Below are 72089 nucleotides of genomic sequence, written 5' to 3'. Positions count from 1 at the left end.
AGATCTGTTACAAAAGGGATTTCATTTTTTGAACTTATTTGAACTGAAGACTTTTTGTATATATATGTGGTCGAAATGCATGATACCATGAAGTTAGAAAGGGCTAAACCATTCAAAAGTAGCAAATGAAGTTAGAAAGTGCTAAACCATTCAAATTTGGAAACTATAATGGCACAAACAGAAACTAGACATATATAAATTGGTCCAAGCAGTACATGATACTAGTCCAAACAGTACATAATAATAGCTACCATAGATATATATACAAGTGTTCGACGTTGAGAACACTACTCGTCTGAATTGTCTGAATCAGAATGTCCACCTTCCTCGAGGTGACGCTGGCCATAGTTGACGACTCGAATCTTGCAGTACAACTCGTATGGAACGTATGCATCTTTTGCTGCATACTCAATGTTGATACGATCAAGTGGGGCCTTCTCCCAAAGTTTGTGCTGAGACTTTGGGAAACTGGTCTTCATATCACCATATTCCTCGTCGATCAAGGCAACTGCCATATGAGCCATCGAAGTCCTGACATGTCGAAGCCTGAATACCGTTTGGAGATCAATGAGGCAGCCAGTTGGTATCTCAATACCGAAGTTGTACCTCATCTTCAGCTTGTCGTTCCTTATGTCAACGGTAGCAAAAGTGATGCCGCTGCGAAGGAAGTCCATGAGTTCTGGACAATGCTTGTCACTTCTGCAACAGAAACAAATTAAAATGGAACAAATGTTACATACTGCTGCAATAAGGAAACATGTTTCACTACAACTAAAGAGAAAATTATCTTTAGGATTCAAATAGAACATATGCAATGGAACCTAGAGAGATCACTATAGCTATCCAATGGAACCTAGAGAGATCACTAGCTATATGCAATTTTCATGACTATGACATATCATATTGCTATCCAATGGAACCTAGAGAGATCACTAGCTATATGCAATTTTCATAACCTTGTATCAAAGAACACCGCATAAAATTGTATCACTACAACTATGATTTCAATGGAACATATTGAACCAATCAGATTTTTCAGATTGTGGAACACTATTCCAATCAGATTGTGTTCCCTTCAACTAATCAAAATTGTTTCACTACAACTATTTGAAGCGAACCAACTATGATTCCAATGGAACATATTAAACACTAGTTGATTTTAATACGATTTTTCAGATTATGGAACACTATTCCAATCAGATTGTGTTCCCCTTCAATTAATCAAAATTGTTTTACTACAACTATTTGAAGGGAACCAACTATGATTCTAATGGAACATATTAAACACTAGTTGATTCTAATACGATTTTTCAGATTATGGAACACTATTCCAATTAGATTGTGTTCCCCTTCAACTAATCAAAATTGTTTCACTACAACTATTTGAAGGGAACCAACTATGATTGAAACAAATAAACTTACAATGTCATTATCTTGGATCAAAGAAAGCCTCAAAACTTACCTCGCCCATTGGAAGAAAAGAAAGCCTCAAAACTTACCTCGTCCATTGGAAGATCAAGACATGGTGTGCGAAGCATAGTTGGATGACGGCAACACCGCGTTGATCGGCCGTGTACTCCAGATCAAGCCCCAAGAACTTCTCATGATCCATTGCGGCGTCAAGCCATTGTTCCTTCAACTGTTCAAGAAAAAACGGCATCTCCCTGCTCTCGTTCGTGTACATGACATCGAGCATGGTAGTGCCATGTGCGAGCACCTCTTCAAAGCGAGTTGGCATGATGGAAGAAGAGAAGGGAAGAAGAGAGGAGAAGAACAGAGAGCGAGAGCGAGAGAGAAGAAGAAACAGAGAAATGGCGACTCTGCTTTGGTTCGTGCTTTTCATCGCCCGAAACGACGCGGGATGCAAACCGTTTGGGCCTTTAGTCCCGGGTTGAGCCACCAACCGGGACTAAAGAGGTATACCAACGGTTGCCACCACTACGGCAGGCCACGTGTTAGGCCTTTAGTCCCGGGTTGAGCCACCAACCGGGACTAAAGGGGGATACGAACGGTTGCCACCACCACTGCCCACCGCGTAGCCCTTTAGTCCCGGTTTGGGACACGAACCGGGACTAAAGGCTCCTTACGGGCCGGGACTAAAGCCTCGAGGGAGGCATTGAGAATTGGGGCGACGTGGCCAGGCCTTTAGTCCCGGCCCAGAGGCAGGCCAGGACTAAAGGGTCCCGGCCAAAGGCCCGTTTTCCACTAGTGTCCTTTTGCTGCTCTTAGGTGTGAAACCGGAGCGATTTGGTCGAACCATATCCTACATCATGTATCGTTTGTATGTACAAAACTGAACACATAGAAGACTGATGCGAAGCGTCGAAGACCTTAGTCATCCCCCGAGGTGTCTTTTTTTAAGAAAAGGAGGAAGACCCTTTGCCTCAGCATCTGGACGATGCATGCAACCACTTTATATTACAAAGACTTTACAAAATAATAAATCAGTACGTCTAAAGTCACCATCTCGACAACATATGTCGCTACTCCTCTCCTTGATGAAAGGATGCCGATAGTCCGAGCCGAATACCAAACAGACTTCGCATCATAGCCTAACATCTAAAACCAAAGGCCCCAACCGAGCCACAGTGTCGGGTCTGGGGCGCACAGTGGTCCGACGCACTCTCAGAAGCCGTTGCAGCCGTCTTCCACGACCCATCTTCAGAGTTGTACCGACGCATCGACCTTACCAGGCCTATCTGTCGTCGACGCCAACACGACACCAGACAATGTCACCATCCTGTGTTCGTCTATCATCACACGCCCATCATCGAGACCCCGCTGCTCCATGCCACCGAGACCCGCCGCTGTCGACGTGCCAGATGCCATGCCGCTCCTCCAATACGAACACCACCTACTGCCACTGGTCCCATCCCCTCCACCTGCAGTTTCTCTAACTGAGCAACCGAACACCCCATGCGGCGCCTTCAAGAAGGACACGACACATACAGTGTCGTTGCCGCCCAATCTGAAGAGATTTTGGGTCTTCAACCGGGCATGGGGTCGGGGTGGAGGGAGGGGACCTCGACAGCGCCTACAAGAAGGATAACGACGACCTTGGTCATCGCCACCGTTGGGATGAGCGAATCATCTAGAGTTTCCTCCCGTCTGCTGTCACCTCTACTAACTCCCGTGAACGCACTGAGGCAGACGACCGGGATCGCAAGCCACCAAGTGCAGCAGGGGAGAGCCTGCAACATGGAGGAGATCCAACGGTAACTCACCGCCCACGCGGCCAAGACGTCGTCCATCCGCCACCCGCGAGCGTCGCTAGCCAAGGGCGCCGTCGCCATGCCTACAGGGGCCGCCGCCCCAGATCCAATATTCTCCATGAAGATCGGTGTGACGGGATCTGTCACCACGCGGCCCACACCGCCGCCCGAACCTGCCGCCGCCCGAGGTCGTCGCCGTCGGGAGCTGCCACGATGCCGAATGACCCACACCCCATAGATCTGGGCACCGCGCACCGCAGCAAACCAACCACCACCGGGACTCGCCGGTCATCGGGAGGGCCGCACCCCTCGGATCTGGGCGCCCGCGCCGTTCGTGGATCCGAAGGAGGGAGGAGAGGCCCTCCGCCGCCGCCATGGGATGTTGGAAATATGCCCTAGAGGCAATAATAATTAGTTATTATTATATTTCTTTGTTCATGATAATCGTTTATTATCCATGCTATAATTTTATTGATTGGAAACACAATACTTGTGTGGATACATAGACAAAACACTATCCCTAGTAAGCCTCTAGTTGACTAGCTCGTTGATCAAAGATGGTCAAGGTTTCCTGGCCATAGGCAAGTGTTGTTACTTGATAACGGGATCACATCATTAGGAGAATCATGTGATGGACTAGACCCAAACTAATAGACGTAGCATGTCGATCGTGTCATTTTGTTGCTACTGTTTTCTGCGTGTCAAGTATTTGTTCCTATGACCATGAGATCATATAACTCACTGACACCGGAGGAATGCTTTGTGTGTATCAAACGTTGCAACGTAACTGGGTGACTATAAAGATGCTCTACAGGTATCTCCGAAGGTGTCCGTTGAGTTAGTATGGATCAAGACTGGGATTTGTCACTCCGTGTGACGGAGAGGTATCTCGGGGCCCACTCGGTAATACAACATCACACACAAGCCTTGCAAGCAATGTGACTTAGTGTAAGTTGCGGGATCTTGTATTACGGAACGAGTAAAGAGACTTGCCGGTAAACGAGATTGAAATAGGTATGCGGATACTGACGATCGAATCTCAGGCAAGTAACATACCGAAGGACAAAGGGAATGACATACGGGATTATATGAATCCTTGGCACTGAGGTTCAAACGATAAGATCTTCATAGAATATGTAGGATCCAATATGGGCATCCAGGTCCCGCTATTGGATATTGACCGAGGAGTCTCTCGGGTCATGTCTACATAGTTCTCGAACCCGCAGGGTCTGCACACTTAAGGTTCGACGTTGTTTTATGCGTATTTGAGTTATATGGTTGGTTACCGAATGTTGTTCGGAGTCCCGGATGAGATCATGGACATGACGAGGGTTTCCGGAATGGTCCGGAAATGAAGATTGATATATAGGATGACCTCATTTGGTTACCGGAAGGTTTTCGTGCATTACCGGAAAAGTTTCGGGCTCATCGGTAGTGTACTCGGAGTGCCGGGAGGGGTGCCGTGGACCATCAGGAGGGGTATCACGCCCCAAGGGGTCGCATGGGCTATAGGAAGAGATAAACCAGCCCCTAGTGGGCTGGAATAAGTTCCCACTAAGGCCCATAAGGTTTGAGAAGGAAAAACACAAGGTGGAAAGAGTTTCCAAGTGGGAAGGTGGAAGCCTACTCCAAGTAGGATTGGAGTAGGACTCCTCCACCTCCAATTTCGGCCAAACCTTTAGGTTTTGAGGCTGCCTCCTCCCCTCCCTCCCTCCTATATATAGTGGGGTTTTAGGGCTGATTTGAGACGACTTTTTCCACGGCAGTCCGACCACATAATTCCACGGTTTTACCTCTAGATCGCGTTTCTGCGGAGCTCGGGCGAAGCCCTGCTGAGATTAGATCACCACCAACCTCCGGAGTGCCGTCACGCTGCTGGAGAACTCATCTACCTCTCCGTCTCTCTTGTTGGATCAAGAAGGCCGAGATCATCGTCTAGCTGTACGTGTGCTGAACGCGGAGGTGCCGTCCGTTCGGTACTAGATCGTGGGACTGATCGCGGGATTGTTCGCGGGGCGGATCGAGGGACGTGAGGACATTACTGTTGGGGAACGTCGCATGGGAAACAAAAATTTTCCTACGCGCACGAAGACCTATCATGGTGATGTCCATCTACGAGAGGGGATGAGTGATCTACGTACCCTTGTAGATCGTACAGCAGAAGCGTTAGAGAACGCGGTTGATGTAGTGGAACGTCCTCACGTCCCTCGATCCGCCCCGCGAACAATCCCGCGATCAGTCCCACGATCTAGTACCGAACGGACGGCACCTCCGCGTTCAGCACACGTACAACTCGACGATGATCTCGGCCTTCTTGATCCAGCAAGAGAGACGGAGAGGTAGAAGAGTTCTCCGGCAGCGTGACGGCGCTCCGGAGGTTGGTGATGATCTTGTCTCAGCAGGGCTCCGCCCGAGCTCCGCAGAAACGTGATCTAGAGGAAAAACTATGGAGGTATGTGGTCGGGCAGCCGTGAGAAAGTCGTCTCAAATCAGCCCTAAAACCTCCGTATATATAGGTGGGAGGGAGGGGAGGAGGCAGCCTCAAAACCCAAAGGTTTGGCCGAAATTGGATGTGGAGGAGTCCTACTCCAATCCTACTTGGAGTAGGATTCCACCTTCCCACTTGGAAACTCTTTCCACCTTGTGTTTTTTCCTTCTCAAACCTTATGGGCCTTAGTGGGAACTTATTCCAGCCCACTAGGGGCTGGTTTATCTCTTCCCATAGCCCATGAGACCCCTTGGGGCGTGACACCCCTCCCGATGGTCCCCGGCACCCCTCCCGGCACTCCCGGTACACTACCGATGAGCCCGAAACTTTTCCGGTAATGCCCGGAAACTTTCCGGTAACCAAATGAGGTCATCCTATATATCAATCTTCGTCTCCGGACCATTCTGGAAACCCTCGTGACGTCCGTGATCTCATCCGGGACTCCGAACAACATTCGGTAACCAACCATATAACTCAAATACGCATAAAACATCGTCGAACCTTAAGTGTGCAGACCCTGCGGGTTCGAGAACTATGTAGACATGACCCGAGAGACTCCTCGGTCAATATCCAATAGCGGGACCTGGATGCCCATATTGGATCCTACATATTCTACGAAGATCTTATCGTTTGAACCTCAGTGCCAAGGATTCGTATAATCCCGTATGTCATTCCCTTTGTCCTTCGGTATGTTACTTGCCCGAGATTCGATCGTCAGTATCCGTATACCTATTTCAACCTCGTTTACCGGCAAGTCTCTTTACTCGTTCCGTAATACAAGATCCCGCAACTTACACTAAGTTACATTGCTTGCAAGGCTTATGTGTGATGTTGTATTACCGAGTGGGCCCCGAGATACCTCTCCGTCACACGGAGTGACAAATCCCAGTCTTGATCCATACTAACTCAACTAACACCTTCGGAGATACCTGTAGAGCATCTTTATAGTCACCCAGTTACGTTGCGACGTTTGATACACACAAAGCATTCCTCCGGTGTCAGTGAGTTATATGATCTCATGGTCATAGGAATAAATACTTGACACGCAGAAAACAGTAGCAACAAAATGACACGATCAACATGCTACGTCTATTAGTTTGGGTCTAGTCCATCACATGATTCTCCTAATGATGTGATCCCGTTATCAAGTGACAACACTTGCCTATGGCCAGGAAACCTTGACCATCTTTGATCAACGAGCTAGTCAACTAGAGGCTTACTAGGGACAGTGTTTTGTCTATGTATCCACACAAGTATTGTGTTTCCAATCAATACAATTATAGCATGGATAATAAACGATTATCATGAACTAAGAAATATAATAATAACTAATTTATTATTGCCTCTAGGGCATATTTCCAACAGTCTCCCACTTGCACTAGAGTCAATAATCTAGTTCACATCACCATGTGATTCCAACGAATCCAACACCCATATAGTTATGGGGTCTGATCACGTCTTGCTCGTGAGAGAGGTTTTAGTCAACGGTTCTGAAACTTTCAGATCCGTGCGTTCTTTACAAATCTTTATGTCATCTTATAGATGCTGCTACTACGTGCTATTCGGAAATACTCCAAATATCTACTCTACTATACGAATCCGTTTCACTACTCATAGTTATTCGGATTAGTGTCAAAGCTTGCATCGACGTAACCCTTTACGACGAACTCTTTAACCACCTCCATAATCGAGAAAAATTCCTTAGTCCATTAGTTACTAAGGATAAATTTCGACCGCTGCTAGTGATTCAATCATGGATCACTCTCTGTACCTCTCAACATACTTTGAGTCAAGGCACACTTCAGGTGCGGTACACAGTATGGCATACTTTAGATTCTACGGCTAAGGCATAGAAGACGACCTTCGTCTATTCTTTTTATTCTGCCGTGGTCGGGTTTTGAGTCTTACTCAAATTCACACCTCACAACGCAACCAAGAACTCCGTCTTTGCTGGTCTATTTTGAACTCTTTCAAAAACTTGTCAAGGCATGCATCTTGTTGAAACTTCTATTAAGTGCTTTCGATCTATCTCCATAGATCTTTGAAGCTCAACATTCAAGTAGCGTAATCCAGGTACTCCTTTGAAAACTTCTTTCAAACAACCTTGTATGCTTTACAGAAATTCTACATTACTTCTGATCCACAATATGTCAACCACATATACCTATCAGAAATTCTATAGTGCTCCCACTCACTTCTTTGGAAATACAAGTTTCTCATAAACCTTGTACAAACCCAAAATCTTTGATCATCTCATCAAAGTGTATATTCAAACTCCGAGATGCTTGCACCAGTCCATTGAAGGATCACTGGAGCTTGCATACTTGTTAGTATCTTTAGGATCGTCAAAACCTTCTGGTTGTATCACATACAATGTTTGCTCAAGGAAACCGTCGAGAAAACAATGTTTTGACATCCTACGTGCAATATTTCATAAATAATGCATCAACAACTAACATAATTCCAACAGACCTTTAGCATCGCTACGAGTGAGAAAGTCTCATCATAGTCAACTGTTTGATCTTGTCGAAAACATCTTTGCGACAAGTCGAGCTTTTCTTAATAGTGACTTATCACCATCATCGTCTGTCTTCTTTTAAAGATCCATCTTTACTCAATAGTCTTATGACCATCAAGTAGTTCTTTCAAAGTCTACACTTTGTTTTATACATGGATCCTCTCTCGGATTTCATGGCTTCCAGCCATTTGTCAGAATCTGGGCCCACCATCGCTTTCTCCATAACTCGTAGGTTCACTGTTGCTCAACAACATGACCTCCAAGACAGGGTTACCGTACCACTCTGTAGTAGTATGCGACCTTGTCAACCTACGAGGCTTGTAGTAACTTGATCCGATGCTTGATGATCACCATCATCTGCTTCCACTTCAATTGGTGTAGGCGCCACAGGAACAACTTCCTGCACCCTGCTACACACTGGTTGAAGTGATGGTTCAATAACCTCATCAAGTTCTACTACCCTCCCACTCAATTCTTTCGAGAGAAACCTTTCCTCGAGAAAGGATCCGTTTCTAGAAACAAACACTTTGCTTTCGGATCTGAGATAGGAGATGTACCCAACTGTTTTGGATATCCTATGAAGATGCATTTATCCGCTTTGGGTTCGAGCTTATCAGACTGAAACTTTTTCACATAAGTGTCGAAGCCCCAAACTTTCAAGAAACGACAGTTTAGATTTCTCTAAACCTCAGTCTATACTGTGTCATCTCAACGGAAATACGCGGTGCCTTATTTAAAGTGAGTGCGGTTGTCTCTAATGCATAACCCATAAACGATAGTGGTAATTCGATAAGAGACATCATAGTATGCACCATACCAAATAGTGCGTGGCTATGACGTTCAGACACATCATCACACTATGATGTTCCAGGTGGCATGAACTGCGAAACAATTTCCACATTGTCTTAACTGCGTACCAAAACTCATAACTCAGATATTCATTTCCATGATCATATCGTAGACAGTTTATCCTCTTGTTACGACGAACTTCACTCTGAAACGGAATTGAACTTTTCAACATTTCAGACTTGTGATTCATTAAGTAAATACTCCTGTATCTACTCAAATCGTCAGTGAAGTAAGAACATAATGATATCCACTACGTGCCTCAGCACCCATTGGACTGCATACATCAAAATGTATCACTTTCAACAAGTTACTATCTTATTTCATCTCAATGAAAACAAGGCCTTGCTCATGTGGTATGATTTGCATGTCACTAGTGATTCGAAATCAGGTGAGTACAAAGATCCATCAGCATGGAGCCTCTTCATGCAATTTATACTAACATGACTTAAGCGGCAGTGCCACAAGTAAGTGGTACTATCATCATCAACTCGTATCTTTTGGCACCAATATCATGAACATGTGTAACACTACGATCGAGATTCAATAAACCATTGAAGGTGATTATTCAAGAACATAGAGTAACCATTATTCTCTTTAAATCAATAATCGTATTGCAATAAACACGATCCAATCATGTTCATGTTTAACGCAAGCACGAAATAACAATTATTTAGGTTTAACACCAATCCCGATGATAGAGGGAGCGTGCGACGTTTTGATCATATCAATCTTGGAAACACTTCCAACACGTATCGTCACCTCGCCTTTAGCTAGTCTCCGTTTATGCCGTAGCTTTCATTTCGCGTCACTAATCACTTAGCAGCTGAACCGGTATCCAATACCCTCGTGCTACTAGGAGTACTAGTAAAGTACACATCAACATCATGTATATCAAATACACTTCTTTCGACTTTTGCCAGCCATCTTATCTACCAAGTATCTTGAGTTGCTCCGCCTCAGTGATTGTTCCCCTCATTACGGAAGCACTTAGTCTCGGGTTTGGGTTTAATATTGGGTCTCTTCATTAGTGCAGCAACTGTTTTGCCGTTTCACGAAGTATCCCTTCTAGCCCTTGCCTTTCTTGAAACTTAGTGGTTTTACAAACCATCAACTATTGACGCTCCTTCTTGATTTCTACTTTCGCAGTTTCAAACATCACGAATCGCTCAAGGATCATTGTATCTATCCTCAATATGTTATAGTTCATCACGAAGCTCTCACAGCTTGGTGGCAGTGTCTTTTGGAGAACCATCACCATCTCATCTGGAAGATTAACTCCCACTTGATTCAAGTGATTGTCGTACTCAGACAATCTGAGCACACGCTCAACGATTGAGCTTTTCTCCTTTACCTTGTGGACAAAGAATCTTGTTGGAGGTCTCGTACCTCTTAACAAGGGCACAAGCATGAAATCGCAATTTCATCTCTTTGGAACATCACTTATGTTCCATGACGTTTCAAAACGTTTTCGGCGCCTTGCTTCTAAGCCATTAAGTGTTTTGCACTGAACTATCGTGTAGTCATCAGAAAAGTGTATGTCTGATGTTCATAGCATCCACAGACGACGCTCGAGGTGCAGCATACCGAGTGGTGCATTAAGGACATAAGCCTTCTCTGCAGCAACGAGGACAACCCTCAGTTTTACAGACCCAGTCTGCAAAGTTTTGCTACTATCAATTTTCAACTAAATTTTCTCTAGGAACATATAAAAACAGTAGAGCTATAGCGCAAGCTACATCGTAATTCGCAAAGACCATTAGACTATGTTCATGACAATTAGTTCAATTAATCATATTACTTAAGAACTCCCACTCAAAAAGTACATCTCTCTAGTCATTTGAGTGGTACATGATCCAAATCCGCTATCTCAAGTCCGATCATCACGTGAGTCAAGAATAGTTTCAGTGGTAAGCATCCCTATGCTAATCATATCAACTATACGATTCATGCTCGACCTTTCGGTCTCATGTGTTCCGAGGCCATGTCTGCACATGCTAGGCTCGTCAAGCTTAACCCGAGTGTTCCGCGTGTGCAACTGTTTTGCACCCGTTGTATGTGAACGTTGAGTCTATCACACCCGATCATCACGTGGTGTCTCGAAACGAAGAACTGTCGCAACGGTGCACAGTCGGGGAGAACACAATTTCGTCTTGAAATTTTAGTGAGAGATCACCTCATAATGCTACCGTCGTTCTAAGCAAAATAAGGTGCATAAAAGGATTAACATCACATGTAATTCATAAGTGACATGATATGGCCATCATCACGTGCTTCTTGATCTCCATCACCAAAGCACCGGCACGATCTTCTTGTCACCGGAGCCACACCATGATCATCCATCAACGTGTTGCCATCGTGGTTGTCGTGCTACTTATGCTATCACTACTAAAGCTACAGCCTAGCAAAATAGTAAACGCATCTGCAAGCACATATGTTAGTATAAAGACAACCCTATGGCTCCTGCCGGTTGCCGTACCATCGACGTGCAAGTCGATATTTCTATTACAACATGATCATCTCATACATCCAATATATCACATCACATCGTTGGCCACATCATATCACAATCATACCCTGCAAAAACAAGTTAGACGTCCTCTAATTTTATTGTTACATGTTTTACGTGGTGACCAAGGGTATCTAGTAGGATCGCATCTTACTTACGCAAACACCACAACGGAGATATATGAGTTGCTATTTAACCTCATCCAAGGACCTCCTCGGTCAAATCCGATTCAACTAAAGTTGGAGAAACCGACACTTGCCAGTCATCTTTGAGCAACGGGGTTACTCGTAGCGATGAAACCAGTCTCTCGTAAGCGTACGAGTAATGTCGGTCCAAGCCGCTTCAATCCAACAATACCGCGGAATCAAGAAAAGACTAAGGAGGGCAGCAAAACGCACATCACCGCCCACAAAAACTTTTGTGTTCTACTCGAGAAGACATCTACGCATGAACCTAGCTCATGATGCCACTGTTGGGGAACGTCGCATGGGAAACAAAAATTTTCCTACGCGCACGAAGACCTATCATGGTGATGTCCATCTACGAGAGGGGATGAGTGATCTACGTACCCTTGTAGATCGTACAGCAGAAGCGTTAGAGAACGCGGTTGATGTAGTGGAACGTCCTCACGTAACTCGATCCGCCCCGCGAACAATCCCGCGATCAGTCCCACGATCTAGTACCGAACGGACGGCACCTCCGCGTTCAGCACACGTACAACTCGACGATGATCTCGGCCTTCTTGATCCAGCAAGAGAGACGGAGAGGTAGAAGAGTTCTCCGGCAGCGTGACGGCGCTCCGGAGGTTGGTGATGATCTTGTCTCAGCAGGGCTCCGCCCGAGCTCCGCAGAAACGTGATCTAGAGGAAAAACTATGGAGGTATGTGGTCGGGCAGCCGTGAGAAAGTCGTCTCAAATCAGCCCTAAAACCTCCGTATATATAGGTGGGAGGGAGGGGAGGAGGCAGCCTCAAAACCCAAAGGTTTGGCCGAAATTGGAGGTGGAGGAGTCCTACTCCAATCCTACTTGGAGTAGGATTCCACCTTCCCACTTGGAAACTCTTTCCACCTTGTGTTTTTTCCTTCTCAAACCTTATGGGCCTTAGTGGGAACTTATTCCAGCCCACTAGGGGCTGGTTTATCTCTTCCCATAGCCCATGAGACCCCTTGGGGCGTGACACCCCTCCCGATGGTCCCCGGCACCCCTCCCGGCACTCCCGGTACACTACCGATGAGCCCGAAACTTTTCCGGTAATGCCCGGAAACTTTCCGGTAACCAAATGAGGTCATCCTATATATCAATCTTCGTCTCCGGACCATTCCGGAAACCCTCGTGACGTCCGTGATCTCATCCGGGACTCCGAACAACATTCGGTAACCAACCATATAACTCAAATACGCATAAAACATCGTCGAACCTTAAGTGTGCAGACCCTGCGGGTTCGAGAACTATGTAGACATGACCCGAGAGACTCCTCGGTCAATATCCAATAGCGGGACCTGGATGCCCATATTGGATCCTACATATTCTACGAAGATCTTATCGTTTGAACCTCAGTGCCAAGGATTCGTATAATCCCGTATGTCATTCCCTTTGTCCTTCGGTATGTTACTTGCCCGAGATTCGATCGTCAGTATCCGTATACCTATTTCAACCTCGTTTACCGGCAAGTCTCTTTACTCGTTCCGTAATACAAGATCCCGCAACTTACACTAAGTTACATTGCTTGCAAGGCTTATGTGTGATGTTGTATTACCGAGTGGGCCCCGAGATACCTCTCCGTCACACGGAGTGACAAATCCCAGTCTTGATCCATACTAACTCAACTAACACCTTCGGAGATACCTGTAGAGCATCTTTATAGTCACCCAGTTACGTTGCGACGTTTGATACACACAAAGCATTCCTCCGGTTTTAGTGAGTTATATGATCTCATGGTCATAGGAATAAATACTTGACACGCAGAAAACAGTAGCAACAAAATGACACGATCAACATGCTACGTCTATTAGTTTGGGTCTAGTCCATCACATGATTCTCCTAATGATGTGATCCCGTTATCAAGTGACAACACTTGCCTATGGCCAGGAAACCTTGACCATCTTTGATCAACGAGCTAGTCAACTAGAGGCTTACTAGGGACAGTGTTTTGTCTATGTATCCACACAAGTATTGTGTTTCCAATCAATACAATTATAGCATGGATAATAAACGATTATCATGAACTAAGAAATATAATAATAACTAATTTATTATTGCCTCTAGGGCATATTTCCAACAGTTACACTACATCAACCGCGTTCACTAACGCTTCTGCTGTGCGATCTACAAGGGTACGTAGATCGGAAATCCCCTCTCGTAGATGGACATCACCATGATAGGTCTTCGTGCGCGTAGGAATTTTTTTCCCATGCGATGTTCCCCAACAGTGGTATCAGAGCTAAGTTTATGCTTAGATGTCTTCTCGAGTAGAACACAAAATTTTTTGTGGGCGGTGATGTGCGTTTTGCTGCCCTCCTTAGTCTTTTCTTGATTCCGCGGTATTGTTGGATCGAAGCGGCTCGGACCGACATTACTCGTACGCTTACGAGAGACTGGTTTCATCGCTACGAGTAACTCCGTTGCTCAAAGATGACCGACGAGTGTCGGTTTCTCCAACTTTAGTTGAATCGGATTTGACAGAGGAGGTCCTTGGATGAGGTTAAATAGCAATTCATATATCTCCGTTGTGGTGTTTGCGTAAGTAAGATGCGATCCTACTAGATACCCATGGTCGCCACGTAAAACATGCAACAACAATTAGAGGACGTCCAACTTGTTTTTGCAGGGTATGCTTGTGATGTAATATGGCCAACGATGTGATGTGATATATTGGATGTATGAGATGATCATGTTGTAATAGTTAATATCGACTTGCATGTCGATGGTACGGCAACCGGCAGGAGCCATAGGGTTGCCTTTAAACTAACGTTTGTGCTTGCAGATGTGTTTACTATATTGCTAGGACGTAGCTTTAGTAGTAATAGCATGAGTAGCACGACAACCCCGATGGCGACACGTTGATGGAGATCATGATGATGGAGATCATGGTGTGACGCCGGTGACAAGAAGATCATGCCGGTGCTTTGGTGATGGAGATCAAGAAGCACATGATGATGGCCATATCATGTCACTTATGAATTGCATGTGATGTTAATCCTTTATGCACCTTATCTTGCTTAGAACGACGGTAGCATTATGAGGTGATCTCTCACTAAAATTTCAAGACGAAATTGTGTTCTCCCCGACTGTGCACCGTTGCGACAGTTCTTCGTTTCGAGACACCACGTGATGATCGGGTGTGATAGACTCAACGTTCACATACAACGGGTGCAAAACAGTTGCACACGCGGAACACTCGGGTTAAGCTTGACGAGCCTAGCATGTGCAGACATGGCCTCGGAACACATGAGACCAAAAGGTCGAGCATGAATCGTATAGTTGATATGATTAGCATAGAGATGCTTACCACTGAAACTATTCTCGACTCACGTGATGATCGGACTTGAGATAGTGTATTTGGATCATGTACCACTCAAATGACTAGAGAGATGTACTTTTTGAGTGGGAGTTCTTAAGTAATATGATTAATTGAACTAATTGTCATGAACATAGTCTAATGGTCTTTGCAAATTACGATGTAGCTTGCGCTATAGCTCTACTGTTTTTATATGTTCCTAGAGAAAATTTAGTTGAAAGTTGATAGTAGCAAACTTTGCAGACTGAGTCTGTAAAACCGAGGATTGTCCTCGTTGATGCGCAGAAGGCTTATGTCCTTAATGCACCACTCGGTGTGCTGCACCTCGAGCGTCGTCTGTAGATGTTGTGAACATCCGACATACACGTTTCTGATGACTAAACGATAGTTCAGTGCAAAATACTTAATGGCTTAGAAGCGAGGCGTCGAAGACGTTTTGAAACGTCACGGAACATAAGAGATGTTCTAAAGAGATGAAATTGTGATTTTATGCTTGTGCCCTTGTTAAGAGGTATGAGACCTCCGACAAGATTCTTTGTCCACGAAGTAAAGGAGAAAATCTCAATCGTTGAGCGTGTGCTCAGATTATCTGAGTACGACAATCGCTTGAATCAAGTGGGAGTTGATCTTCCAGATAAGATAGTGATGGTTCTCCAAAGTCACTGCCACCAAGCTGTGAGAGCTTCGTGATGAACTATAACATATCAAGGATAGATACAATGATCCTTGAGCGATTCGTGATGTTTGACACTGCGAAAGTAGAAATCAAGAAGGAGCATCAATAATTGATGGTTAGTAAAACCACTAAGTTTCGATAAAGGCAAGGGCTAGAAGGGATACTTCGTGAAACGGCAAAGCAGTTGCTGCACTAATGAAGAGACCCCAGATTAAACCCAAGCCCGGGACTAAGTGCTTCTGTTATAAGGGGAACGGTCACTGAGGCGGAGCAACTCTAGATACTTGGTAGATAAGAAGGCTGGCAAAAGTCGAAAGAAGTATATTTGATATACATGATGTTGATGTGTACTTTACTAGTACTCCTAGTAGCACGAGGGTATTGGATACCGGTTCGGTTGCTAAGTGATTAGTAACACGAAATGAAAGCTACGGCATAAACGGAGACTAGCTAAAGGCGAGGTGACGATACGTGTTGGAAGTGTTTCCAAGGTTGATATGATCAAACGTCGCACACTCCCTCTACCATCAGGATTGGTGTTAAACCTAAATAATTGTTATTTGGTGCTTGCGTTAAGCATGAACATGATTGGATCGTGTTTATTGCAATACGATTATTCATTTAAAGAGAATAATGGTTACTCTATTTGCTTGAATAATCACCTTCAATGGTTTACTGAATCTCGATCGTAGTGTTACACATGTTCATGATATTGGTGCCAAAAGATACGAGGTAATGATGATAGTACTACTTACTTGTGGCACTGCCGCTTGAGTCATGTTGGTATAAATTGCATGAAGAGGCTCCATGCTGATGGATCTTTACACTCACTTGATTTCGAATCACTAGTGACATGCAAATCATACCACATGAGCAAGGCCTTGTTTTCATTGAGATGAAACAAGATAGTAACTTGTTGGAAGTGATACATTTTGATGTATGCAGTCCAATGGGTGCTGAGGCACGGAGTGGATATCATTATGTTCTTACTTCAATGACGATTTGAGTAGATACAAGAGTATTTACTTAATGAATCACAAGTCTGAAATATTGAAAAGTTCAATTCTGTTTCGGAGTGAAGTTCGTCGTAACAAGAGGATAAACTGTCTATGATATGATCATAGAAATGAATATATGAGTTACGAGTTTTGGTATGCAGTTAAGACAATGTGGAAATTGTTTCGCTATTCATGCCACCTGGAACATCATAGTGTGATGATGTGTCTGAACGTCATAGCCACACACTATTTGGTATGGTACATGCTATGATGTCTCTTATCGAATTACCACTATCGTTTATGGGTTATGCATTAGAGACAACCGCATTCACTTTAAATAGGGCACCGCGTATTTCTGTTGAGATGACACAGTATAGACTGAGGTTTAGAGAAATCTAAACTGTCGTTTCTTAAAAGTTTGGGGCTTCGACACTTATGTGAAAAAGTTTCAGTCTAATAAGCTCAAACCCAAAGCGGATAAATGCATCTTCATAGGATATCCAAAACAGTTGGGTACATCTCCTATCTCAGATCCGAAAGCAAAGTGTTTGTTTCTAGAAACGGATCCTTTCTCGAGGAAAGGTTTCTCTCGAAAGAATTGAGTGAGAGGGTGGTAGAACTTGATGAGGTTATTGAACCATCACTTCAACCAGTGTGTAGCAGGGCGCATGAAGTTGTTCCCGTGGCGCCTACACCAATTGAAGTGAAAGCTGATGATGGTGATCATCGAGCATCGGATCAAGTTACTACAAACCTCGTAGGTTGACAAGGTCGCGTACTACTGCAGAGTGGTACGGTAACCCTGTCTTGGAGGTCATGTTGTTGAGCAACAGTGAACCTACGAGTTATGGAGAAAGCAATGGTGGGCCCGGATTCCGACAAATGGCTGGAGGCCATGAAATCCGAGAGAGGATCCATGTATGAAAACAAAGTGTAGACTTTGGAAGAACTACTTGATGGTCATGGGACTATTGAGTAAAGATGGATCTTTAAAAGGAAGACAGACGATGATGGTGATAAGTCACTATTAAGAAAAGCTCGATTTGTCGCAAAGATGTTTCCGACAAGATCAAACAGTTGACTATGATGAGACTTTCTCACTCGTAGCGATGCTAAAAGTTTGTTAGAATTATGTTAGTAGTTGCTGCATTATTTATGAAATATTGCACGTAGGATGTCAAAACATTGTTTCCTCGACGGTTTCCTTGAGCAAACATTGTATGTGATACAACCAGAGGGTTTTGTCGATCCTAAAGATACTAGCAAGTATGCAAGTTCCAGCGATCCTTCAATGGACTGGTGCAAGCATCTCGGAGTTGGAATATACACTTTGATGAGATGATCACAGATTTTGGGTTTGTACAAGGTTTATGAGAAACTTGTATTTCCAAAGAAGTGAGTGGGAGCACTATAGAATTTCTGATAAGTATATGTGGTTGACATATTGTGGATCAGAAGTAATGTAGAATTTCTGTAAAGCATACAAGGTTGTTTGAAAGGAGTTTTTCAAAGGAATACCTGGATTGCGCTACTTGAACGTTGAGCATCAAAGATCTACGGAGATAGATCGAAAGAGCTTAATAGAAGTTTCAACAAGATGCATGCCTTGACAAGTTTTTGAAGGAGTTCAAAATAGATCAGCAAAGAAGGAGTTATTGGTTGCGTTGTAAGGTGTGAATTTGAGTAAGACTCAAAACTCGACCCCGGCAGAATAAAGAGAATAGACGAAGGTCGTCTTCTATGCCTTGGCCGTAGAATCTGAAGTATGCTATGCTGGGTACCGCACCTGATGTGTGCCTTGACTCAAAGTCTGTTAAGAGGTACACAGAGTGATCCAGGATTGAACCACTGATCAGCGGTCAAAGTTATCCTTAGTAACTAAATAGACTAAGGATTTTTTCTCGATTATGGAGGTGGTTAAAGAGTTCGTCGTAAAGGGTTACGTCGATGCAAGCATTGACACTAATCCGAATAACTATGAGTAGTGAAACGGATTCGTATAGTAGAGTAGATATTTGGAGCATTTCCGAATAGCACGTAGTAGCAGCATCTATAAGATGACATAAAGATTTGTAAAGAACGCACGGATCTGAAAATTTTAGAACCGTTGACTAAAACCTCTCTCACAAGCAAGACGTGATCAGACCCCAGAACTATATGGGTGTTGGATTCGTTGAAATCACATGGTGATGTGAACTAGATTATTGACTCTAGTGCAAGTGGGAGACTGTTGGAAATATGCCCTAGAGACAATAATAATTAGTTATTATTATATTTCTTTGTTCATGATAATCGTTTATTATCCATGCTATAATTGTATTGATTGGAAACACAATACTTGTGTGGATACATAGACAAAACACTGTCCCTAGTAAGCCTCTAGTTGACTAGCTCGTTGATCAAAGATGGTCAAGGTTTCCTGGCCATAGGCAAGTGTTGTCACTTGATAACGGGATCACATCATTAGGAGAATCATGTGATGGACTAGACCCAAACTAATAGACGTAGCATGTTGATCGTGTCATTTTGTTGCTACTGTTTTCTGCGTGTCAAGTATTTATTCCTATGACCATGAGATCATATAACTCACTAAAACCGGAGGAATGCTTTGTGTGTATCAAACGTCGCAACGTAACTGGGTGACTATAAAGATGCTCTACAGGTATCTCCCAAGGTGTTAGTTGAGTTAGTATGGATCAAGACTGGGATTTGTCACTCCGTGTGACGGAGAGGTATCTCGGGGCCCACTCGGTAATACAACATCACACATAAGCCTTGCAAGCAATGTAACTTAGTGTAAGTTGCGGGATCTTGTATTACGGAACGAGTAAAGAGACTTGCCGGTAAACGAGGTTGAAATAGGTATACGGATACTGACGATCGAATCTCGGGCAAGTAACATACCGAAGGACAAAGGGAATGACATACGGGATTATACGAATCCTTGGCACTGAGGTTCAAACGATAAGATCTTCGTAGAATATGTAGGGTCCAATATGGGCATCCAGGTCCCGCTATTGGATATTGACCGAGGAGTCTCTCGGGTCATGTCTACATAGTTCTCGAACCCGCAGGGTCTGCACACTTAAGGTTCGACGATGTTTTATGCGTATTTGAGTTATATGGTTGGTTACCGAATGTTGTTCGGAGTCCCGGATGAGATCACGGACGTCACGAGGGTTTCCGGAATGGTCCGGAGACGAAGATTGATATATAGGATGACCTCATTTGGTTACCGGAAAGTTTCCGGGCATTACCGGAAAAGTTTCGGGCTCATCGGTAGTGTACCGGGAGTGCCGGGAGGGGTGCCGGGGACCATCGGGAGGGGTGTCACGCCCCAAGGGGTCTCATGGGCTATGGGAAGAGATAAACCAGCCCCTAGTGGGCTGGAATAAGTTCCCACTAAGGCCCATAAGGTTTGAGAAGGAAAAAACACAAGGTGGAAAGAGTTTCCAAGTGGGAAGGTGGAATCCTACTCCAAGTAGGATTGGAGTAGGACTCCTCCACCTCCAATTTCGGCCAAACCTTTGGGTTTTGAGGCTGCCTCCTCCCCTCCCTCCCACCTATATATACGGAGGTTTTAGGGCTGATTTGAGACGACTTTCTCACGGCTGCCCGACCACATACCTCCATAGTTTTTCCTCTAGATCACGTTTCTGCGGAGCTCGGGCGGAGCCCTGCTGAGACAAGATCATCACCAACCTCCGGAGCGCCGTCACGCTGCCGGAGAACTCTTCTACCTCTCCGTCTCTCTTGCTGGATCAAGAAGGCCGAGATCATCGTCGAGTTGTACGTGTGCTGAACGCGGAGGTGCCGTCCGTTCGGTACTAGATCGTGGGACTGATCGCGGGATTGTTCGCGGGGCGGATCGAGTTACGTGAGGACGTTCCACTACATCAACCGCGTTCTCTAACGCTTCTGCTGTACGATCTACAAGGGTACGTAGATCACTCATCCCCTCTCGTAGATGGACATCACCATGATAGGTCTTCGTGCGCGTAGGAAAATTTTTGTTTCCCATGCGACGTTCCCCAACAGTGGCATCATGAGCTAGGTTCATGCGTAGATGTCTTCTCGAGTAGAACACAAAAGTTTTTGTGGGCGGTGATGTGCGTTTTGCTGCCCTCCTTAGTCTTTTCTTGATTCCGCGGTATTGTTGGATTGAAGCGGCTTGGACCGACATTACTCGTACGCTTACGAGAGACTGGTTTCATCGCTACGAGTAACCCCGTTGCTCAAAGATGACTGGCAAGTGTCGGTTTCTCCAACTTTAGTTGAATCGGATTTGACCGAGGAGGTCCTTGGATGAGGTTAAATAGCAACTCATATATCTCCGTTGTGGTGTTTGCGTAAGTAAGATGCGATCCTACTAGATACCCTTGGTCACCACGTAAAACATGTAACAATAAAATTAGAGGACGTCTAACTTGTTTTTGCAGGGTATGATTGTGATATGATGTGGCCAACGATGTGATGTGATATATTGGATGTATGAGATGATCATGTTGTAATAGAAATATCGACTTGCACGTCGATGGTACGGCAACCGGCAGGAGCCATAGGGTTGTCTTTATACTAACATATGTGCTTGCAGATGCGTTTACTATTTTGCTAGGCTGTAGCTTTAGTAGTGATAGCATAAGTAGCACGACAACCACGATGGCAACACGTTGATGGATGATCATGGTGTGGCTCCGGTGACAAGAAGATCGTGCCGGTGCTTTGGTGATGGAGATCAAGAAGCACGTGATGATGGCCATATCATGTCACTTATGAATTACATGTGATGTTAATCCTTTTATGCACCTTATTTTGCTTAGAACGACGGTAGCATTATGAGGTGATCTCTCACTAAAATTTCAAGACGAAATTGTGTTCTCCCCGACTGTGCACCGTTGCGACAGTTCTTCGTTTCGAGACACCACGTGATGATCGGGTGTGATAGACTCAACGTTCACATACAACGGGTGCAAAACAGTTGCACACGCGGAACACTCGGGTTAAGCTTGACGAGCCTAGCATGTGCAGACATGGCCTCGGAACACATGAGACCGAAAGGTCGAGCATGAATCGTATAGTTGATATGATTAGCATAGGGATGCTTACCACTGAAACTATTCTCGACTCACGTGATGATCGGACTTGAGATAGCGGATTTGGATCATGTACCACTCAAATGACTAGAGAGATGTACTTTTTGAGTGGGAGTTCTTAAGTAATATGATTAATTGAACTAATTGTCATGAACATAGTCTAATGGTCTTTGCGAATTACGATGTAGCTTGCGCTATAGCTCTACTGTTTTTATATGTTCCTAGAGAAAATTTAGTTGAAAATTGATAGTAGCAAAACTTTGCAGACTGGGTCTGTAAAACTGAGGATTGTCCTCGTTGCTGCAGAGAAGGCTTATGTCCTTAATGCACCACTCGGTATGCTGCACCTCGAGCGTCGTCTGTGGATGCTATGAACATCAGACATACACTTTTCTGATGACTACACGATAGTTCAGTGCAAAACACTTAATGGCTTAGAAGCAAGGCGCCGAAAACGTTTTGAAACGTCATGGAACATAAGTGATGTTCCAAAGAGATGAAATTGCGATTTCATGCTTGTGCCCTTGTTAAGAGGTACGAGACCTCCAACAAGATTCTTTGTCCACAAGGTAAAGGAGAAAAGCTCAATCGTTGAGCGTGTGCTCAGATTGTCTGAGTACGACAATCACTTGAATCAAGTGGGAGTTAATCTTCCAGAGGGTTTTGTCGATCCTAAAGATACTAGCAAGTATGCAAGTTCCAGCGATCCTTCAATGGACTGGTGCAAGCATCTCGGAGTTGGAATATACACTTTGATGAGATGATCACAGATTTTGGGTTTGTACAAGGTTTATGAGAAACTTGTATTTCCAAAGAAGTGAGTGGGAGCACTATAGAATTTCTGATAAGTATATGTGGTTGACATATTGTGGATCAGAAGTAATGTAGAATTTCTGTAAAGCATACAAGGTTGTTTGAAAGGAGTTTTTCAAAGGAATACCTGGATTGCGCTACTTGAACGTTGAGCATCAAAGATCTACGGAGATAGATCGAAAGAGCTTAATAGAAGTTTCAACAAGATGCATGCCTTGACAAGTTTTTGAAGGAGTTCAAAATAGATCAGCAAAGAAGGAGTTATTGGTTGCGTTGTAAGGTGTGAATTTGAGTAAGACTCAAAACTCGACCCCGGCAGAATAAAGAGAATAGACGAAGGTCGTCTTCTATGCCTTGGCCGTAGAATCTGAAGTATGCTATGCTGGGTACCGCACCTGATGTGTGCCTTGACTCAAAGTCTGTTAAGAGGTACACAGAGTGATCCAGGATTGAACCACTGATCAGCGGTCAAAGTTATCCTTAGTAACTAAATAGACTGAGGGGTGTCACGCCCCAAGGGGTCTCATGGGCTATGGGAAGAGATAAACCAACCCCTAGTGGGCTGGAATAAGTTCCCACTAAGGCCCATAAGGTTTGAGAAGGAAAAAACACAAGGTGGAAAGAGTTTCCAAGTGGGAAGGTGGAATCCTACTCCAAGTAGGATTGGAGTAGGACTCCTCCACCTCCAATTTTGGCCAAATCTTTAGGTTTTGAGGCTGCCTCCTCCCCTCCCTCCCTCCTATATATAGTGGGGTTTTAGGGCTGATTTGAGACGACTTTTGCCACGGCAGCCCGACCACATACCTCCACGGTTTTATCTCTAGATCGCGTTTCTGCGGAGCTCGGACGGAGCCCTGCTGAGATTAGATCACCACCAACCTTCGGAGCGCCGTCACGCTGCCGGAGAACTCATCTACCTCTCCGTCTCTCTTGCTGGATTAAGAAGGCCGAGATCATCGTCGAGCTGTACGTGTGTTGAACGCGGAGGTGCCGTCCGTTCGGCACTAGATCGTGGGACGGATCGCGGGACGGTTCGTGGGACGGTTCGCGGGGTGGATCGAGGGATGTGAGGACGTTCCACTACATCAACCGCGTTCACTAACGCTTCTGCGGTGCGATCTACAAGGATACATAGATCGGAAATCCCCTCTCGTAGATGGACATCACCATGATAGGTCTTCGTGCGCGTAGGAAAATTTTTGTTTTCCATGCGACGTTCCCCAATATATGATGCACGGGCTTTGCCCGACGCCGACCACCGGCAGCGGCGGAGGGGAGGTGTACGTCGTGGCAGGACTAGGCTGCGGCAACGTTTGAGATCTCCCGAGTCGCCCGCGCGGGGGGTGACGTGAGAGCCTCTAATGCCTTATTGTCTGTTCTTATGTGTTCTCCCGAGGTCTCTTGAGGTGTTTGAATTATAAGTAGGTGTTTTGCTAATCCACAAAATATGAGACAATCATATGAAGGCATAGCATGCAGCTTCTCCGTTTAGATTCTCGAGTCGTGCTAGGCCACTGGTCCCACCCATGTCATCTAGGTGGCGGCAATGGTTTGTTGTTGGATCTGGAGCCGCATGTTGTTGGGGATGGTAGTCAGTAGTATTGGGTTAACAAATAAAACTACTATAATTTCATTCAAAACAGCATATTCAAAACTTAGCATGCATACCTAAATATTGGAGTGAAGCACAGATTGAATGAATACTAATAAGGATAAACCAAAAAAATGTCTGTACCTGTATCCTAACACACAATAGCCTTGCTCCGCTGAAAAAAAGTTATATTCTAAATAACATTTACATTTCAAACAAATCAACTTATTTGGGTTGGTACGGCATCACAAAAGCATTGTATAATCATCTTACATTACCACACAACATCAAATAAATCTGCAACAACATATACACACAAAATCAATCAGAAAGAATTGGACATATTTTGTGCTCTGGATAAAGGAACAGTTGCATTCTTTATCCTTGAAAATTGAAATACATGCTTCATCTTATATCATCTCTATAGAACTCTGAAACATGCAGCCAAAAAATCCCTGCAGCCAAAGTATCTTTGTTATCTAGTACAAAGCACAGGACTCTGAAACACGCACAACAAGTTTTAGCAGCGGCACCCCTGCATCATCATGTACTGAGGAGTATTTAACAAAAAAACTACCACATCTCATCCAAATGTACCCACAAACTACAACTTTATGATTTTGTTTCAAAAACTACCATTTTTTTTTGTTAAACTGTTGCAAAAAAGAAAAAACTACCAAGTGTGAAACCCGCCCGCTTCGCCGCGTTTAATCCCATTTTTGCCAGGATGGGCACACATTTCAGGCATCAGCGTGGCCAGGCGTTAACGTTCTCGCATCTCTCTCTCTCTCTTTCTCTCTATGTGTGTGTGTGTCGCGAGCTCTCCCCTATCTCTGACCTAGGTGGCGGCTGCCATGGCGTCGTTGAGTCCGTGCGGTGGAGGCGGCGATATGGGTCGCGGCAGAGTTGGTATTAAGAGCGCGGATCTCTCCCGTGCCTCTGACGTAGGTGGCGGCCGCCATGGCCACGGTGGATCCGGCCTTGGCGATGGCGGTGGTGGCGGTGGTAGGAGTTTGGACAGGGTGGGCTCATTCTTTGAAGTTGATAACCTGCTGGGAGCACCAGTTACGCGATGCAGCCTACTTTACACGCGACTTTGTAGCAATCAGAGGCACAAATTGCATAGTTATCGCGAGCGCCGCCGCGTTCCATGGATTGCAGGTATGATAATATCCTCTGCTTTTTCTATTTACTTTGTTTTTTACATATATAAATCTTAGTACTACCTCCGTCACGGTTAAATTTACATGTATTTCCACAATAGACAAGGTTTAAGGCGCATTGCATTTATTTCTAGCATCTAATTAGTACTCCGTTGTACTACTTCTATATGCATGGGTAGTATGAATGCTATTTTTTAACTCATTTCACAACGAATCAATAACCACCTATGTTCTAGAGAATTTTCATGCACGCCTTCTAAACCGTGACGGAGGGAGTAAGCATTATGTATTTTGAAGTTGTATTTATTTCAATTCAATTTCACTTGTTATCTCCTTCAGAATTAATTAGTAAATTTAGAGTAGTGACAAATAAGTTGAACTTATTTATGCAGTTTGGGTGATAAGAAGTGGCACATATGGTTTCGGTTCAACGGAAGAAACCCTGTGAAAAGGGTTATATATAAGAGATATATTTCTTTTCTCACTCTAGTATCACTCATTGGACACGCAAAAGGTATGCACCCCATCTCTGCACTATTAATTAATCTATGGAACTAGGTTATTATACTTGATTTAGTTGGTTATTAATTGTAGTTGATGATCATGGTTATTAATTTTATGAATATGGGGCTTCTTAAGGCAATAAATGAGGTGTTTTCTGATTCCCCTCAGAGATACTGTCTTAGGCACATATATGCCAATTTCTAGTCTGATAGTTTTAGAGAGAAAGAACTAAAAAAGTATGTAGATAGGGCAAGCTACTCATTCATATGAAACATGGCCATGAATTAGCAATGGCAGAGTTGAAAGTAGAGTGTGAAGAGGCCTTGGCTTGCCTTAAGTAAACCCCTGCACAAACTTGGTGTAGGTCTTCAATGGATTATAATTGCAAAACTGATCTTGTTGTGAACAACTTCAGAGAAGTTTTCAACAAAATGATCTTTGATGTTAGGTCCAAACCAATTAGGACAATATTTGAAGGAATTAGGACAAAGAAAAGGATCAAAAGGCAAAAGAAAAGGGAAAAAATACAGACCAGCAGGTGGATGATCTGTCACGTCCAAGATGCGACCCTATCCTCAATTTTGCACGAAGGCCTCGTCAGGGATAGAAGCGCATCTCGCCGTGTCGCAAGAATGGATATCGTTACAAGTACATGTACTGAAAAGAAGAGATGTATAATAGAATTGGCTTACACTCGCCACAAGCTACATCAGAGTCACAACAGTACAATACATAAACATCATGAAGAAGAGCAGGGTCCGACTACGGACGAAAACAAACGAGAAAAGAAGAACGACGTCCATCCTTGCTATCCCAGGCTGCCGGCCTGGAACCCATCCTAGATCGATGAAGAAGAAGAAGAAGAAGCAACTCCAAATGAACAATCAACGCGCTCGCGTCAAGTAACCTTTACCTATACCTGCAACTGGTGTTGTAGTAATCTGTGAGCCACAGGGGACTCAGCAATCTCATTTCCAAAGGTATCAAGACTAGCAAAGCTTAATGGGTGAGGCAAGGTTAAGTGGTGAGGTTGCAGGAGCGGCTAAGCATATATTTGGTGGCTAAACTTACGAGTACAAGAAACAAAGAGGGGGATCTACGCATAGCGGACGCGAACTACGGTTGATCAAATGAATGATCCTGAACACCTACCTACGTCAGACATAACCCCACCGTGTCCTCGATCGAAGAAGGAACTCACGAAAGAGACAATCATGGTTACGCACACAGTTGACATATTTTATTTAAGTTAAATTCAAGTTATCTAGAACAAGTGTTAAACAAAATATCCACGTTGCCACATAACCGCGGGCACGGCTTTCCGGAAATATTTAACCCTGCAGGGGTGCTCCAATTAGTCCATCACAAATTACCACAAGCCGCATAGAAATCCTCAATCACGAAGCTCGCGATCTCGTCGGATTCCCTAGTGGAAAACCTCAACTCTGAGATTACCCAAAGCATCACCGGAATCCTGATGCACAAGATATTCCGTCAAAGGTAAAACTAATCCAGCAAGGCCACCCGACGTGTCGACGATCCCGATAGGAGTCGCGTACCTCGTTCTTAGGACACGACGGATAAGCGATGCGTACGGTGTCCTGATAGAAATCACCCAAGTTGGCCCCGCACAGTGCTCTGGGTTGGACCAACACTCATGAGGAGCACTGGCCCGGGGGTTGATTAAATTATCCTCGGGTTAATTACTCCCTATGCAGTTCATTAGTTATTAGACAAATGTAGTATCAAAGTTGGGCCTTGCCAGACCAGCTTTAATCTAAAAAGAATTATCAAGGGGGTCCCCATAACAACCCTGATCGTGTTAGGAGCGCTCATTTATGGAACATAACACCGGTAGCCGAAAACTAAGGGGGAAAAGGTGGAACAAAACACCAGGCTAGAAAGGCCGAGCCTTCCACCTTTTACCAAGTATATAGGTGCATTAAATTAAATAGCATTTAAATATGGTGATAAGACAAGGAACCCATGTTATCACATGGAAGCAACTACATCTGCAACTAGAAACGCTAATAACATGGTTAAGCAAGCAGTAACATAGTCAATCAGTGGTTTGCTAGGTCGAACAGGTTGAAGGTTATCATGGCATGGTTGAGAGGCTGATATATAACAAGTGGTAGGCAATGAGACGTATACAATAGAAACGGTAAAACTAGCATGGCAATGATAGAATGGTATCTGGGGAAATGGTCATCTTGCCTAAGATCCCGTTTGGAAGAAGAACAACTCCGAGAAGTCGGTGAACCAACGTAGTCGAACGGGTCCTCACATTCCGACACGCTTGCGGAACTCTATTGAGACGGAACAAAGCGGAAACAAACATCAACATAGATATTCACCACACGATGCACAACATGATGCACAACCTACTATGATGCATGGTCAGGTCAACATGCAAAGGATGGCATGGCAAAACACCTCACGCAAATACTACACATTAAATGAAGCTCGATATGCAACGAGTTGCATATCGACGGAACTCCACATTTAATTATTAGTTCACTCCCGTTTATTTACGCGGCATATTAAGTTGTTGTTAACATGGCAAGGGGTGAAGCGGTGAACCTACATGACATCCTAGACGGTTAACACGCGGAGCATAGACCGGAGCTACGACATAAGAGGCATGCAACACAAGATTATATGCCATGAATGCGTCATGCATGCAAGTCACAACAACACGGGCAAGGAGAGAAAGAAACAGGTGTCGCCACGGCGAGCGAAAGGGGAACTATGGCGGCAAGACGGAAACGATGCCACGACAACGTTCCTATCCCAACAACTCATCGAGATATCGTGCCAACGTATAGGGAGCGGGTGCGGGAACGCTAAATAAAGATGGGGTGATCCCGCTACCGGGTTCCCATGTGTTGAGGGCACAACGAAAGAGGAACACGTGCAACGGCAACATAAGGCTCAAACATACATTCATCTCATACAACACATGCACACGGTCACGACACGTCTCATCGGTATACCTTCGAAGCATGCAATCGTAGCGCTTCGGTCCGATGAAGGAGAACAATGATCGTCGTGGAAGTCGAGGTACTCGATCTCGTCGACGGTAGTCGTTCGCTCGGCGTCGTGGTTCACGGTCTTCGGCGACGGTAGTCGAACTCGTTTTCCGAAGACGTCCGGGGGTGGTCAAGGACGTCGTGGTACTCATCGAATTTGTCGATGACTCACGACAGGCGGGGATGGTGCACGCGGCGACGGCATACAGCGACAGCGGCAACACAACTACATCAGCTACAGCAAGGCACCTAACAACAACAGCTTACAGCTACGGCAACTAGCATCAGCAACCGGCAGCAGTGGCATGCAATTAGCAAGGGGCATCAGCTACAGCATGGCAAAAGCAAGAGCAAGCTAGCAGCACCTAGCTAACTAGCAAGGCAAGCGGCAACTACAACTAGCAATGCTAGCAACAACAACTAACACATCTAGCTACAGCAAGCAGCAAGAGCAACCTGCAGGCAGGCAAATAGCAAGCGGCAGTAGCTACAACAACCACTACAGCCAGTAGAGTAGCGGTACAGCAAGCACAACAACAGGGCAACAACAAGCATGAGAGGCCATGACACACTACAAGGAATATGCTAATACACGACGCTATTTTTTCGTCGCTACATCGTCACGGTTTTTAATTTACGACGATCTCACGACGAAAAACCAAGCGTCGAAAACGGAGCACAGCGGCGACAACAGGGCCTCGGGCCGGCCGGGAGTTGGAGGCGGCGCCGGTGGAGGGGCTCGGCTAGGGCGACGAGAGGGAGACGCGGGCACGGCGACCTGGAGGCGAGGGACGAGGCGGAGAAGAGGCCATCGCGGGCGCAGGAGACGGCAAAGCGGAGCAGCAGGGCCAACCGGCGCGAGCACGGGACGAGGCACGTCGGACGGCACGGCTGACGAGCAGCAGGACGGCGCGCAGGGCTGCATCGGCGAGCACGGGGCACGCGGGGAGGCCCTGCTGCAGGGGCAAGCCGGCGGGGCAGGAGGTGCCAAGGCACGCGGGGAGGCTAGCTAGGCCAGGCGGCGCGGCGAGGCAGAGGGGGCTCGACGCTGGCAGGGAGGCGGACACGGGACGAGGGGAATCGGGGCAGAGGGGATGGCGAGAGGAGGGGATCGGGGGCTTGGGGGAGGCGACGGCGCACGGGAGGACGAGAAGGAGACGGGGATCGGTCGCTAGGGCAGGGGAGGGGAGGCCTTGGGCCTTGGCCGGCTGGGCCTTGGCCTGGGGTCCTCCCCCTTTGGTTTTTTTCCTTTAATAAAACAGAAAAACACACTTTAAAAGAAAAAGATTAAACAAAGTAGAAAAATGCCTTTTTTTACTCCTTTAAAAATACACCCCAACTAAGAAAAATAGATTGGGCGCTTTTAAAGAATAAGATGAAACCTTTTGAAGAAATAAATAAAACCCCCTTTTTTACAAAGAATAAAAATAAAAGCTCTTTTAAAGGAGAAAAATAAAATGAGACTCTGTTTTAAAATAAAACAAAAGGAGAAATAAAATAAAACCCAAGAGTTGCCCCCACATTTAATAAAATGATTTTCTTTAAAAGAAGACGAACCTTTTTTTTAAGCAGGGTTAAAACGGGAAACTTTAGCAAACTGCAAAAACGAAATAAGAGGGGAGAGGGGGAGTTTCTATCGCACTAAGACTCGGTGAGCACTCGAAGCCCACACACTCAAAACACCACACGCGACAGGCGATGCAAGATGTCATGCATGATGTGACGATGCAACCTAAATGATGATGCCACCAAATAAAATAACCACACAACGGAAACGAAAATAAAGGGGAATCTTCTGGGGCGTCGGCATCGGGCTGTCACATGATCACACCCAACTATTCTGAAATATGGGAGGAGAATAAAAATATGCCATGTTTTGCCAAGCTGATAGGGTTGTTCCTTCTATTTGGCAAGTGTCAAGTGGTGAAAAACAATATTGTGTGGATCTGGAAACTAGATCATGTGATGTAGGAGGTGGGACATGAGAGGTGTGACTTGCAGTCATGCAATAGCATCAATGAGCAAGCTTCATATTCACTTAGTGGACTTTGTGCATGATTTTTTCAAGAAGCCACTATACATAGAAGCATATAAAGGCATTGTTTATCATGTCCCTGAACCTAAATTCTGGCTTGACACCCATACCCAAGATATTGAGCCACCCCTTTTCAAAGAAAAACTGGTCAAGAATTGGACAATTAGAAGGAAGGTTCAATATAAGGAGCCTCCACCAAAAGACACCAGCAGAATGAGAACAATTACATGCAGTAATTGCAGTCTGCAAGGCCACATATACACCCACTGCCAGCCAACTCTGAAATCAAGTCTTCATATGAGAAAGAACTTACATCAGATTATTAGAAATTTTGAAATGTATGTATGATCAATTTTGGTATGGTGAAATTAGTAACTTCTCTTGGAGTACAAAAGTTGAAATTCGGAATGATGGCAAGGGAACAAGCGGTTATGTGTGCAGTCTGAGGAGTTTCTAATACGAACAGAGACAAACCAAAACGACTCAATGGTGTCTTAACCGAGTTGGACACGTAGACCAACTTCAACTTTTTTTATTTTTGCGAGATACTCGATAGACCAACTTCAACTTGCATGGAAACCATTGCTAACTCGAAGCTAGAAAACATGCAAATTAACTCCAACTCGCCTCTTGCGATTTGATGTTTGGTTTACAGTGCTTTGTGCTCTTGTGCATTTCTACCCGATCCCCTTTCCGGTGTTTAGAGGAGGATAATTTTGGTTTTTCTTCTCTAACCGACACCTAGCCAATCCCCTAATTTATCCTCCGGCATCTATCCTATCCTTAAATTTATTCCGTCGCTACCGCTCAAAGGAAATCTCTAGCCTCTCTCTCTCTCTCTCTCGCTTCTCAACCCCTTCCCCCACCACTGCCTCTTCACCGGCGACCTTGCCATGAATGTGTGCCTCCTCACGCAGTATCCTATGCTGACATTGTGTTCCTGTCGCTGTCCACTTCATTGTCATGTCCGTCACCGCACAACCGCCATGACCATGGGAACGAGGGGGGGGGGGGGGGGGGAACAGTACATGAGCATGATGGCCACGACACGAGCACTCTGTCTCCTCGTCTCAAGCTCGCCAATGACCTGACTTGGCCAACTAAGCATGCACGTCCACACGCTTTCCACGTCGTTGCAAGACCGGATGCAGGCGATTCCGTCATCCGCTCGGCAGATCCGTCGAGCGACGAGTATGCTGAGAGTTCCTTAAAGTTTGAGGCCGTTCGTATGGCGAGGCGTTTGTGCGTCGGAAATATTTGTGCCCCTCTCCTTCTTCCACCTACGTGTGTCGAGTGTGTGTGTGTGAAAGAGAGATTCATCCGACGTTTGTGTCGTCGGATGTTAGTCGGCGTTCATCGCCGAGTAAAATGATGTAGATGAATAAAGCCGGGTATAAAACTTTATACTGGCCCTACTCTGTATTTTTGCCACCTTGTATGAATAACATTGGAGTTATTCCAATGTTATTTTCTTTTATCTTTCCATTGAGCCGGTATTGTAATCATCTAAAAAAACCAGCATACAGATGTTCAAATGAAACCATATGTACCAGTTCTTATTACTTGTATTTTCAAAAGATGAAACAATGCTCACTACTCTATAGTTCAAGCTTCATAATAAACATTGTAGTACATAAAATTTGGATGTAAGTAAGCGTTAACACATACTCCCTCTGTCCCAAAATAAGTGACTAAACTGTAGTCACTTATTTTAGGACAGAGGGGGTATGTGATAATACTGATAACTAAGTTACGAAGTGATCCCGCGGTTTATCATGATTTGGGTCTATGCAACACCATTGTTTGATACAATGTTGAACGGTATGGTCTGATCTCATTCTGTGCATTTTAAATTGAACCAAAAAACATACCAAAAATAAATCAAACCACATGTTACTCGGCGTTCGTCGCCGAGTAATGTGATGTTACTTGGCGTGTGTGCCAAGTTCATATTCTTCAAATGAAACAAAGGAAATAAATAGAAGCATCTAAAGACATTGTTTATCTTGTCCCTAGACCTGAATTCTGGTTTGACACCCACACCCAAGATATTGAGCCACCTGTTTTCAAAGAAAAACTGGGCAAGAAACAGACAATTAGAAGGAAGGGTCAATATGAAGTGCATGCACCAAAAGACAACGGCAGAATGAGAACAATTACATGTAGTAATTGCAGTATGCAAGGCCACATATTCACCGAGAGGACTTTGTGCATGATTTTTTCAAGAAGCCACTATACATAGAAGCATATAAAGACATTGTTTATCCTGTCCCTGGACCTGAATTATGGCTTGACACCCACACCCAAGATATTGAGCCACCTGTTTCCAAAGAAAAACCGGGCAAGAAACGGACAATTAGAAGGAAGGGTCAATATGAGGTGCCTGCATGAAAAGACACAAGCCTAATGAGAACAATTACATGCAGTAATTTCAGTCTGCAAGGCCACATATACACCCACTGTCAGGCAACTCCGAAACCAAGTCGTCATATGAGAAAGAACTTACACCAGGTTATTAGAAATTTTGAAATTTATGTATGATCAATTTTGGTATGGTGAAATTAGTAACTGTGTTGATTCGTACATGCAGGAGAACACAGAAATTTAAGGGGGGTGGGTCATCATCTTCTCATCCTCCACATCCACCTCCAACTGCAACTTTACCAGCAACATGAGCTCCTCGTGTTCCTGGTAAAGTACGGAGGCCACGAAAAACAGGAGCACCAACCTCATCAGCGCCAGCAAGAGTAGGCCCAACCTCATCAGCACCAGCAAGAGCAAGCCCAACCTATTGGGTAGCAGGGCTTCCAAGATACACAAGGTGATTCCATTCACCTAGAAGGCTAGAACAACTAGTGGAGCAACTCAAAGAGTGACAGGTAAGAGAAAGAGGAGACCTAACAGCAAGTGGTAGTCCTATTTCACCGCTAGTGGAAATCAGTGGAATCACTTAAATATGGAACCCCAAGCTGAAGGACAAGATCCTCCTACCACTTTTCCGGAGAAGGAAATGCTATATGTGCCTCGTACTGTCTACCGCATACTGGCTAAAACCCTCAGTCTAATCAAGGGCCACAACTTTGACGATGAAGAAGTTGTGGGAATCATGAAGAATATGATATTCAGCACCATACACGGTATCCCCGGCCCATTGTTATACATGATTTCTTTTTTTTTTTTGACCGAACACTGCAAGGGCAAAGCCCCCCACAACCATAAACCTTTATTAATAGGATATTGCAATATGTACATGGTTACCTCGGTAACCGAAAGTAAAGTAGAAGGGAAAGGAGTCTAACCTAAAAAGCTATCAAAATTTAATGTGGTAAGAAAGAGACCCATTTCAGCAGGTCCTCTTTGAACTTAGGCTTGATCCTATGTGCTATAAGGGACATGTGAGTTATAAATCCTGACTTCCATGCAGCAAATGTAGGCCGATTGATTTGAGGCCTTATGCCCCATGGGTTATGAGATTCATCAGATCAAGGTCTTCAATCAACTACAAAGCTGACTATTAGAATCATCTCACCTACTTGCCGCGAGTTGAAATTCTTCAAAGCACAATCTCTTCTGTTCCTCGCAAAGGAAAAGTTGTTATTGATGAAGGCACATGTCCTCTGGATGGGAGATTTCGCCATCCATCATCTCAATCAAGAGGCGACGACATTGCCTCCTGAGACACTACAACAGATGCTTCAAAGTAAAATCGTCAAGATACAACTCCTCAAGTCAAGACAAATCGTGAGCTCCTCATTAGCCTACATCAGAAAGTGGACAGGAATCACGATTGGGTTAAGTGTCAAATTGCTTCAATTATGTGCACTATGATAGTGACGCGAAATTCGGTGAGGAAAAAACACTACTATGCGCACTAGATCTTTGACCGCAGTTGGGCTATTCTATCCCATCTCAAGGCAGCTGAAGGACTTGCAGGCATGGAACTCAAGCAAAACTTCAATTGATCATATCCACCCAAGAAGAAGTTCAAGAAAGTCTAAGTTCCTCACTTTGTGCCAAGTTCATATTCTTCATCGCGCACGAGTGAGAGAATGAAGATCTTGATGGCACTACTGTTGGTCCCTCTGCTTCACAGGACCCGAGTCCAATGTTAGCACTCCTCCACCACCTTCAAGATGATTATATTCAGGGGTGTTAGTCCTCAGTTTCGTCTCCTTTTGACCATTTAATGACAAAAGGGGAGAAACTTGAGTTCGTTTTCAAGCGGGTTTGTATATGGGCTGTTTTTTTGAAGTTACAACTCTCGTTCTTCTATCATGTTTTATTTTAAAGAGTTGTAAACTTAAATCTGATGGTGGTCTGGCATTTTTGAACTGATTTCTGCATTATTTACGCATGCTGAATTTCATCAGATATAGGGGTACATCTCCACAATTTCTGCATTATTTACTTATGCTGAATTTCTGCATTATTTCTATCATGTTTTGATGGTGGTCATGTTTTATTTACGCGTTGCAATTTCTTCATATTATATGTTCAATGCATAAATGGATTCCAAGATAGGGGTACTGTGATAGCCTGGCTTATTAGGGATGGTAGACTACTCATATCAATAAGAAATTCTTTCTTTTCCGGGAGCCCATCCGAATAGAACTCCCAGATTAAGCGTGCTCGGCTTGGAGTACTTCTAGGATGGGTGACCGACCGGGAAGTTCATCCCGGGTGCGCATGCGTGAGGACAAAGTATGCAGAAAAGACTAGTATTGATATGTGGGGCCAGTCTAGATCCCGCCAGGAGTAACGACCGCCGGTGGGTGTGTCTGGGACGTTACAAGTTGGTATCAGAGCCGACCCTCGTGGTTACACGGATGTTTGCGGACTGGTGTGCGGTCATGTTGTTCATGACGTTTGTGACCCATCGTGGCACACGGCATGGCACACGTACTGGACTGGATGCACACACGATTGTGCCAAGAGGGAACACTCCTGTGGCCCGACGAGGACGTTGGTTCCTCTGAGTGGTGGTGTATGTGATAGCCTGGCTTATTAGGGATGGTACACTACTCATATCAATACCGTCGGCGGGTGTGTCCGGGGCGTAACAGGTAGATCTCCACAATTTCATCTTGCCATGTACACTTGCAATCGAAAGCAAATTCTCCAGCATGCACATCTTCAGTGGGGTCCTCTATATCTTGTAATTAAATTCTTCATACGCTGTACTTACACTTTATATTTTATCCCCATTGAAAAACTTCACCTGTTTTTCACTAATTACCAAAATGGGGGAGATTAATAGTGCATCTAGTGCCCCCTTAGTGATTTTGGAGAATTAAAGACAAATGGGTTAAGAGAATAATGTGTTTGTGTGATAGGAGAAACGGTCCTTGAAGATTTGATTTAACTCATGGAGATGGACCCTAAAAATGTATTTTTCACATTAAAGAATTTCGTGCGACCTTTTGAAGAAATTGAAGCGAAGAATTGGAAGCTTGAAGGCTTTGTTTTCGTAGTTTCTTTCTTGTAATTTTGAGTCATAGGAAACCATTAAAGGGGGTCTATGTGATACATAGACGTATTTATAAGTGATGCTCTTCTCAAAAACATATACCTACCTATTTCTTCGAGTTGAAGACTTTGAAAATCGTGTAGTGCAGTTGAGTTCTTCAGTGAAAGAGAAGACGTTCTTTTGGTCGCTCAAGAAATTGGTTTCGCTAATGAGTTAGGATTTCACTAGTGCGATTTGCCTACCATGAGGAATTTGAGAGCCCCAACGAGTTGTAGAGTTCAAAATTCCTACTATTGTTGTGCTTAGTGCCAGCTATTCAGTGGATCCTTATCCCTACAACGGTCATGTCCGCGGGGGTATTTATGTTTTATCATGTCGGGTTGCCCCTGGCTACAAATAGCCCCCCCCTAACCATTATTTGGTTGACTGCTTCGAGAAAGAGATTGAAAAGTGTCATCTAGAGAAACCCTTGCTCTGACGACTTTGTGAGAATCCAAAGTGAGGAAAAAGCCATACACCCAAAGCCTCAAAGTGATTGAGCATCACCGAAAAATTGTCTTGTGTGGAACCGACACATGTGACCTTTGAAGATAGTGTATCTTCCAAACAGTAAGGTGTCATGGTCTAGAGCATCCAAGAGACATTGTGGACTGTCGGGTGACCAAGTGTGTGAAGGTTTGGGAGCAAGGTTGTCAGAATCGCGATTCTGAATCGGGTCGGAGCTCCAATCACAGGATCGCAAATCGTAGAATCTTCACTATCAAGATCATAAAAACGTAGATTTTATGATTAAAATCATAGAATCAGAGGGGTTAGGTTGGATGGTAAAGTCATAAAATCGTATAATAGAATCGCGATTCTGACAACCTTGTTTAGGAGTTTACCTTTAAGACTTACCACGAGTGATTGGGAGGTGTCTAAGTGACTTCAACTCAAGGAGAATATGGTGAAGACTTAGTGTCTTCTTGTTTTAGTTCCACGCCGCTCCAACCTGACGTACAACTATCACAACAGTTGGAACTGGTAAAAAAAATCATGTGCCTTCATCGAGCAACCAGGTTCTATTTCCTCAATCTTTCATTTCCTCCTTCATATGTTGATGAAACTGCTCCCTATTCTGTGAAGACTTTGACTGAAGACTTTCTCAATTTCCTCAACCTTAATTCTTCAGTCATTGTACTTTCCGCCTGTGTATCATGATTGGTTGCTCCTCATTCCTCGTGTATGCCATGCTTCATCATGATGTCTTTGTAGTTGCCATGTCTTGTATGCACTTGAGTACTTTATCCGCTACGTAGCATTTCGTCTCTCTCTATTTCTTCACTAAGTAAATCCTCAGTGACGAATTTGTTAAAATCGCCCAATCACCCCCCGTCGATATAACACACGTTCAGTTCATCATATACAACGAGGCACGTGAGGCAACTAATCAGAGAGCTAAAAGAAACTTCAAGGGTTTGTATTTCTTGTGTTCTTAATTTCGAGTCTAGGGCTTAAATTTTTAAGGCACATAAGATAGCCAGATATGGAGTTAATATTCTAGTTGGGAGGCACATTTGGTTGGGTGCTCCCTTTTATACGAATGTTATCCCTACGCACATTATCAACAAGCAATAAGGACTATCTATCTATGTTAAAAAAAACAATGGAGTGTGTTTTGGGATTTCAACCCGGGTACTCACCGATGATGAGATCCTCTTACGCAACCTCTAACGTATAACAACGATCTTGCTCCTCCTTGGCGATGAGGGCAGCCTGCAACATCCGCTCTTCCTCCTTGGACGATGGCACCTAGAATGGTCGCAGGGAAACTGGCATAATGAGGGGGGTGAAGCTATGGAGAATGGGGTCACCGGAGACCATGGGCAGCGGTGGCAACAGGTCCGAAGCTCCCCCCTCTTGATCTGGAGTTCGCCCATCACAACCGGTTGATGTAGGGGAGGAAAATTGTGTTGTACGGGTTTGCGGAGGAGCCTGGCTGGCTTAATAAAGCTGGAGTAGGCTCGAACAAGCAACCCATATCGCATTGTTGTTGTATGGTGTGAACAATTCATTTGTACTCTTGGTCGATGTTGGCTCTGATAATTTAATTTCGGCCTCATTTCGAGCCTCCATCTTAAAAGATATGCATGTGGTAACTGGTTAGTATAACAATGCTCTTCCCAGCCAGTGGTAACCAACACTAACAAATATCAAACACATAATAGATCAACAACTACAAACAATTACATCCACTCTTCCTGATCGACATTAAACAACAAATCAGTTCCTTCCATACAACTCTCAAATTCAATTAACCAGTCTAATGTAACACTTGCATTCTTGATAGATAACAATACACTGCCACGAAAAACAAATAATTGGTAGAGAACAATACACCGCCACGAAACTAATGATTGCATGATCAAAACTAGAAGATAGATCACCAAACCGGCCACAAGATCAGGCGTCCCGTATGAACAAACCATTCCAGGGCTGACTTATTGAAAGGTCCTAAGGTAGCAGTTCGACAGCTGAGCGGGGAAGGATACGATGTCTTCGCCGTCAGGGTTGGCCTAGACGACGGTTTCCTGGACGAGAGAAAACAACCTGTAACAGTACATACACGTCAGCCAGGCATCGCACAAGAAGGTGAGATTCAGATATAACTATAATGTTCTGATTTGATATGTGAAAACCACATGTTTAGGTATTTCTCAGGAAAACGCTCTCATCATTTGACAATCTTATTAAATTTTATGATTTACTACAGTGAAAATTAATGGTCGCTGCATTTTGGAGACCTTGCTAGTCGTGTAATTTGTACGATGTCATCTTGTAAAGACGAGAGGGAGCATATGACTTCAATTTGTCTGGAAATTACATAGGTAAATGTATACACAGTGAGCATGCATACACATGTACGTACCTGGTAATCACCAACTGTTCGCGACTTGAAACCAGCTGCAGAGTATATGAGATAGAACTCCCATATACGGATGAACTTCTCATCAAAGCCCAGGGCTAAAACTTGACTGCAAGAAAAAATAAATCAATAAGAAACTAATACTAACTGAGCAACCAAATGTAAGATACGAATATGTGGATATAATCGTTACAACAAATTTACTTGCGCAATGAACATATGGTATATGTGCTAGTCTTGTTTCCACCAAGTTGACACTTACTCTTTGTTGGTCATGAAGTTGTCCCTCCAGTGCATCAGAGTTGTGTAGTAATGTGGCCCAATATTCTCGACATGCTCTATGCTACATTCGGTGCGCAACAAGAACAGGGAGGATTTAATCAGTGGAGATCCATCCATGGCCATTAATTAATCAATCAAGCATCGATTGACTGATGTAAAACGTACCAGAACCTTGATGATGTGGTCATGGCAGACATTACACGACCCAAAGAAGGAAGGCAACCGCCAGGAAATATGTATTCTTTTATGAAGTCTGTCCTCCTTCTGTATTGCTCATAGCGTTCCTCTGGAGCTGAGATGAACTATATAATGCACATACATGCATTAGCAGATAAAATGGTTAGTTCATGATTTTGTAAGCCTAAGGTCTTGCTTGGAGAGGAAGGAGTATGTTTCATTGGGTTTTTCTGCCAATCCAAAAGAATAAGGCCTAATCCTCATTTTTGTGTCCCGCAAAATAATCAGAATAAGGCCTAATCCTCATTTTTGTGTCCCGCAAAATAATCATATACTACTTGTTCGTAGTGATAGTGGAGGCCCGCCGTAAGGCTGTTTGGAAATAAATTTAGTTGTTGAGAATGATATTTGTCATGTACTAACCTGGAGCACCAATATGCCATCTTCAGCCAAGTAAGACTCGCAACAGGCAAAAAATTCGTCCATGTATTCATGGCCAACATGTTCGATCATACCGCTGATTTACAGGAAAGGAATATGTAAGTATAACCACGTGCATACGTAAGTATAACGACATCCATAATATAGTAGTAATACTTACCAGCTTATGATTGCATCATACTTGTAAGGTGGTATTTGACGGTAGTCGCACAACATAAAACTTATGTGGTCCTATATAAAAGTTAACAACAATAGACAGTATAATTGTTAACTAGGAGTTTACTCTCCCAAAGTAAGCTGAGGACGAAACAATACTAATTCATCATGCATGTATGGGTAAAACTGTGTCTATCATAGGCTCATAGCTCACCACAGAACTTATTAAGGCTCGCTAAGCTTTTAATGGATTATATGTTATTATATGAAATAAATATATCTCATATATCAATAATTAGGTATGTTGTTGACCCGTTCACAGCCGAGGGGGCGCTGATACTAGTTGCAAGCAGATGGTGTGGAGAGGTCAAGGAAGGTATGTAGGGGATTTTGGCAAACAAATGGCGTTGTCCTGAAGAGTGTGGTGGTCGTGGCAAGCGTAGAGGACATGATGACCATGCCAATGGCGGGGGATGGGATCGGGGTGGACCGGAAAAGGCCGGAGGCACCCCAAATCTCAAGCAGTTGGCGGTACGCATGGAGGCACAAAGTCAGCGCTGCAAGGGCATTTTTCCTTGACTACGGCCAGCACCAAGCAAGACCGAGCTACTCCTTCCAAGGTAAATGTGTGTGTAGGAATATAACTATGTAAGGTTTGATATAGGACAACATGCTAAACTGTCGCAGGACATGGAGCAGGCATTGACCCTCAGTTTGATCCAAGCGTTTAAAGGAAATCTTACTCCCTCATTGTTGTATTGTGGTTTGTCCCTGCAGTATCAGCTGAATTGGTCATGGAAAGTTGTTTCTAAAGGTGAGTAAGGAATCCTTAGGTAACACATCTTTATATCATCAATTACAAGAAAGGCTACAGGTCTATAGGATAAAAAGGCTAAAATGCTCACACTACACTTTCTCAGCGAAAACATGCATATGGTGGATCGGTAATTAGTAATAAGTTATTAAATGGAGATGTATTGCATAAAGGTGGGGGTAACATAGAACTAACCTCTAAGCCCGCTTCTCTGACTTTTCTCTCTGCGTATTTATGTTGCTCCGCTGACAACGTGACTCCGGTATATTTGCAGCCAGTTTGCTTAACCGCTTGTATTGCTAAACTTCCCCAGCCGCTACCGATATCAAGAACATGATGCCCCCTCTTGACTTTAGCCTTTGGTTGAATGTGTATTTTGCAAGGTTGAAATACCACCAGATCAGTTCACAGGTCACAACATTGTCTAATTGGTAATCAATCTAATGACACAAGTTCTGGAGATATTAAAGTATTACCTTGTCGATTAGAAGGCTGAGCTTACGTTGCTGGGCTACTTCTAAGCTTTCGTTCTCCATCTACCAATTTGATTTTAGTCTGTGAATTGATAAAACTACTCTACAAAATTTACAAGCTACATAACAGAATCACAAGATTTGCAAACCTTGAAAACAGCACAAGAGTAAGTCATCGATTTGTCCAGAAAAAGCGAGAAAAAATCATTACTCTGCACACATATATGAGAACAAAGACAAACTGTTAGTGTTATTTGGTACGTGTAGACGTATTGCAATGAATGATAGTAAATCTTTTTATAAGGTTTGGAAAACAAAAAATCTCAATGTGAGTAGGATCTTCAATAATTCTGCTATTACAAATTGACCTATTCAGCTAGTTATTTTAACCGTGATGGAATGTAATAACAAAAGAAGAGACATGGGTGCTCACAAGATCATAGTGCTGAGAGATGTTTCGACGTGTTTGTGTCACAGTGTTCTTCCTCGAGACTTCGCGCAAAATGTATTTAGCATGTGCCAACCGAGCTATTACATGCAAGGGTGTCCACCGACCCCTGAAACCAAACAATTTATATACATGATTAGTCACAAACACATAGATTCATAGACACTATTTCATTTTTATCAAACAATTCATTGGAATTTAGTGGATAATTGAAGATTTATAACCCTTTTTTGACACTCCTGCAGCTCCTACGCACATCTCTGTTAAGAATGAGTATCTGCACAGAAATAGATTGTGGATTTGATCTGAAATGAAGAAATATCTCTACCAATAAGATCATGAACTATGATATAGTTTTACCAGGAAAAGATTCAGAAGGCCTTCTCTCTTGTCAAGAAAAGAGAAACATCCGTTAATATAGGCTTCTGCCAAGCCAAGGTTTCCTTCTGTTGCAACCTGAAAGCCGTGAGAGAGCCAGGATAAACACATGTTGTTAAATGAGAAGGTTGGATAAAGCAATTACACTGGAGTATACAAGAAATAAAGAATCATGCACGAAGACATCACCAATTAGAAAAAATAACAATTGCATATGTAGGCAGAAAAAGAAAGAGAAGATAACCTTCCAATAGAACAAGGGGTCATGAACTCTGATGACAGATTTTATATGGCATTTGTCGCAAGCTTTACCAAAGCTCAACACACTACCTCCTTCTTCGACCAATCTGCACAACAACTATTCAGGTGAAAAATAATCATAATAAGATGCCATGTACTACATCAACTCATACAAGGACGCACATCAAGGTACCGATGGATACGAATTGGTTGAAAAATCTTGCAACTAGAAGGCGCGTGCTAGCCTCGGTCCATGATGGAATCATCTGCTTTGGGTTCAGCAGAAGCTCACATTTCTTTCCAAGCAAACCATGAGCCGCTGCTTTCCCAGCCTAAATCGATCAATATGTCAAACACAAATAGACCTCTGATATCTATTTCATGGAATAGTCATTCTGAAATTTATGTGATTGAGACTAAAAGCGTATATGCCAGGATGGGTTAAAAAGGAAACAACCCCCATAGATGGACAAAGGAGAAGCTTGGAAATACTTTGGTCCTTAGGCCAACTAGAGGTAAGCATGTCTAGTTATGATTGCAATAGGATTTGTTATGTTTAGAATTGTTAGACCCTTAACAATTTTAGCACGTAACAGAATGTTCCCTATGCTAGGGCTAGGCAGATCCAAAAGGGGAAATTGAGAGGTTGTGCAAGCAAATACCTTCAATCCGTCTTCATGGAAGCCATGACCTGCAGTCCAAGGCAGAAAAGACATTTGAGACCTAATGTTCTTTAGATCATTTCACACCTAACTTTAATGTAATAAAAGTCTATTGTACATCTACATACAGATTATTACAAACAAATATCTACAAACTTAAATTCTTGAGACTGGTTACCTTGATATGCGCCACAGAACCATATTCCTCTCTTTCCCTGGATCTGATCAAGCTGAAGATAAGCCTTCGCCGTAGCCACAGATGGAACAGGAAGGCTTGTAGACCACTTAAGCACTACACGATCCGGAACACAAGGGGGATTGATTGTCACCAGGAAAGGCTTGACAGATTCAATTTTCTGGAAGTGACGAAAATAAGAACAAATAGACCACAATTAGTAATTAGATAATCCATTCATACGGTTGGAGATATTAGGTTGAAGCTTCTGGTTTGCATTTATTCCATGAGCCTGCTTTACAGTGTGCTCTAACATGATGAAAATGTGGCTGCATTGCTACGCAGAAATGACTTTATCCTATGGTTCTCTCATTTTGTTGGAGAGGCATGCCTACCCCTGAGGACATGTAATGCTGATATACAAAATGGTTTCAGCATCATAATAAAGCCAGGGTAGGGCCCTTTCGTTAAGAAATATGTCATCAATAAAATTAATTAATTATACCAAACCCTGTATATGAAACCAAAGAATTTACCTGAATACGGTTTAGCCAGTAAGTAACAGAAAAACCCCTGCTAGTTGTCCCCAGGAAATTCCAGGCGCTCCATGCAGACGAATTTTGGGGCATCAGATTTTGATCGCAGTGGAGGTATATATTTCTGCAACATAAACGTGCCAGACAACCAGTAGATCAGATAAGACTTTATTTATGTGTTCATTCAGCAACAGTAGACAGGCTTTACCTTTGGACATAGTGACAGGCACCTAGAATTCTCAGTTCGTCATGTGTAGCTTCAGCTCCTAATACTTTGATAGCATTGGGTGCATGGACCCCAAGGATGACACTGTCGTATGTTTCCTCTAAACCATCAATCTCCATGACTCTGTAGCCATCTGCTGCGAGTGCCAAGAGAAAAGAATTGTTTCAGTTAGTGAATCAATAACACACACACACACACACACACACACACACACACACACACACACATATCAGCCAATCAACAAACAATAACACATGTATGTACCTCCATCAAGGCTTGAAACAGATTTGACCCGACAGCTGGTTTTAATTCGACAACCCATGCTCTCCAATTCTCCTTTTACCTGTGGTAGTTGCATTGCTCAGTTCCTGCATTAGGCTGCAGCTAAAGTCTAGAGAGTGCAATAAATAGAGGTTATGTGCGAGCTTGGTGTCGCCTATATGGGTTGCAATACTTACCTTGTCTACAAAGGACTGCGAACGAGCCTTGACAGTGGGCAACTGGGGGTAACAAAAGAGCTGAGAATGCAACAACTTAATCAGCTTTCAAACAATATGGACGAATTAAGAATGCAAATGAAATAGGAATGTAATATGTATACAAAGTAGCTAGGCACCTGAGTAAGGTCATTGTTACGGAAAAATGATAGCACGAAGAATGCGGACAAGCTAAAAACACCTTGTGATGAAGATGGCCACATGCCTGCACAGACCGGAACCTGCACCAAATATATATTTCCGTGTCACCAACTCAAAACTGCATAATAACCAGCCTTAATTACCGACTCCTCCACTGAACCGAATTTGCTGGGAGATTTAATGTACTAGCCGTTAAGGAGTCGGAACAGGTTTTAGTTAGAATTTGAATATTTAATCTAAATTTTCCTTATTTAGTTGAAAATTTTAGTTTCTCTGCACAGTTTTACACGACTCTTGAAAAAATGAAAATCAAGAACTGTAAACAGATTCCTGATGTGAGATTTTGCCAAAATGAAGGATTGCCGGATACACTAAAAAAGGGCATAAGCAAACGACTAGAATTGAAGTAGTACAAGATAAGCCTCTTGGAAAAATAGGGAATATTCATGTGACTGAATGAACTGCCCCAATGTCTCATTACACTCCAGATCAGGGTTACGTTCATGGTTCTCCAGGTACCTTCAATCCAAAAGATTAAACCAGCGAGTAAATCGTCATCATATATATAAACACAAGACATATAATATATATATCAAGCTACGAATGGAAGTATCATGATGCACATGAGAACTAATAAGGGGCTGGACGGCTTACGCCAGAGCATCGTTCTTGAACTTGAATATCTCACGGAGCATGCGCCAAAAGCTTGTTTTTAATATGTTGGCTTTTTGCGCCAAGAGGCTTGAGATACCATTGCCATTGCCCCACACACATCCTCCGCTGCCGCCGTCCAGTTGTGTACTCACTGAGAAAGACATGTCCGATCTCTCCAACTCCACCTCGAGGCCTTCTAACCATTCCACCATGTGGGGATACGTTACCTACATTGATGCATATGGCAAAAAAATATTAGTGAGGAACAAAACATAATATCTTCTTATATAGGCCTGTGAAGATCTTTGATGTTCAGTCTAGGGTTAGGCAGCCCTATATTAATCAGAATAAAATAAAAATATACAGCTACAACTGCATTTCCAACCACAAACATTATAGTAATATATCAAAAACATAACAATACGCGTCTTAGGCAGTCAATGCAGGTCCTTTCCAAGGATGATAATGCCTAAGCTAGTGTTGTATCGATTTTTGACATTTTGCTACGAACCCTGCCAAAGAAAATCAACCACCTCAAAACAGAAACAGCTCGCTGAGCCTACAACAAGCAACAATTCTCGATATTTTCTAATGACTTGATACCTAGATCCGGCACAGTACGTTGCTGGCATGATGCAAAATCAATCAGACACCAAACAATGCTGGTAGTAATCCAAAGGTTGGGCGTGAAAACGCGATAGTATTTGTACTAGGGCGAGCTTTGTGCTCAGGGGCACTCCACCGAGCACCTTCAGTGCGACAGGCAGGCGGGCACGAACAGTGCTGGGAAACATAGCGCGGGGGAGATATGTTGCCGATCAAGACTGTATGTTGAAAAATATAGCAATGGAGGAATCAGAGGGTGTAGGGGCAGGGGGCACCTCGCCGGAGCGGCCTTCGCGATGGCGCCGGCTGAGTGTAGGCGAAGACACAGAGCAGCGGTGGGAAGGGACCGGAGGTGGCGCCTGCGTCGGAGGAAGCCGAAGGCTTCATGAGCCTCCTTTCGGGGTTGTTAAAATGGTTCTTCTCTGGAGGCGCTAGCGGAGTCGAAGAATATTTTTTTTTATCGGGCATGGCGGAGTGAGTCAGTGGAAAGGTGGGAGACAAAAACGCATTTCCTTTTTCGAAATGCTCTTCTGAGCACAAGTGCACATGAACAAAGGTGAAAGGCAAAAACGCCATAAAATAAATGATTTAACTTTATATTAATTTCGTACTATAATTAATGTAAAGTTAAGTCATTCATTTTGAAATGGAAAAATATTGAAAAAATAAAAATAAACATCTGAATCTTCTTGGCAACAAATACTGATGTGCATTTTATGCACGTTCAACTTTTTGCGATGGAATGACATTTTTGGAGGTCTAGGACAAAAATCGATACTCTAAAATGCTTTTCAAACAGTTTTTTTTATCATTGAAGGACCTTCACAAATGTCATTTCATCCAGAAATTTGCACGCATCTGGAACACACGTCAATTTCTGTTTGAATTTTTAAAATTTTATTTCTATTTTTTGGATTTTGGTGTAGGAAAGGGTGCACGTGAGCTCGTGCTCACAAACTCCATGTTCTTTTTGCCGAGCTCACAAACTCCATGTCCCGCCAGGGTATTTCAATGTTTCCACGCGAAATCTCTAGCATTTTACAAAAAAAATTCCATACCCATACTGTTTAAAAGGGGGTTGTTGTCCGGTAACCATAGATAGACGAGCCTGGACTCATGTACACGAATTTTGAAAAAAATAAAATAACTTTTTTGCATGAAAGAAGCTCGAGTGTGCTAAGTGCGTGCTTGTGGTGAAATGACACTAGGGAAGTTCTAGACAAGAAAAAGATCAAGTCAACAAAACGTCTTTTTGAAGATTACTTTGTGAGCCAAAAACAACTTCCTGCCTAGAGCTCCTTGAATGTCATTTGCCCATTAAATTTTGCACGCTTCTAGCACACAGAAGCTTCATAAGTTCCAATAAGTGGATTTGTGCACCACCCCCTACCCCCTTGAATTTTATGCCTTCTGGAGTAGTGAAGGATAAAGTAGCTTAGAAGCCAAACAATTTGGGAACCGGTTTATAGAAGAAGCTAAGGAGGAGATGACACGCGCGTGACACGAGAGCCATCACCAAAAAACTCTAGATCGTCGCCAGCCGCATCCTTCTCCTCTCGCTGCCGCTTGATTGTGCCATGGAGCAAAGCACAAGTGGTGTCATCGTCGGTTGGGTAGTCCTACTTGTGGACGGTGCATTGGTGAATCATTTTGGCAGGGAGTCTATGTGTCTTGGTTGAGGTGGCGAGACAGTGGTGTTGCCCTAGTTTAAGAACAATGTCCTTCCCGTCATATCCTCATCCCATCTATGCGCTTAGCGCCCGCGTAGGACATGTAGAGGTGTGTCTCTGACGAAATTCATTTGGTTTTAGTCCTTTTTCTGTATTTTATCAGCGTTCATGCTATTTGGATTATCTACAAGTTCCTTTTGATGTCTTGTTCTCGAGGATGACAATTTGCCACGTAGATCACGACCACCGACGTTTTCTGGTCTATATTGGCGACTTCTCGAACGTTGCTTGTACAAGCTCCTGAGTTTAAACAAGGTTGATCTCGGAGGTGGAGGCCCATGAACAACATCGAACTGTGTTCACGATGCGCCACCGGTGTACGGAAGAGGATTAAGATTCCGGCTCCTAGAAACTTGAAGTAATTTTTGTATAAAGATGTGTTTGTAAATCTTGTTTTTTAGAGGTGTTTGTAAACCTTGTGTTTGTCCAAGTTTTAAAAGGAAAAACCAAAATGTACAATGCATATGAAAAACGAAGACAATGCATATGAAAATTGTCTCATGCATGTCTGATGTCCAAGCAAACTTTGACACATCAGCCTGTGAAACAAACTCCCTAAAAACTAGCCGTAGACGTAGCACTGCTCCTCATCCAGGTACAAAACCAAGGGACGAATAGAATGGGAAATTGTGCAGCAGGATGAATGAGTCAGCATAACTACTGATGCACCACCGACCTGGTTGAAGCTCATGAAGCCGAGGTCGAGGTTGACGCGCCCGCCGGCGCCGTCGTCGACGGCCACCGTCCTGGCACGCCCTCCGAGGCTCTCCTCCTGCTCGTACAGGGTCACGCGCACGTCGCCTCCGCCGCTCGCGGCGAGCAGCTCGTGCGCCGCCGCCAGCCCACTCACCCCGCCGCCCACCACCGCCACCTTCATTCTGCTCTGCGCTCAGTGCTCTGTGCTCTGTGCTCTGCTGTAGCTCTCGATCGATCTTCCTCCTCGATTTAAGCTGGGAGTGGCTGGTCCAGCGTGCGCCACAACTTTTACTCCGACATAATACCGCCGCAGTACGTACGTCTCAGCAGAACAAATGACTCGATAATTTCCATTAACATCCGGTATCATGCAGCGCCATCTTATACTCTCTCTATATATACACGTACGAGGTACGACGGCGCGTCCATTACCACCGATCGACCCACGTCCCACGAGCACGTACGGGTCAGTATTTTCCTCACCACGTTAATTACGAATTTACGATCGAGCATCAGGACCCATGATTACAGCAGAAGGGATATTCAGTCTGCAGTGGACGGACCTGGGTATGGAAATTTTTTCCTGTATTAAAAGAGAGGCGAAAAATTTGGCTCGACCACTAATGAAAAAAAAATGATAGGTTAATTAATGAAAAACTGGACGAAAATCATCACAAAACGCTGAACAGCACATACACATATCCCACACACACATTTACAAAGAACGCCTCGTCGAGCTACCACACAGGTGTAATTGTCATCACTTCTCCCCCCCAAACAGACGTCACGCCATACCTAATGCCCGAGCAAGCGACTCCGACTTCACTATAAACGATCGTCGACCCAGTCCCACCACAGAAGCTGTGTAGAAACGCAGGATGGTCCATGCTAGAACTAAGCCACCCGCATTGTGAGCAGCAGAGCTCTGACTCTATAGGAAAGATCCAAAGGAGAACCATGTAAAGACTGGCAACGTGGAAGACCATCAAACGTACCACCTGCTGCATATCATAGTTGTCGCAGGGGTCCGCCACCGCAACTCTCACTTCACCACAACAAACAAACCGACATAATCCCATGAGTATGTCGGAAAAAAGTCGACTACCATTGCAATGCCTCCGACTTCACTTGCTCCATCATCGTTGTCATAGAAGCCTTGACACCACACCAACACTTTCCACCACCCAACCTCACCAATTGGTCTCTTTAACCGGATTAAACTCCAAAATTGATGTCATCGAGAGGAAAACGAAGCCAACGTGCCGCCAAAGACCAACCATCCTTGTGTGATGTTTCCCCTGATGATGTCCGTCGTGGAGGAAGAGAGAGCATCCCGTCCACGCTTCTCGAATGTGACCTCTTAGAGGATTGGCGATCCCTTCCCATGTTGCGCCAGTATTGTGCATTGGCTGCAAACATTGGGCCATGTACACGCTGCTCTTCGTAGGACCATGAGAAAGGTGAGCACTTGGAGCAAGCAAACACTTGGAAATATCACTACTCAGCTTGAAGAGCTCATGTCTATGAATGTTGGCCGCCAAAAAATCTACAAAGTGACCGATAAAATGAATGAGCTGTTACACAAGGAGGAATTCATGTGGATGTAGCGGTCGCGTATTTCTTCCCTACACGATGCGAACTGCAACACTTTTTTTTCCACTCCAAGGCTGCAAGAAAAAAGAAGAAAATCGAGGATGTTGCAATATATTCACTGATAGGAAGGAAATGGAGAACGCTGCGACAAATTATTTTTATGAACATCTTTTAGGCTGATGTGGAACTTGGTGCTTCTCCTATTGTTGACCTTATTATAAACCCCCTGGTGGGTTGTGCAGATATTTCAGAAAAGAAAATTGTTGATGCCCTCTTCCACATAGGAACGTTAAAGGCACTAGGACCGATTATTTCCCTTCTCATCTTTTGCAGCGTAAATGGAGCATGGTAAACAGGTAAAGGATGGAATTATTGCAGCAGTAAAGGAATTCTTTAGGACTGGTCTTATGCCCCCAGAGGTAAATGATACAATCATTGTGACGATCCCAAAGAATTCTAATCTAGTTCAAATTAAATATTTTAAACCTATCTCCCTCTGCACTGTTATTTACAAGGATGTGGCTAAGTGTCTAGTCAATGGACTTAGAGCTCTGCTTAATGACATTATTTCTCCCACTCGAAGTGTGTTCATCCCGGGATGCATGATTAACGAGAATGCTTTGGTTGCTTTTGAGTGTACTCATTTCTTTAAGCAAGGGGGAGACCAAACTCTAAGAGTTTTTGTGCATATAAACTTGACCTGTCAAAGGCCTATGATCAGGTGGATTGGAATTTCCTTAAGGCAAATGATGCTAAATCTTGGCTTTGCTCATCGTTGGGTTGATGGGAAGATGTCCTGTGTGACCATTGGGTTGATCGAGTATCATGCCTCAAGCATGTATAGAGGCAGTCTCTTTCATGAGAGCTAATCTCCTACTTTCCCGCATCTCTCTCTCTCTCTCTTTCACATAGGCAAAAGTGCCATGTCAGCGAGGTATAAGCTCGATATTGTACTTGCTCATAGTAGTAGATAGTATCATGATGGTTGTCGATCTTATCATGCGTGTGACACTCTTCAATACCCTCGAAGCATCAACGGTTAGACAAGATAGTGTGCATCATAACTTAGAGCAACTCTAGCGGAGTAGGACATATCAGCCTGATAGGAATGATAGGAACTCTAGCGGAGGACGTTGGTTTCTTTGAGCGGGGGTGTGTATGTAACATTTCAGCTTAATAGGAATGATCGACTACTCATATAAACAAGCTCCATCTTTTTTTCCGGGATCCCATCCGAAAGGAACCTCAAAGTTAACTGTGCTCGGTTTGAAGCAATTTGAAGATGGGTGACCGATTCGTAAGTTGATCTCGGGTGAGCACGAGTGTACACAAGGTGCATAAAAAAAGATTAGTGTTGCTATGTGGGGTCAGTCCAGATCACAAATGTAAAGGCCATAAACCATTGGGTTTGGCCAAGGCGTTACAGTAAAGAAAAGCTGTCATTTGTATTTAGATTTTTTTTATTGAATGCAAGATGATTGTGGAAAATTGTTGGCAAATGTGCAATGTTTGTGATTTAGCAATGGTTTTCTTAAATTGGGGGAATCAACCCTCAGTGACGAATCATTTCTTAATAGTATGATTGGTGATTTTGGGACAAAGGATGTTGATCTTGAGGGCGCATCATTGTCACTTTTTAATCATGAGTCCGTCCAAGATATGGTATGTGATTATTTCAATGCCAAAGGATGTCGATCTTGGGGGAAGCATTTTTAAGCCTGATGAAAATGGTGAGCTTGTTCTAGCATGGGAAGATATCCCTCTTAATGCGATTGCGGAGAATGGTCAACCGGCAAAAAAGTATTGGGCCTACATTGAGGATCATTTCAGAATTCATCTTGGGCGGAGAACGAACCATACCCTAAAATACCTCACAAACTGACGAGGTACAATACAAGATATGTGCAACCATTGAGCGGATTGGAAGGAGTGAAGCACTCTCCTCCTAGTGGTGCTACCATTGCTCAATATGTAAGCCATATATATTTTTAATTGCTATATTTCCATTACTTTGAGCATTCTCATCAATTTGTGCATCCGTTTTAGGGTGACATAGCCCAAAAGAGGACAAACAAATGGCCAAGTCAAAGGGAAAACCATTTTGCCTTGAACATTATTGGGATTTGTTGGAAGAGCAGACGAATTGGAAGATGAGCAATGGGGATGACAGTCCAAAAGATGTGGATGGTGCCAATCCCTTTCCATGAACGACGACGTAAATGGTGTTAATTGAGAGGAAAGGGCAAATGTTCCTGAAGCTACCATTCCAGCGGCTCGTAGAGTCGTAGGGGTTGACCGGGCGGGTGGAAGTCAGAAAAGTTGAAGCTCAAGAGAGAAGGGAGATGGACGTTATGAAAATAAAAGATCGATGAGTTGACGAGAACAAGAAACAATTACACTAACAAGAGGAAGCAAGAAAAGCTAGACAAGGAGGAGAAGGAACATTAAAAATATAAGTTGAGACGAAAGATAATAAAAGAGAGCAAATGGCATTAACTAGACATTGAGGACAAGAGGTTCCAACTTAAAGTGGATAAGTTTTGGGAGAGCGCTAGGCATCAGTCTACAGGTGTTTAGCATCCATCAGACTGCCTATGCGCCGTTGAATGCGGGTGATGGGATCCATGAGATTAGATTAGATGTGCTGCTTCCTGAGGCTTTTAATACCTGTAATTAAGCGGCTGGGTGTACGTAATTAGTGGCCCTGAACGCACGCCCTGGAAGCACGCTGCCTCCTGCAGGAGAACACTTCCTCTCCCCTGTGTCTTCTCCAGTCAGATTTGTGGCGCGAGTGCTTCCAGCGAGATACAAGTGGCTGCAAAAATGGCGCACCTAAGACGAGATATTGAGTATGGAGGGATTTCGGATGCATTCTGGCGGCATGGATTGGTCAGTACGACAGGTTCGGGAGGCATCTGGGGTGCTGCTGCTCCGAGTAATCAGACGAACATGAATCCTCCAGTGGTGAATATTGGGGATTATGAGGTAAAACGAACACCTTGATACATGTTCGCAGTACTTAGCTTTCTTTCTTCTTATGTTGGTTGTAGTTTTGATGTGTACTGGTAGTATGATGCATCATTTGCTTGGTATTTTACACAGCATGGGGGATTGATGATGAATCTTTAGGATAAGTGTGAGAGAACGTAGTTAGAAGCACTGTTTGTTGCCATTGGATACATTATAATTTGCTGCTGGAAGCTTAGTTTTCAATGTCAGTGGCTATGTTCGGACTATGGCGTGATTTGTTTAGCACCGTGTATGTCCAGATGCATGCGGATATGGTCTGTGTTCAGATATATACAAATTTTGCTCAATGATTTGGCTCTACGATTTCATGTTTGCAATTATGGTGCTAAAAAATATGCTTCATTGTAGGATGAAACCATGGAGGACATTGAAGGGGGGACAAATATTCCATTTGCTGATGCTGCAACAACTACTCGACCAGATGCGCCATATGTTGGATTCGTCTTCGACACCATCGAGGAAGCACAAATGGTGTATAATAGCTATGCTAAGAAGCTGGGTTTTGGTACTAGGGTATGTTACACTAAGAGGAGTCAGAAGAAGGGGTGTAATCACATAATCAGGAGAGAATTCGAGTGTGTTCATGCAGGAGGGGAAAGCACCCAAGATGGAGGAAAACAAGTTGTGTGTGATCCTGAGTGGTATGAAGCATTAGAAGAAAATGTATGTGCATCAAGGAAGGAACCAGATTTTGGCAATAAAAAACTTGTAGCACAGCGAAAGAGAAACAGGGTGAATAGGCATGGATGCAGAGCACACATGGCAGTGGTGTTGAGGGATGGAAAATGGGAAGTAACTATTTTTGAGGAGCAACATACGCACCCAATGATGAGTAGGGGGGAATGGACAAGGTTTTACAGATCTCATAGAAAGGTACCGTATGAGGACTACATGTTTTTGAAGACATTGCATAATCGGAACATACCAACAGCGTTGATCATGGCAACGCTAGGAGACTTGCATGGGGAACTTGGCAACCTTCCGTACACTGCCAGAGATGTTGCAAACATTAGAACTAAGTTGAGAAATGAGGTGTCTTTGAATGATATGGCGAAAACGATGGAGTATTTTGAGAAGCTGCATGCAGAGAGTCCACGTTTCTTTTATGCGAAGCTGGAAGATGAGAATAAAGCAGTGAGGGCACTATTCTAGGTTGATGGAAGGACCCGGGAGGCATACAAAAAATTCAAAGATTGTGTGTTCTTTGACACTACGTTTTGTACGAACAGGTATGATATGCCGTTTGCACCAATCGTTGGAATAAACAACCACATGCAAACCATAATGTTTGGATGTGCGTTGATTCTAGATGAAAAAATTGAGACATTCAAGTGGGTTTTTGAGAAGTGGATGGATGCAATGGGGCATGACCCACCAGGGTGTATAATGACAGATCAAGACCAAGCGATGTCAAAAGCTATTAGCATGGTTTTCCCTGGAATAGTACACAGATGCTGTAAGTGGCACGTGCTGAAGATAGCGAAGGAAAAACTGGGTATGTTGTTCAGGACAAGAGCAGATTTTGAGGAAGAATTCTATTACTGTGTGAATGGGACCAACAGTGCATTAGAATTTGAGGAAGCATGGCAGCGGATGGTGCTGAAGCATGAGCTTGGTGAGCACCCACATCTGAGTAACATGTGAGAGTGTAGGCACACCTGGGCACCGGCGTACTTCAAAAGACACTTCTTTCCCTTCACAGGCACGACTGGCAGGTCAGAAGGATTGAACTCGTTCTTCAAGAAGCTTGTGCACCCTCATGACTCGGTGTGGCAGTTTGTGAAGCGGTACGAGTACATACAGAAAACTAGGCTTGACCGGCAGGACAATGCTGGTTTCCTTGGCGAGGCTACTGAAAAAATGTTGATATAATCTGCAACATGTGGAGCTAAAGTTTGCTTCATATATGTTGTTATCATGCTTCTGTATTCCTACTGAGAACGGATGTATTTTTTCCACTAGGTACAAGATAGAGGAGCAAGCATCGAAGTTTTATACCAGGACTGCCTTCGGAAAGTTTAAGGAAATGATGGAGGAGACAATGGCATTGATGATTAATCCTGTTGAAGGTAGTCGGTTTAAGTTTGAGCTACGACGTTGCGATTCTGATTCAAGTAAAATACGTGTGGTTGTTACCGACCCAGTTGACAGGTCGTATGAGTGCTCATGCAACAGATTCCACATGAATGGGATCTTGTGTCATCACATCCTAAAGGTAATGGTGCATACTAATGTGCAAGAAATACCTGAGCAATACATGATGCATAGATGGTCTGAGGAAGCAACAATTAGACCTGCAAGAAGCAGAAATGTTGGTTCAGAGGTTCCGGAAACAAATACTCTCAGGTACAATGACCTGTGCAGCCAGATGTGTACACTTGCTTCGGATGCATGTTTTTGTCCGGAGACGTACAAGATTGTTGCTGGTGGAGTGGTTGAGCTAAGCAAGCTGGTCTGGAAGTGGAGGTTGTCAGGTGGTTTACCAGACCAAGACCCACCAGTAGGTGTTGATGTTGAAGTAGTAGGAAGCAGAAATGTGAATAATCCGCCAAAATCTGCCAAAAAAGGTAGACCAAAAGATAAAGAGAAAAGAAGGAAACCACTGGTGGAGCTGGGGCAGGAGAAGGCACAACAAAAAGCAAAGAAGAAGGGTGTGTCTTCTTATTGTAAGGAGGATCGGCACGACAAGAGGAATTGCCCGTGTCTCGCGCTTGAGAGACAGAGACAGAAGGTTGAAGCTGAAAAACTTAGGCATGAGACGGAGTTGACATTGTAAATAGTTTTTCTACGAAGGTTACCGCGTACTGTGATGTGGTGTACTAAGTTGCTGAGATTGAGTAAAAAAATTTAGACATTTATGGGTTGTTAGCGATAAGGATTTGAGTGTGGTTAAGTCTAAGTTTTGTTCGGTGGAAACTATGATGGACTAGAATTTACTTTGGCAATGCAGAAAATATTATGTAGACTTCTGCTTCACAATTTCTGTGAATATAGGTATGATTTATGTAGTTGTGAAAGAAAGTTAACGACACGCTGGAAGGACACCGATTTCATGAAGCAGACTTCATGTAGGGTGGCGCCAGAATTCATGGGAATATATATGTTTTAGGTGAGTGAAGTTTGGAAGAAACAAGCGTATTCGTGTTTATGTACTGGGGTTTTGATTGAGGATAAATCAAGGTTTTTTTTGGGTGAAAACTATGATCAATGTGAATTTTTGTTTGAGAATGCAAAGTAATATGTAGCATTCCGCTTCACAAATTTTGTGTAGATTGTTCTGGTAATTCATGCAAGAATGTATGTTTCAGGTGAGTAATGTTTGCAAGAAGCAAGCACAGATTGAAGTGGAAACAAAAAGTGTATTATTCGTGCGTAGTGTAAAGTAACGTACACTTTGTTTTCAATGTTGGTAGTACGTAGACGACAAACAACATCATGAAGCGAAAAAACAATGCTCTGTTACTTCCAGCTTGAAAACTCATGATTGAGTACAAAATAGTACCAGATAGAGGACACAAAAATATGAGAACCTATTGGTAACGAAGTTGAATTGTGTAATAAAACAACTAACTAGAAGAAAAAAAGAAACTTGGAAGCACATAGTTTGCAGAAGCGCGATCGTTTATTCTGTTGAATGCTCGTCGGCGTGATTATCTACGAGGAATATTATTTGTTTGATCGCGACTAAGACGGTTCCTCAGTTGGTCTTCAGTACCCAGGTAGGATCTTGGTTGTTGAGCTGCGAAGTTATGATTAGTTCGGTGATAATCGCCCAATGGCCGTATGTATCCTGCGGTAGAAGTCGGGACGGTGGTTAGAACAATGAAGAATGCACATTTGTAGTTGGGTGCACTGAAGAAAATTGCAGAATTGGTTGCATGCCAAAAACCAATATGATTGATGGAAACTTATAAGAGTGATGATAGAAGCATTGAATTAACACATGAGTAGCTGTTTGATTTAGGAGGGTAATACCTTGGAAAAGTTGGCCATGATCTTCCCATCCCATTGCTTCATGAAGAGCATTGTGAATATTCCGCAATCGTAGCTGGCAAAAATATAGAAGAGAGCATCATAAGTAGTGTGAATTTTCTTCATCACCGACTTGAGGTGAAAAAAAGATTGTATAAACTTACTGCGTTTTCTGTTGGGGGCAATCGGGGGGGGGGGGGGTTGAAGCACGTGAACTTCATGAAATCCAACTTTGTGAATGCTTTGGCATGCGTGGCCAGTGTCGTAAAGTTGGTAACCTAAAAATAAAGGGATGCAAAATGTAATCAACGCATCACCAGAAAAACATCACACAATAATTAGTTACTGTTAGTTTAGGAGAGTGCTCACCAGATTGTTTGACAACTCGTACACTTCATCATTTTTCAGCTTCTTGTCTGAATCGAATATGTTGATCTGTTTGTAAAGAAGGTTGATGCAACATAGTATCCAATGTTGTTTGTGGGGAATTGCGAAGTAAAGCTGCAAAATATTATGGGTATGAAGGGTATTAATTTGTTTCCAGGTGGTTATAGATTGTAAATTTTAACGATGTCTTGTGCGTCAGTACATGGTACGGTGCAAATTGGAAGTTTGGAAAAATTGATATGAAGTGATGAGCACATTGTTTAATGGCGTGAGAAGTGTACCATATCCTTTGACTTGAGCGAGCCATCTTGGTAGGCATTGTTGAATTCACGAAGGCAGTTGGTTGCAACGAATTTTTCCTCGGGCACGCTTAGTTTTGCCTGATGAAAGTTATGAAATACAATGTAAAGAATTTTAAAATAAGTGATGATGGAAAACCGAAGAGATGTGTTGCGAAGGTTGTTACCGTCAAGGACTGTGAGAAGGCGTATTTGGTAGGAAGGGCAGAGCTGCATGCTTCCATTGTTTGTTGAAGGTTGAACTGGCGAATGTAGAGCTCCATTGTATGGGTGTCAACCCATCCGCGTGGCTTGAGTGCGTCACGGAAGTGTTCATATGATATATGGTACCCACCGTAATCGATGAAAGGTGGCCTAATACAAGGGTGATTGCGAACAAACGTAATCAGATGAAGCATTTTATGTAAGTATGAACACATTACTAGGGAACCAAGGAAGCATGAGTTGCTTGCAGGTGAATCATAAACTTAATAAAAGGTGCGAGTGCACGGATGTGATTTAATGAAAAAGTTGTGACATGTAACCTTTTATCAGTTTTTTTGGGAGGCCTTAAACATCTGGCGGTGATGTACTTGTTGTACAGTTCTATCGAAGAGCTTGTAACCTTGATTTTCTTCAGCCTTGTGTCCTCAGTTTTTCGAAGACAAGCTCTCTTCTTCCTATTCTTCTTCTCCTGAGTTTGTGTGCCAATGGTGTGAAGGACATCTCCGGTGGTGGGTTGACCCCCCTGGATGGATGATAGGTTGTACAAATAATTTAACGGTAATGGTGTAGACTGAATTTTGTACTAGGAGTGTGAGTGAGTTGGAAAAGGGTGGAACCGTACCTCATTGACATTATGGCTCATGTTTGGTCCTTCGGATGTGTTATCCTAAGTAGACGCATGTAAAGTGTTGGACACGTGTCTTCGCGTTTAAATGGAAGCTGCGAAAGGGGTTAGAGGATGCATTTTTGATAAAGTGTTAGAAGGTGCACCTGTGTGAGTTGTGTGGGGGATGTTGGTGTTGGTGCATGTATTGGGGATGATTGAGGACTAATGTGTGCCAGGTTTGCTTCAACTGTTGCCATGGTTGTAGGTCCTGCACGAGCAAATATACGTGCAAGTGATTTTATTGAAAAAAATAATTGAAACCGAAATGAGATTGTAATATGGTTTGTGATGCACGTACCTGCAGCTGTGGTTTGTACTACAGCTGTAGAAGCGTCCACAAATTCACCTTCATGTGTTGATGGAGCTGGTTCGGCGAAAGCTTGGGTCCAAGTCTGACCGGGGGGTAGAAGACTGAAACTCGGATCTTTGTAAGAATCAAGGACCCTCCGCAATGTTTCTTCATTGCTGGTGGAATGCTTCGTGACAGGAGGCGTTGTAATAGCGTCGGCCGGTTGGTCTTGATGTGATGAGGGACGTGGTTCGGTGCAAACTTGGTTCGCAGCAGGAGCGGATGTTGAAGCTACATCCTGGTTATTCTGAGATTTTTTTGTAACACTTTTCTCCACCTCATCGGCATATGCAGTTGCTTCCTTCCAAAACCTGGTGTCGGGAGTTTCTTTTGGACCAGGTGGCTGTGGTTGTTCGGTATGTGTGTCCTGGAGTACCCAATGAGGTGAAGAATAATTTGTTGGATCTGGAGCATTATCTTTTGTGGCCGCTAAAACATCTTGTGCAAACTCTTCCATGCGCTTGGCGTGAAGTTTAGAAAGTCTCGATGTAGCTTTTGATATATCCTGTGCCCATTTTGATTTGTGTGTTTCAATAATTTGTAGTAAGTAGGCCGGTAGTTCATGCACGAAAGCATGTAGCATGTGAAATGGTGAATGATTTGAGGAAATGATTCTGGAAGCTTTTAAATAATTCTGGAAGCTTTTATAGTACAGCAGGAAGACATTTGTATTAAGGTGGAAGCATGGGTTTGATGTACATAAATTAATTTGGAAGAATGTGTAGTACAGCATGAATAAATTTACTCTGGAAGATATTACTCTGGAAGCATTTATATGAAAGCATGAAAACAATTTTTACTATGGTGGAAGCATGGGTTTGATGTATGGAATTGACTCTAGGAGCAAGTATATTACAACAAGAAGACATTTACTCTGGTGGTTGTTACTCTGGAAGCATGCATATTACATCATGAAGACATTATTTTATAGTAGAGGAAGCATGGGTTTTGAGGAATAGAATTTACTATGAAAGCAAGTATATGACAGCATGAAGACATTTAATCTGGAAGCATGTATATTATAACATGAAGACATTTTATTATTATGGTGGAAGCATGGGTTTTGTGTATAGAATTTATTTGTCATGTTTATGTTTCTTCAAGTTAGAGGGAAGCATGTAAGTAACAGAATGGAAACCTTCAGAAAAGATGGTAGAAACATGCATTGGAGTATAGAACTAGTAGGTTTTCAGAAATAATTTGATATCGTTGTACCTCCGGATGCTTGATAGGAAATCTAGGGGCCTCGTGATGCATGTCCTGATTTTCTTCGGTCTATAAAAAAATTAGAATACCAGATGAGTAGAAGCTGTACATAAAAGCTCTGTTTAGAAATAAGCACAATAGAAGTGGGTACCTGTGGTGGATGGTTGGTACAATTGTTTTCTGTTTGTTGTATATATGGGTGTGTAGCAGGTTGGTCATCGTAGTTTGACCGTTGGATGGCATATGGTGTGCTTTCGGGTGCACGGAACTACAAAAAAATGCAGCATTTTAGCACACTTGAAAGATTACAAATTCTTATATGGAGATGTACATGCATATACAGGGAGCGTCATATTAGAAAAGATTGGCATCTATCTTAATGAATTAGTATCGCATTGGAATATAAGGCAAGAAAATATTGTATGTCCTTACCGGACGCGCACCATAAATATGTGCGTTGAGGGTCAATCTGCTTTTATCATGTAGCATGACAAATTTGAAGTCATCATCTGTTACGTGGGATGCTCTAGGGAGTGAGTAATTTATGTGATGCATCGAAATAGATGATTCAAGAAAGTCGAGATGGTCCATGTATATAATCTGAAAATAAAAAGGTAGGATCAAAAAATGTGAATAAAATAAATAATAACTACATAAAAGATGAGGTATAAAAAGTGCATAGACTATGTGTATACCGCAACCAAGGGTAGGCAGCTGCCAACCCAAATTTTTTTGAAAGCTCCATCTAATATTGCTTTCTTCTTCTTCTTTTGGAATGTATCGATCTCAGTCATGACATCTTTGAGAATTTGATCTCCCCATGCGTACTCGCAAACCTCGGATGCAACTTCAAGGCTGCCTAAATACTCCAAAGGGACCATGTTTCCCGTTCCGGGTGTCAAATGAGTAGCCAATGCTACTAGGAAGAAGGTCCTAAAAAAGGTCTCGTCATCTAGATCAACTTCTTTTTCTAGAATAGTTGCAGCATAGTGAATGGGCGCCCGTCTACCATGATCATAATATGTCTTGTAGAATTCTCGGTGAGGGGATTCTTCATGCTTGCTTATGACAACAACAGGCCTAGTCCCATGAGGAAGTCCGAGGACTTTTTCAACCATTTCTGGAGTGAATAGAATGTTGGTATTGTTTCGTGGGTTCCGAAATTCACCAAGCTTCGGGTCAATCCTGTCAATGATCCATTCTAGGAGTCCCTCGGGGGCTGAGAATTTGCTAACATCCAGGAGATTGCCCCATTTTTTGGTACGAATGAGGTTTTTCCTTGCGGGGGCGAGACCTAACACGATATCATGTAACCGGCCCGCTGCATATCGACTCTGGAGCATGAGCGACTCTTTATCTTTTTTAGTCATTGTTGATTGTCACCTGAGAAAAAGAGTGATGTGATGGGTTAGCATATTTGTATGTTGTATTAGGCACGGCAGCAAAATGCAGTACAAAAAACTAAAAGCATTGTTTATGGTCAGGAGCAAAAAAAAATGGGCACACGATGAATACGGCGCATGACACAGGCATTAGTGAGTTGCTTCCATTGAGTGTATGTTTTTCATGGTGGCAATGTTTTGGAAGCAGTTTTTAATACAATCGAATCAGAGAGTGGCCACTGCAGAAGCATCTGTGTTTGATGCATTTTAAGGTGCAACATGGTTCAATTTTTCTGTACAATGGAAGCAAGGAATTTTTAAAAAGGGAATAGATAACAAATTTGCCGCCAAGTGTTCGTCTACATGTGACACAGGAAGCTTATTGGGATGTATTTTAGAACATTTGTATAGATAGGAAGCACGGGTGCGACATATGAAAATATTCAAAAACAAATGTTAGTCAACTAATGAACATATGAAACATTTAGTCTACAGGATGAATTAGACATCAGATTTCATTTGAAAAAAAAAAGAGAAAGAAATCCCAAATCTGGAACAACACATAAACATTAGAGTTTACCTACGACCTGGGATGGGGAGCTCCAGCAAGTGGCGGCCGATGCAATGCGACAGCTTCAAATCGACGGGATGTACGCCCTGGCGATGTTGCGGATGGGATGGCTGATCCGCTCGCCGCCGGCGGGGTGTTAGATCCGATGTGGGGTGAGCTGGTGGTGCGTGGCGGGTCGAGCACTGGGGGGTGGGCTGGATGTGACAGTAGGCTTCCGTGGACTGTGAGGGTCGCGTCGACGGCCGGTGGGGGCAGCGGGGTCGGTGGGCTGTAGGGGCAACGGCGGTGTCTGGTGGCGGTGGAGGAGATGCCGCTGCATGCGACGAAGGTGGGGTGGCAAACAGAGGAGGGGGCAGTGCACGGGTGCGAGGTTGTGCCTGCGAGGTCGATCCGGCGGACGGTCCGGTGGAATGGGAGGGCGGCGTTCGTGGCCGGTGGGGGGAACGGGGGTCAGCGGCTTGGTTGGTGGCGGAGGACGGGATGGCGCTGGAGTCGGCAATGGTGAGTTGGGGAAACAGGGGAGTGGGCAGACACGGGCGGTTGTGGGGCGTTGATTGGAGTAGATTACGCGCGGGATTTAGGGGATATGGTTTTAATTTCTAAATCACAGACGAATCTGGAGCGTCGGGATTCTTCTGGATCGACGGGAGAAGATGGGTCTGACGATTGGAATCGTTCCAGACTATGGATACTAAGTGTTTTCCTAAGTTTTGTAGGCTTGAATTTAAGGCATATCGTGTGAGAGACAACTGCCTAATCACCGAAAATCAGATCAACATGATGGATATGGGAACAATGGATCGAGTGGCTCGTAAATTTTGGGCAAAGTTATGGGATATATTCGTCATACGTTCGAGGAACCTTGAAGAAAAGGTCGCCGGAGGAATAGCGGACTATGCCCACACCAGTGGAGTGAACGATGCAAACATCATCGAAGGGGGCGGTGCACACAACGACGGGATGTGATTTGGGCATGTGGTGGGTTAATGCTTCTCTTCATGCAACTCACAAAACTATGTCCATGATTGCTTTAAACATTTAATTTTGAAGCGAGTCAAAGTATTTGAAAGAGAGAAAGAAAATAAAAGATTGAGACATGGCGACTCCTAAATTTGCGCGTCGCCTCGACGGCCTCCATATCCATACCGAGTGGTGGATGTCGATCTTCAATATAGTCTCGCTTGAGCAGAGCGGCAGTTTGGCACTTGAGAGCATATGCTCCTGGTTTTTAAAATGCATCTCAAATATATTTTAAAATGTCATAAAATTCTGACAAAATGTTCCGCATGTACATTTTAAAATTCTACGTGCTCCAAAACCGATAACTTTTGTGTCGCGTGTGAAAAAGAAAAAACTCATTATTAAAAAGGACTTTTCACAAGACATTTTTTTTATTTTTTAGCAAGCCAAGAAAAGTCGATATTCTACGAAACTTGATGCACACACATAGAATATCGAAATGTAAGCATCAAATTTTGGTTTGATTTTTCTTTTACATTTTAAAATGTTTTTTCCAATGGCAAAAGCATGTGCTCACATGTGCCAAAGTGAGTTTCCGCTCGCTAGAGTAGCTTTGCTCCTCATAAGAAATTGAATTACTCGCAACGAGTATACGATCGTTATTAGAGTACGTATTAGCAAAAAAAAACGAATTAATACCTGGCGATCGACGCGTCATTATCAATCGGCCAACCACCTTCACGACCTCGCCAGCTCGGACCTCCGCGGTACTGTACAGTTCCTAGGTAGTACATCGAAATCTGGGTGTTTAATATGGGCACTGATGAGATTAATTAGCACGTAATACATGGTCCAGCCCTTACGGGTGATATAATTAACCGTTTGTGGGCCTTCTTCTTTTTCTCGTTTCATGCGTTTGTGAGTCGGGTGAGCATGTGCCATGAAGTTAGACAGTTTTCTGTCCTCATAGATCCAATTCCGATCTGGTGAATTTATGTTATGGTGTCAAACTTTTTTTGTTTGATTGTTTTTTTGTGAAGTTGAAACCTTTCATCCACATCATAGTGAAGATATTGTGATCTGACGTCCTACGCTTTTAGGAGATCATCTTCCGTTCAAGTACGTTCATCGATCAAGGCTTTTCATATTTTTGGATGGGCGACTCAAGGCGCTCTAAAAAACCATTATTGGTACTATTCATGTGGGTGAAAGGGTGACAACATCGTTGCTCCAATCCAATTACAGCCTCTTTATCGAAGTCCTTAAATTATTTCTTCTAGCAGAGATTGATACAACGAAGATGGTGTTTCCAGGAGATTTCATTGAATTCTTTGTCACAGAATTTACTTGTCCCGGGGTGATCCTCCTTTTCCAAAAAAAGGAGATACTTGTATTTTCTTGGATCTTAGATCCTAATTAATCATTGTACCTGTAATTGTTATTAGCATGAATAAATTATAGGTGTTTCTCAAACAAAAAACAAGCGAATAAGACATGTGAAATGAGTCTAGCTCAGATGATAAGATTACTTCTGTGAGATCTATTCATTCGAATTCAAATCCTAGACTTGATATGAATGCTTACACTTTCCTGAATTTATTTCGGGGTTTAGTGACTTTATTCTTTCTATGGTAAGCGGCATGCCCTGATTGACAACGAAACGTCTATGATAACTTCATCAATCCCATGATCTTCCTGTTCAGCTTTTTGAAGTTGCTCGTAGTGATTCGGTGTGTATGCATATCTTTATATGGATGAGTATATGTATGAATGTTTGCGACTGTGTTTCAAAAAGAAAGAAAAAATGACGAACATGATGTCCCTGACATGTCGCGAGGGCCGATCCCTAACAGATTCAGTTATCTTCTACTTCGATGACGGGAGCTCGGATACTTACAACAGTATCGTCTCATGTTGTAAAATGGTGTCAGAGTGGCATAATGAGCGTCAAAAGAAAGGCAGGGGAACGATCTCGCTTGAGAACACATGAGTTGATGAGACGGTTGAGGAAGTTTGCCCAACCAACACCAGTCGCTTGGTTGCCTATGATCCGCGAAGTCATTGGATCCCGCATGAGGGTATAATAAGTTTTAAGCTTTAGTCTCTGAAACTTATGATTGTGTCGGTCGCAGGTTCTCAAACTACTTGTTTTGTCGGGCCCTCGTACCAAGTTGCAATGTTGAAAACTTAAAACTTAGGATTTTGTCGGTCTTAGGTTCTGAAACATACGATTTTGTCGATCGCTCGTACCAAGTTTTAGATGTTGAAACTTATGAAAAATAAAATCGGGCCAAATCATTTTCGAAACGGTTTTCATTTGAAAGCCTCGTCACCAAAAACATGAATATGTAAAGGGAATATAATTTGAACTTTCCGTTCAAAAGATAGGAAAGATTGAAAATCAAATGCCAAAATAAGAACTGTGTATCCTCACCTGCGTGCTACAAATCATTTTGTTTTATTGAGCCGAAAGCCGTGTGTGTGTGTATTTGACACCGAGAGGAGGTTGGAGGAGAAACACTAGATAGGTTGCATGTAGGGAAGAAAATAAACGTAACCAGACGAAACTGGACGCTACCATATTTGTTTTAATTTTTCTATAGAAGCATAAACGCATACAAAACCCCTAAAAAATGAATATGGAAACAAATACACTATCAAAGCAAATACATAGTGGACACGGAAACAAAAATAGGCACTGATCGGAACTTAAAACCCCCTTGAATCATAGGAAAATACACACAAAAAACAAATAAATTTAATAAACTGTAAACATGGCTATAAAATAATACGATATTTTAGCAACATAGTATAGTATTGTTGTAGTACTAGACAATTGCATATAGAGTCTAGTTGAATAGGTGTGTGGTAGTATAAGTCAGGTCTCAAATGATATATTCTGCTCATTATGTCATTAAAGCAGCGATGCCTTATCGTAAAAATGGAGATTTCATATTTATGAAAGTTTCATTTTCACGTATGTTTCACTGAAAAACACGTTCCGTTTATTTTTATTTTGTAAATTTTCGTTTCCGTTTTCATTTTTTCTTAAAAAACAAAAAAGTTTCTACTTTATTTTCATCCCTAATTGCAGTACATGAGCATGGATGTACTAACATCTTGCATGCGTGCTGCCTTAATTGGCTCTGAATCGGTGGGAAAGTTTGTCAACAGATGTGTGGCCCACATTGAACTCTTGGACGATCAAGTTTATCAAAGAAGTCTCGTCCACAATAATTAGTAAAGTCCTTCTTGTACGTGCATACACAAGTGGATGTTCTAGTTTTCTGTTCCCAAAATGTAATATTTACAAAAATAAATGCAGCACGAATTATTTATTTTCACCATGTCCAGCAGTCCATTTTTGTGTTACTGCAACCCATGGAAAAGGGCAATTAATTCCGTATCCAGCTGACCTTGGGATGGCAGTTTCTTGCCATACATGGGTTTTAGTGTTATTTTTACTAAATGAACGTGAGAAATCTATTTTGTTCATTGATCCTTACAAACTTATTTCATTGCTTGACGTTCCCATTCGCGTCTATCCATTTGCCATTTAACTTACACATGAAGCCGTCATACGTCAATGCGTTTTTGACCGGTCACAGTTCATGGTCCTCGGTCATGCCGTCAGCGTGTCTGCGGAAAATGACGATAACAAATACCCATGTATCATCATGTCGTTCTTTCTACTAGATGTCTAACTTTACAATACTGGAGTATATATATATATCTGACTTTGTTCACTGATCCTTAAAAACTTATTTCATTGCTTGACGTTCTCATTCGCGTCTATCAATTTTCCGTTGAACTTACATATGAAGCCATCATACGTCAATGCGTTTTTGACCGGTCACGGTTCATGGTCCTCCGTCATGCCGTCAGCGTGTCATCCATCGGCGGGAAATGACGAAAACAAATACCCATGTATCATCATGTCGTTCTTTCTTCTAGATGTCTAACTTTACAATACTGGAGTATATATCTGACATTCTCTTCTGGATGCCTCCGTAGTGTTGCTGATCCGCTAAAGTAACTGTCGCTTCTTCTTTTACCAAAGCATTTGAACTTCATTTTTGTTGACGAAAAGGCTGACAACACAGTTTTTTCATTGATATTGGGGGACTTAGAAGTACAAGGGATATACATTGTTCACCAGTATGCTTTTACCATTACCCAAACTACACCTATTATTTCCGCGATTCTAATTAGTCGGGCTATTTTTGTTGTTTGACCCTCTGGATGATTTTATTAGTCCATTCAGTATCGCTTAGTACCTAAAATAGTCTAGCTGTTTGAAGCGTCACATATACATTGTCAAATCCTTCAACATATCCTTTCCTAGGGCCGTCAAATTGATAGGGGCATACAATAAGTTCAACCATTCCTTTAAATATGTTTCCCCTAGGTTGCTAGGTGTGGATTGCCGTTGTGCACACTTTCATTCATTTTTTTAATAAATCAAGCAGTTCGGATCCTTGTACCGTCTTCTTCTTTACAACAAAATATAGCAATTTGTTGGGTAACGTAACATAAATTCAAAAATTTTCTACGCATATTCAGATCTTCCTATGAAGAGACCAGCAACGAGAGGGGTAAGAGCATCTTCATACCTTTGAAGATCGCTAAGCGGAAGCGTTGCTAGAACGCGGTTGATGGAGTCGTACTCGCAACGATTCCGATCTAGTGCCGAACAACGGCACCTCCGCGTTCAACACACGTGCAGCCCGGTGACGTCTCCCGCACCTTGATCCAGCAAGGAGGAGGGAGAGCTTGGGGAAGAACTCCAGCAACACGACGGTGTGGTGTCGATGGAGAGACGAGGTCTCCCAGCAGGGCTTCGCCAAGCACCGGCAGAGAGGAGGAGGAAGAAGAGCAGGGCTGCGCCAAGAGAGAGGGAAAAACCGTGTGTCTCAATGGCCAAAAGTGCCCGATATATATAGGGGAAGGGGAGAGGGGGTGCCACCCCTAGGGTTCCACCCTAGGGGGTGCGGCAGCCCCCCCAGATGGGAGGTGCGGCGGCCAGAAGGGGGAGGAGGGGGTGGCGCACCATCTGGTGGGCCTTAGGCCCACCTGGCCTAGGGTTTGCCCCCCCCCCTTTTCTCTCCCTTGCGCTATGGGCTGAGTGGGAAGGCGCACCAGCCCACCTAGGGGCTGGTTCCCACCCCCACTTGGCCCACCTTATCTCCCGGGGTCGTTGCCCCCCTTCGGTGGTCCCCCGAGGCCACCTCCGGTGGTCCCGGTGGTCCCGATACGTTACCGGTGCTGCCCGAAACACTTCCGGTATCCGAAACCATCCGTCCTATATATCAATCTTTACCTTCGGACCATTCCGGAGCTCCTCGTGACGTCCGGGATCTCATCCGGGACTCCGAACAACTTTCGGTAACCTCGTATAACAATTCCCTATAACCCTAGCGTCATCGAACCTTAAGTGTGTAGACCCTATGGGTTCGGGAGACAGGCAGACATGACCGAGACACCTCTCTGGCCAATAACCATCAGCGGGATATGGATACCCATGGTGGCTCCCACTTGCTCCACGATGATCTCATCGGATGAACCACGATGTCAAGGATTCAATCAATCCCGTACACGATTCCCTTTGTCTGTCGGTATAGAACTTGCCCGAGATACGATCGTCGGTATACCTATACCTTGTTCAATCTCGTTACCGGTAAGTCTCTTTACTCGTTCCGTAGCACGTCATCGTGTGACTAAATCCTTAGTCACATTGAGCTCATGATGGTGTTCTACCGAGTGGGCCCAGAGATACCTCTCCGTCACACGAAGTGACAAATCCCGATCTCGATTCGTACCAACCCAACAGATACTTTCGGAGGTACCCGTAGTGCACCTTTATAGTCACCCAGTTACGTTGTGATGTTTGATACACCCAAAGCACTCCTACGGTATCCGGGAGTTGCACAATCTCACGGTCGAAGGAAAAGATACTTGACATTAGAAAAGCATTAGCATACGAACAATACGATCTAGTGCTAGGCTTAGGATTGGGTCTTGTCCATCACATCATTCTCCCAATGATGTGATCCCGTTATCAATGACATCTAATGCCCATGATCATCTATTGACTAACGAACTAGCCAACTAGAGGCTTGCTAGAAACACATTGTGATCTATTTATTCACACATGTATTACTGTTTCCTGTTAATACAATTATAGCATGAACAATAGACGATTATCATGAACAAGGAAATATGATAATAACCATTTTATTATTGCCTCCAGGGCATATTTCCAACACAATTCTCCTGTTATCTTTCAAAAAAATTATGTTTCCCCTGCATCATAATCATTGACCCATCGGCCTTCTTGCACACAAACCATATTTGTGGTTGTGGGGGCTTCTTTCCCTCTCCATCCGCTAGACCACTACCACTACCCAGCAGCAAGGAGGTTGCCATTCCCTGTGGTCGTATGCATATGTGAGGCAATCATTTCTTTCCGATAGGTCCTTGGCCTTGGTCTTCGTCGATCGCCGTCAAGGTAATTGTTTGTTGCGTGTTGAGATGAATCATGAACTATGTATGTAGGTGTGAGTCCATGCTGGGAGCGGCCTGTTAATGCAACAGTGAAGTTAATTGGTATGAAGTTTATGTTAATGGTCAAGTGGAATATTCATATGGATTCACAAAGCAGGGAAATTGCAATTGAGATTGTATTTGGGTGTTCACTTTTTACGGATCGATTAGAAACCAGCCACCCAATATCCAGTCTTTTGGCTGGTTTTTTTTTTGAGATGCACTTAGGCTTCACTTCTTTAGTAAGGGGAGATGAGTAACACAGACCCATGCTTTCCTCAATATCAAGCACGAAACAGATCGATTTTTTTAAAACAACAGACAAGGAAATCATCTCTTTTCGATAGATATTAAAGCAACACAACACTTAGTATTTCATACAATTCTCGAATTCTTGGAACCAGGCCCAAGGTAGCACTTGCTTTCGAAAGGTTGTAGCTGATCTTTATTAAGAAAGGGAAAGCAGATAAAAAGTGACAAAGGCGAGCAGGTTACATGTCATCAGGGCCGTTGCGTACACACATACAAGGTCTATTGATAGATAACAATACAACACCACGAAAAACTAGATATCACATGATTAAAACAGGGACGAAAGCCTTTTTCGATAAACAAGAAGGTAGATCACCAAACCATATGGTTTATTCGCTAGGCGGCCTATATGAATTATCGAAAAGTAACAGTTCGACAGCTGAACGGAGGATAAGTTGGCTTTAGCCTTTAGCCAAAGGCTGGTCTAGACGACGGTTGCCTGGGCGAGAGAAAACAACCTGCATTTAGCATATACATATGTCAGCCAATCAGTGCATGGAGTAGTAGCTCCTTTCCACAAAAAAGTATAGGTTCAAACATAATTTGGTCGAAGTTTTAAACTAAGGACAACGGTTGAGCTTAGTCCATGTCGGGGGGAGGGGGGCATCCGCTACCCAGAATTGGCAGATGCAACATAGGTAAATACAATATACATTAGAGCATACATACATACGTACCTGGTAATCTCCAAGTGCTCGTGCCTTCATACAAGCCGCAGAGAATATGAGGTAGTACTCCCATATACGGATGAACTTCTCATCAAAGCCCAGGGCCAAAATTTTACTGCAAGATAAAGAAGCGGTAAGAAATTGATACCTACTGAGCAACCAACTGTAACGACATACGTGTATGTGTATATAATCGTCACACCAAATTTACTTGCTCAATGAACCTATGATGTACATGTGGTAGGCTTGTTGTTGTCAAGTTTTTCCTAATTAAATGGACAACACCATCTTTCTATAGAGAATGACAAGTGGTACTCACTCTCTGTTGGCAGTGTAGTTGTCCATCCAGCACATCAGAGTTGTGTAGTAATGGGGGCCAATATTCTCGACATGCTCTATGCTACACCCAGTTCGCAACAAGATCACGGAGGGTTCAATCGATGGAGATCCATCCATGGCCATGAAGTAACCAATCAAGCATCGATCAATTGATTTAAAACGTACCTGAACCTCGAAGATCTGGTCATGGCAGACATTACACGGGACAATGAAGGAAGGCAACCACCAGGGAATATGTACTCTTTTATGAAGTCTGGCTTTCTTCTATATTGCTCATACCGTTCGTCTGGAACTGAGATGAACTAAACACACATGTATATATTGCAGACAATGGTTAGTTCATGATCATGTAGGCCTAAGGTTTTGCTTGGATAGGAAGGAGTATGTTTCATTGGGGTTTTCTACCAATCCAAAATAATAAGCTTAATTAATCCTCATTCTTGTGCACCAAAATAAGGCATATACTACTAATTGGTTGTTGTTAGTAATGATTAGTGGAATCCGGCCGTAAGGTTGTTTGGAAATACACTTAGTTGTTAATAGTGATATGCACTAACCTGCAAGGCCATTATGCCATCTTCAGCCAAGTAAGACTCGCAGCAGGCAAAAAAATCGTCCAAGTATTCATGGCCAACATGTTCAATCATACAGCTGATTCAGAGAAGAGGAATTCGTAAGTATAACAATGCACACGGGAATTGTCAAAGTCACAGCGCCCAACCATAATATAGTAACACTTACATGCTTATGATTGCGTCATACTTGCACGGTGGTATTTTACGGTAGTCGCACAACAGAAAAGTTATGTGGTCCTAAAAATTAATAACGACAGACAGTAGAATTGTTAGCTAGGATTTCATGCTGACGAAGTAAGCTAGGGACAAAACAATACTAATTCTGTGTGCATG

General features: G+C 43.4%; 2 protein-coding genes and 1 long non-coding RNA gene across 3 annotated transcripts in view; all 3 read right to left on the bottom strand.

Moving 5' to 3' along the window:
- Positions 1 to 38674: 38674 nt before the first annotated feature.
- LOC123431236 lies at positions 38675 to 45890 on the bottom strand. The gene is made up of 23 exons (XM_045115061.1): positions 45668 to 45890; positions 45427 to 45532; positions 44992 to 45093; positions 44834 to 44893; positions 44640 to 44718; positions 44358 to 44511; positions 44150 to 44273; positions 43617 to 43794; positions 43439 to 43467; positions 42960 to 43108; positions 42781 to 42883; positions 42519 to 42614; positions 42383 to 42435; positions 42144 to 42267; positions 41860 to 41922; positions 41714 to 41773; positions 41433 to 41594; positions 40428 to 40498; positions 40250 to 40343; positions 39815 to 39951; positions 39630 to 39710; positions 39371 to 39476; positions 38675 to 39051 (listed from the first exon to the last, which is right to left on the bottom strand). Exons 1-23 carry the CDS (start codon positions 45877 to 45879, stop codon positions 39007 to 39009), a joined length of 2388 nt encoding a protein of 795 aa, XP_044970996.1. The 5' UTR covers positions 45880 to 45890; the 3' UTR covers positions 38675 to 39006.
- Positions 45891 to 56898: 11008 nt separating this feature from the next.
- LOC123431235 lies at positions 56899 to 57487 on the bottom strand. Its single transcript, XR_006623065.1, has 3 exons — positions 57459 to 57487; positions 57298 to 57370; positions 56899 to 57112 (listed from the first exon to the last, which is right to left on the bottom strand). It is a non-coding gene; the product is annotated as an uncharacterized LOC123431235 (long non-coding RNA).
- A 12795-nt stretch (positions 57488 to 70282) lies between these two features.
- The window catches only part of LOC123428428, a 10884-nt gene continuing 9077 nt past the window's right edge, over positions 70283 to 72089 (bottom strand). Inside the window, exons 19-24 of the mRNA XM_045112632.1 lie at positions 71923 to 71993; positions 71739 to 71832; positions 71347 to 71483; positions 71162 to 71242; positions 70852 to 70957; positions 70283 to 70632 (exon numbers count right to left, since the gene is read on the bottom strand). Of these exons, the coding sequence (XP_044968567.1) occupies positions 70576 to 70632; positions 70852 to 70957; positions 71162 to 71242; positions 71347 to 71483; positions 71739 to 71832; positions 71923 to 71993 (546 nt within the window). The 3' untranslated portion in view covers positions 70283 to 70575. The remainder of the gene's footprint in view (positions 70633 to 70851; positions 70958 to 71161; positions 71243 to 71346; positions 71484 to 71738; positions 71833 to 71922; positions 71994 to 72089) is intronic.

This window comes from Hordeum vulgare, chromosome 2H, assembly GCF_904849725.1.
Source record: "Hordeum vulgare subsp. vulgare chromosome 2H, MorexV3_pseudomolecules_assembly, whole genome shotgun sequence".
Taxonomy (NCBI): domain Eukaryota; kingdom Viridiplantae; phylum Streptophyta; class Magnoliopsida; order Poales; family Poaceae; genus Hordeum; species Hordeum vulgare.
This window is presented reverse-complemented; position numbering and strand designations above follow the sequence as displayed.

Coding starts and splice junctions, on each gene's coding strand:
- LOC123431236 (XM_045115061.1), bottom strand. CDS start 45,879: ATGGTGGAATGGTTAGAAGGCCTCGAGGTGGAGTTGGAGAGATCGGAC. Junction 44,894..44,991: donor GTAACAATGACCTTACTCAG/GTGCCTAGCTAC, acceptor TTGCATTCTCAG/CTCTTTTGTTACCCCCAGTT. Junction 44,719..44,833: donor CGCAGTCCTTTGTAGACAAG/GTAAGTATTGCA, acceptor CAACTACCACAG/GTAAAAGGAGAATTGGAGAG.